The following is a 72,089-nucleotide window of genomic DNA, read 5'->3' as shown; positions in this document are numbered from 1 at the left end:
AGTCAAGACTAACAAAATATCTCCAGTACACAATGAAGTTGTTAGAGTAGATTACCAGTGTGACATTGTACAAAATTCCTCGAGGAGACAATGCCCATGCAGTCACCTTAGACATGCTCACTAAGGAGTTGGTGTTCCCATCAGAGGACTCCATCAACATCATGGTACAGGGACGTCAGGTTTTATCATGGATAGATATCAAGAGTCTACACAAGCTTAGAAAGGAAGAGATTTTATTTACGGTGACTGATGATACCGAAGACTGGCGCAAGCCATTAATAGAATATTTGTAAATGGAAAAACTATGAGATGATAATTCATAAGCGCAATAGGTAACAAAAAGAGCTTTGTCATATGACTTGATAGATAATGCCCACTATAGAAGGTCTTTCAATCAGATTCGGCCAAGATGTCTGAGTAGAGCAGAAGAGAAGAGTATTGTCAAAGAGGTGCGTGCTGAAATGTTTGGTGATCACCAGTTGAGACCAAAGATGAAGATGAAGATCAAGAGACTTGGAAACTACTGGCCAGTAGAGATGATAAGTTATATGGAAATGGCTAATGAATGTCACCAGTGCCAGGTACATGTAGTGGTCTTGCACCAACCTCTGAATGTGCTACATTTGACAATCACCTCATGGACATTCGAGTTTTGGGGTACAAATATAGTATGACCTATAGACCCTCTGTCTTTGAAACAACACAGATTTATTCTGGCAGCTACATATTACTTCTCTAAATGGGCAGAAGTAGAGCAGTTGCGAGAAGTTACAGCACAACATGTTCTTCAGTTTTTCAAAAATCAGATCATCTACCATTTTGGTGTACCGCACAGAATTATTTTAAATAATGAGGGAGCCTTCAAGAGTTCTAAGATCAATAACTTTTTCAGATGAAATAAGATAGATTAGAGGTATTCTATGATCTACCACCCCAAGGCAAATGTCCCAGCCAAATTTTTCAAGAAGACGATCATGCAAATTTTAAAGAAAACATTAGACGATTGCAAAAGAGGACGACACAAAAAGTTGTTAGAGGCTTTGTGGGCCCCCTGATGAGCATAGTAAATCACAGAGAGACACAAAGATTACACTTCTTATAGAGAATCAAGCCTAAATAATACTCATCGCTAAAGAGGAAGAAGTCAGAAAAAGTTCCAGATACACAAGACCCGATGGAAATGGTCAGCCACCTACAATCCATGATTACAATGCCGACAGAAGACTTGAATAGCGCTACTTCAGAGAAGTTCCCAAACGCACCATCAAAATGCATGCAACAAAAAATATAAACCGCTACAAACACTGAGCTTTAGAAAGACTGGAGAGGAGGTATGCTAGAGAGATAGCTATGGATCTCACTCCAAATTTTGAGGAGGAGACCCTCAACTAGATTTTGGGAGAGACTTTCATCAGTGCGCCAATTATAGAAATTGAGTCAGATATCTTGGATGAGCTTTGCACAGGAGTCCTAACATGCAACACAGAGATACCAAGGTGGAAATTATCAGCAAAAGAATTCACAAAGTGTCCAGAGTGTAACGTTCTCTATCTTGAGTGCTACAGAACTTTTGAAGAATACACAACAACATCCATGATGTTCAGAAGCGCGGAGCATCCAGATGTATAGCCATACATACCATGATTTGTAGAGCCACGATAACCATGGATTGCTTCAAGAAATGAGCCAGAGGAGTAGCCCCACAAGTTACAGATGATTCCTAGCTCTGAGCTGGAGAAGATACACAAGGTTTGGAAGTAAGAGTTCGAGCATTACATGGATATTTAAGAAAATTTTGTTAATATCCTCGAGGGACTCAAGTTGAACACCAAGGTATTTTTTGAAAGTGATTAAAGAAGATTCTTTACTAAATTTTTGACTTATGAGACTGAGGCCGAGCCTTGTTGACCTCACTTTTGGTTGAGGTCTAGTTTGTTCTTTAGAAGTTTAGAGTCTAGCCATAAGACTTTCTTTTTGACTAATCCTAGAGAACTAGTGATGGTACCCTCACCAATAGAATTTCTAAAATCTTCTTTGCTCATCTTGAAGTTTCACATATGGATTCTATCCTCTAGCACTTAGTAGGTGGGACCAATATGGGGGACCTGAAGAAAATTTCCCTTATGACTGTCTGGTTTTAGGGTTAACCCTGGGTGGTGTGGCCTTTGTCAGTTCTACACATGCACACTTGCACTTGTACTCACAACCTCAATCTTAACCCAAGAATTCATAGATTGATCCCCTAATCTATTGGAAACTCATTTGGATGGTCCCTAAAATATTACCCCTGGGTTATGGTTTGGCTAAAATCAGCACATGGAGGATCTAAAATGGGAGTTCCTTTGGTCCTACGGCTCAAATAGGGTGACCTCATGATTAACATCCTCAATTAATCCCAAGCTTATCAAATTCCAATTTTGATACTTCTTGGCCCCAAATTTCACTAAATTCCCAAAATGCCCCAAAAATACCCAAAATTACCAAAATGCCCTTCATACCTAAAAAAATTCCAAAATTCCTAAAATCTCCAAAATCACTCCAAATATCCCCAAAATCAATTTGAAACACTAAATTGGAACCAATTTGACCAAATTGACCCATTTTGACAAAAATCCCCAAATTACCCTTAAAGGCCCAAATTCCCCAATTCACTCCCAATTTCCTCCAAATTGACCTTAATCTCCCCCAATTTAAATTCCAAACTCAAATTCATCATCTCCAATACCAATCAAAACCAAATCCAACCCCATTTGAACCCAATTTCAAGCCTAATTTATGCTCAATTCAAAATTGTCAATTTAGCCATACCCTAAAATTCCCTAAATTGAACTCCAATATCAAATCAATTTCCCCAAATTTGAATTCCAAATTATTCATAACACTTCCCTAAATTAGTTTAAACAATCATTTGACCAAAATTTGAACTCAAAGCTTACCCAAATCCAACTTGAGCTAAAATCCACAAATTTGCACTTAAGCCCAAATCCCACCAAATTGAACCCCATAACTACAAAATTTCCAGCCAATTGATATCCAAAATTCTTCATGACAATCTTTTAGATCAAATTAAACCATCAATTGAATCATATCCAAAACCTAGCCCAATTCTTGCTCAAGTCTAACCTAAATGCCTAAAGTTGACTATGAACCAAATTCCCTAAAATTGACCTTCCATCAAAGTTAATTACTTTTCCAAACTCCTCATGACAATTACTTAAGCCAATTTTATCTATCTATTGAGCCAAGTTCAAAGTATAGCCAAACCCAAACACAAATCCAAGCTCATGACATGATTTTAAATCTCTCGAAGTCTTTTCCCTCCTTTAAGTTTTTCAAAAAAACTCTCAAATTTTTGGAATTCCAAATTGTAGGGTAAATCCATGGTAAAAATAAAAAATTTCTATGTTAAATTGAAGCTCTTACCAAGAGAAGATGAAACCCATAACTTTTAGGCTTTGAAAACTCCTCAAATCCACAAAATGTAAAGCCTTATGTTGACTTTTGGTCTTAGTTTAGAGGTAGGATACGACTCAAGCAGTAAAAATGGCATTTTACATGGGTATTTCACGGTTTTATGTGATTTTAGGCATTTTCGAAAAACATGCACCTCAGGCCCCAATCTGGTGCTTATGGCATCGCTTATCTATAAAACGCCGCCTCAGGTGCCAACGCAAACAATTTTTAGATTTCAATTTTCTTAAAAAAAATTGTTGTGTGCCGCACTACGCCAACCTTTAATCAACTTAATTAAATACTTATACTCATCATTAAATAGTTTTTTAACATATAATTTCACAAACAACACAAAACTCACATTTATATATAAAATTTGAACCATTACAAACTAACAGTTTTCAAGCCAACACACTTAATTCAGCGTGGAAATCAAGCCAATAAACTAACGCTGAACTCAAAATATCAAGCATATAACAAACAATGCATATAAGGTTCTGCAATAAAAGTAAATTAAATCTATTAGATAACACATAACAACAAATATAACTACAAATTCTGTACTAAATGAGTTCAAACATCTTCTTCATTATCATCTTCTTGAATGTTTCACAGGGATTGACAGTGCACTTATAAGTTGTAAGAAGGTTGGTGAGTAAATTTGTCCTTCAACTCTTCTTCAACCCAAGCATTTTTCTTGAACATGTGCACTAAACCTTCTTCAATACGTCCAGTGTGTTTGAATTGTTTCTTCATCCTCCAATCTAGGAGGTCAAACATTTCAGAAATATTTCTAATTAAATGCATAAGATTCTGTACATCTTTTTCCAACTTTGTAATCCTTTTCAAAAGTGCATTTTAGTAAAGTAAGTTTTGTGATGCTTGATCAATCTATATATTCATATCTTTCTCCTCCCCAATTCTTATGATGTTGCAATAAGCTTTTGGGTCCATAGGCTTCCAAGGGCACTTTTTTCCAGATTTCATAAGGTACTTGTGTCTAGCTACATAGTAGGAATATGGTAGATGGATGTCCCAGTGTAGAAGTCGATCCATGGATGATTAAACCCAAAACAAACTTTACTATTAAAGCACCAACATCAATATGTCTTCGGGTTTGAATACAATAATTCAAAATAGTACTTTCCTTCATCACTTTACTCATTTTCATAGTAGGAAGTAGTTTTGATGCAATAAAGAAATTCCACACCTTCGATGTAGGATTCAATAATGATGAAGAAAAACTTACATGTTTGTTATCTCTGGTCTCCCAATTTGAATCTTCATTAATAAGGTACTAATAAATTTCATCCATTTTATCTCTCGTAGGGACAAAATTTGCATTGTCACAAATAGGAAGCTTTCAATCTTAAACATGTCGTTTATTCTCAAAGGAGTAAATTATACCCATCTGCCTTGAACATAGAAGACTCCTTGGTTAATTCCATGAAAATTAGCATAAAAATCTTTCACCACAGGAACTATTGTAGCGACGGCGGTATAGTAAAATACTTCCCAGTGTCTCTGTGCAATAATCTCTTCCACTCAAGTATTCAGTGTGTTGAATCCTTGATTGACAAAGCCTCGCTCCTTGATTAGTCTCTTCTTCACCAGAATGCGATCGTATAACTTCTGCTCATCAAAACTAACAAACAAAAATATGGGTTGCCTCCCACAAAGCGCTTGATCTAATGTCGTCAGTCCAACATTCCCACTCGTTACTGTGGGTGACCCAACATTAGAGTTTCTTTAAAAATTTGTTTTTGACCATCAAAATATGGTTTCAGTCTATGCCCATTCACTTTAAATACCTTCCTAGTCTTGGGATCTTCAATATTAACAACTCCATAGGGATACAATTTTACAATTGTGAATGGCCCTGTCCACCTAGACTTAAGTTTTCTAGGAAATAATTTCAATCTGGATATATAAAGTCAAATTCTTTTTTTTATTATCTTTCGATCATGTCATTCTTTCATTATCTCCTTATATATCCAGTATTATCTTAAGATGCAATCTTAATCTCTTTAAGCTCATTCAATTGCAATAATCTTTTCTCACTAAAATTTTTTAAACTAAAATTAATCTCCTTAATTGCCTAATAAGCTTTATGTTCCATATCTACTGGTAAGTGACAAGTCGTCAAAAAAATTAATCTATATGGAGACATTCCTATAGGTTTTTTTACAAGTTGTCCTATAAGCCAATAATGTAGTATCAAATCTAGCAAACCAATCCATTGTATTGAGATTTTTAGTTTTTTTTTCCAAAATTCTTTTGATTTCATGATTAGATATTTTGCTAGACCACTATTTTTTGGATGATAAGTTGTTTCAATCCTATGTATAATATTATATTTTCCATTAATTTTTCAATTCATTTGTACTGAAAGTGAGATCCTCCATTGGTAATAATTATTCTCAGCAGTCCATATCCTGTAAAAATATTTTTAATTAAAAATTTTGAAACACTCCGAGCATCACATTGAGGCAAAGTGATTGCTTTAATCTACTTTGATGCATAGTCCACTACAATTAATATATATGTATTTCCAAATGAAGGTACAAATAGTCCCATAAAATCTAATCCTCAAACATCAAACATTTTAACTTTCATAGTAAAATTTAGAGGCTTTCATTTCTTTTTGAAATATTGCCTACTGGATGACATTGATCACATGTTTTAATATACATCATAAAATCTCTAAATAGAGTAAGCCAATAAAATCCAGATTGTAAGATTTTGTGAGAAGTTCTATCAATCCAAAAATGATCTCCAAATTCAAAATCATGACATTTTTGGATAATTTCTTCAATTTCTTCGTAAGACACACATCCCCTCATAACTAAATCTTTCCATTATTTGTACAAATATGTGTTGTTTCAAAAGTAAAATTTTGCATCATAAATAAACTTCTTCTCTTGTTGTTTTGTCAATCCATTTGGTAAAATACCACTAACAATGAGTTTACAATATTAGCATACCACGGTATTTCCCATCCTTTAGTAGCATAAAGTTGTTCATCAGGAAAATTTTTATTAATTCCATTTTGAAGAACAAATGTTTCTTCCTATTTTAGCATAGATAAATGATCAGAAATTTGATTATCAGTTCCTTTCCTATTGACTACCACAAATTCAAATTCTTGCATTAGAAGTACCCATCTAATTAATCTTGGTTTCGCATCTTTCTTTTGCATCAAATATTTTATAGTTGAGTGGTCAGTATGCATAACGCATTCAGCTCCAAATAGATATGACCTCAATTTATTAAAAGCATAAATAATGGCAAATAACTGTCTTTCAGTAGTGGTATAATTAATTTGAGCATCATTGAGATTTTTACTAGTGTAGTATATAACTTTAAAAATTTTGTCATATTTCTGTCCTAAAATAGCTCTAATTACATAATCACTAGCATCACACATTAGTTCGAATGGTTTCTCACCATTAGGTGAAAAAAATATAAGAGCAGTGATCAATTTTTACTTCAATGTTTCGAAGGCATTAAGGCACTCTTGATTGAAATCAAATTTTGTATTTTTTCCAAAAGATGGCAGAAAGACTTTGTAAATTTTGAAAAATCTTTAATATATCGCCTGTAAAAACTAGCATGCCTTAACAGTAGTAGGTAAAGATAGGTTAGATCTTACTTAAGTTTTTGTCAGATCTACTTCCATGACATTTTCTAAAATTTTATGCCCAAGCACAATTCCTTCTACAAACTTTAATACTAGATTCATCTTTTCACATCGCTATAGAACTTTCTCTAAATTATTTAGACATATTTCAAATAAAATTCTGAACACAGAAAAATCAACCATAAAGACTTCTATCCCTTTTTCAATTAAATCACTGAATACTGATATCATACATCATTAAAATGTTGTTGGTGTGTTACATAAACCAAAAGGCATTTGTCAAAAAGCAAAAGTACCATAATAACTAGTAAACATTATCTTCTCTTTATCCTCTAGAGCAATTGGTGTTTGATGATAGCTGATATATCCATCTAAAAAGCAAAAATATATGTGCCTAGCTAGTATATCCAACATCTAGTCAAAAAAGAGTGAAGAAAAGTGATTTGTTCTAGTGACCAGATTTAATTTTCTATAATCTATGCAGATTCACCATCTAATGACTTTTCTTATTGGTATTAATTCATTATTCTCATTTGTCACTACAATCACATCTCTTTTCTTTAGAACACAGTGAAATAGACTCACTCAAACACTGTCTTAAATAGGATATATTTTTTCCGCATCTAACCATTTTAAAATCTCTTTCTTAACAACTTCTTTCATCATCAAGTTTAATCTCCTTTGACGATTAGAATTTGGTTCATGATGATCTTCCAACAAATTTCTGTGCATACAAATTGAAGGACTGATTCCTTTAATATCAGTTAATGTCCATCCAAATGCTTTCTTATATCTTTTTAAAGTTTTCAACAACTTTTGTTCTTATGCTTCACTTAAATCTGAGGATAGAATAACAGGTAATGTAGATAAATCTCCTAAAAATCCATATTTTAAATGTGTAGGAAGTGTTTTCATTAATAGTTCAGGAGGTTTCTCAATCGATGAAATAAATTTTTTGTTATTATCCGTAGGATCTAATAATTCAATTTTTCTTGAATGTAATCCAATTCTTTAATACTTACTTCCTTAGATTCATCTTGAATTATTTCCTCATCCTCATACTCCAATTGTTTTTCTTCAATTTTCTTTCCAAATGTATTCGTGAAATATTCATTTCTTAAATAGACTTTAATTTTAAATCTCAAGCATTCATCCTCTCTTCCTTTTGCAAGATATCTCATTGACTGTGCAATATTAAATGTGACGTCTTGATCGCTAACTCTCATTGTTAATTATCCTTTCTGCAAATCTATTAAAGCTCTTCCAATGGCAAGAAATGGTCTTCGTAATATGATAGGAGTTTTTTAATCTTCCATTGGAACCAGTTTCTGGTGCTTATGGTGCCTTCTCTTGGGAAATGGGGCCTCTGGCGTCAGGATCACAAAAATCTCCATTTTGGCTCCAAATTTCCTCATTTTTGCTACTTTTTGCTCCAAATGCCTAAATTTGATATACTTGCAACGAAAAACTTGAAAATAGCCTTTTTTTAAAGTGTAATATCACCAAGATAAGCATAAAATATATATATAAAATAGTATATTATTTTGGTGTATCAAAGGGCTTTGGAATTTTCATGCAAAATTGATTTTTAGTTTAGTATATTTCAATTGGTGTGTAGGCCAAATTTTGGTAAATTTTTTAACTTGGTGGAATTTTGGTATGCATTTGGACATTTGGCTCAAAAATGGGGTTTTGGGTTTGGAATTAAAATTTAGATTTTAACTTAGTTTTTGAAATTTTGGTATGTATTTAGACATTTGGCTCAAAATTGGGGGTTTCGGGTTTGGAATTGAAATTTTGATTTTAATTTGGTTTTTGGTGAAATTGAATTTGAATTTGGTATTGGAACTTGGAGGGCTTGAATTTTAGTTTAATTGGCTATTTTAGAGAATTTGGTGGACATTTGGAAAATTTAGGGAAATTGGGTAATTTGGGAAGAATTTAATGAGGTGATCAAGCATGTCATGACTAGCCATCTTGGCACCATAAGAAACCAAATGAGAACTCATTTTTGAGTCTCCACATGTTGGTTCTAGCCATCTTAAACAAAGGCTAAGGACTTGGGACCACCCATGTGAGTTTCTCAATGAGTTAAGGTGGTAGTTCTAGTGTATGTAAATTTATGGTTTTGGGGTATGTGGGGGATTTGATAGGTTTGAGTGCGGGTAAGTGTGTGTGAGACCAAACCTGAGCCACCCAAGGTTGTCCAGATGACTAATTGAATCGATAGAAACTCTCTCTTGAGTATCCACATGTTGGTCTTAACCATCCCAAAATGACATTTGTGTGCTTGTGACCACTCTGGTGGGACTTCACAAGAATAGTCAAGAATTGTCTTGAATTTCTATGTGAGGTGTGGATTCCCTCACAAGTCCTCTAAAATAGTCCATAAGAAAGTCCTAAGGCTAGATCCTAAGTTCTTAAAGGGAAGAAATTAACCTCATCAAAAAAGAGGTCAACACCTCCACATCCACACATCAACAGATCCACACACAACACCAATACCACCACCTCTACACTTAAACACACACACACATGGACACTACACCACCAACACCACATCTACACACCAACACATCCACACACGTCACAACGACGTTCACATCTACATCCCACACCAGCACTTCCACATCCACAAAAAAAACCACTACCATTTCTTCTACCAAATTTAGGGCAACAACATCAACCAAACTTTGAGTAACAACGTCAAATTATTTGCATTTCCTATTAATGATTTATGTTTCTAATTAATTTGCATATGAAATCATCACCACAACCAATTTTTGGGCTACAACATCAACAAATCAGAGCAAATAGAAACCAAATACATCAACAAGATGTAGTATAAAGAATCCAAATAATCAATCGAGCATATCACAAAGAATCCAAAAAAATCTAAAAATCCAACATCATCTGAAAACCATCACAGGATAAGAGCACAGAGAACCTAGGAAAACCACTAGAGATAGGTATTTACAAAATCAAAAACCACCGCATAGATAAGGTGTTGAATACTGGAACAGAGGGGAGAGGAGGAGGAATCACACATAGAGGGCAGAGAGCCAATGATCCAAACCAAGCTGAGGAATAATTAGGAGAGGGAGATGAAGAATGGAAAGCTCCCTAAAAGAACCACCAGAAACAAACATAGGCAAATGAAAACAAGCCTTAGCTATCGGAGCCAAAAATCCATAAGGATCAAGAGAGGAAAGCTAGGACAAAAATCACGAGAGAGGCAGCTGCATAAGAACAGCACATAGAAATAGTTGGGTAGCCACGTCAAGTAATAGCAAATGAACGCAGGCCACATGATCGAACCCGTGGCATCAGCATCATCCAAATTATCTAAATGAGCAGATGTGTTGCATTTACCAAACACACAAACCCATGTTTTCAGGTCACACCGCAGATGTTATGTCCCTCCAAGCGGGACCTAAGAAGATTTGCATGACAAAAAAATTGGCAAAATGATTTGCTAGATAAAAGGCGCAAAGAGAACAAAATGGACTTATCCAAACACAATTTTTTTATTGGAGCATTTACATACATTATACATATCACCTAATTCTTATATATATGCATATCCAGCAGCTAAACTTGCTTTTTAATTTCGTAAGATTACTATTTAACTTCTAAAAGGTAAAATATATCTTTTTATGCATATCCAAAGTAGTATACTTGTAAGGATTGAAGTTTAGATTTTAGATATGTAAATACATAAGCATCGAGTTGTATGCATGTAAATCATTCATTTTTAATTTTTTCCCACCATGGCCTAACGGTAAAAAACCAAAATGTTTAAGCAATTGATTGGCTTTTAACGGTAATCACCAATATTTTAAAGACTTGTTATATATAATTTTATATAATTTTATTTTATTTGTGAAAATGTGAGGGCCACATCGAGCTTTAATACGATAAACTAAATAAAAAACTCGAAAAACTCGAGTTACAACTCCCACCACCCCATATCACAAACATAAACCCACTACTGCATTAGGAAAAACAACAAAAGCAACACTTGGAACAACAGAAAGAGAACTAGCAACAACACCGAAGCACCCTCAGCATGAAGATTCTATTAATAACAACAAGACTATAATCAACAACAAACCTGAGCAGTAGAACATAGATAGGCCTAAAAACATCCACTAGGATTAGCAACAATCAACACTGCACCACTGTAAGGCAGCCAAACCAAATAAATGCCCCTCAAGACTGTCCAGATCTCACCCAAATAGAAACCTCAAAGTGCACTACCAGAAAAATAACATCATATGTCCCCACCAAAAGCTACAACAAATAAATTACAACCCCAGATTTAGAGCAAAACGAGAACAACTATAGAAAGTCAATTATATGTAACATAACCAAGTAGCCGAAGACAGAACAGGAAAGACTATACCAGTATAGAAGTAGAAACTCAGAACAACTAAAACCAAGCAGCACATAGCAAAAGCCCCAAAAGGCATCTCAACTACTTTTCTATATTTTCATTTAACATTTTTTTATATGATATATGTATGATATTTAATTACTTAAATAATTTAAAATAATGAATCATTGACTTGCTGAATCTTAAATTATAAATTTTTATTTTTTTCGTCACACATGCAAAATTGATTTGAACTCTTTATGAAAAGCACGTTAGAATATGAACTTTTAAATGGGTTAAATATTACTATTTAATATTCATCAATCAATATTAACGATTCTCATCTCAATACACATTTCATTATTTCAGCATGATTACACACGACAGCTGACTATCGCTTCCAAGTATGCATCATGTCCTTGTCCATTTAGAGAATAAGAAAATGATCACGTTGCGTATTACAGGCTGAATACTATTATTGTTTTGATGGATTTACAGATTCAACACTTGAATTCTATGTATTTACATATCTAATGCATATATTTCAATAATTAAATTATGCCATCTTGATAAGACTGCTCAACTAGTATTGTTAATTTAATATAAAAGATTTGGATGGCTTAAATGTAAAAAAGTTAAATTTCATTTATTAGACATCAAATACATAGGGATTGAGTGGTAATAAGACAAAAACTACAATTTTATAACATCAAAACACGAACAAACACCAATTAGCAGAGCTAATATTAAAAAACTACGCTATGATAACATCAGAAAGAAACAAGAAGAACCGGCAGGAAATTAAAACCTCCAATATTTGCAATAAAAGCGACTGGGTTTGAGAAATGAGCAGCTTGTTCACTGTAAAAATAGTTGAAGGTAAGCAAGAATGATTGCTCATAAATTTTACGTTGTTTTATTTGTTCCAAAATTGGAATCTCAATGATTGCTATTAAACTGAATAATTTGTTCGTTAATACGAAATTGTTTGGATTTAAATAATCGAAAAAAGTAATAAAGAATATTTAATAATGAAGATATTCTTAAAGGTAAAGAGTATGACTGTAGTACTATAATAAATAATATAAATTAGTACTATAATATCAGACACATGCAATATAAGACTTTCTGTTTATACAGGATGGTTGGCGGCTGGGTTTGGTGGTGCTCTACTAGGGTTTTGGAAGGATGTTGAGTGGTGGCTGCTGGCGACTTTGGTTTTCTGTGGTGGTGTTTTGTGTTGGTTTCTTTTCTACTATCTCCTTTGGTGGTGGTGGAGGGTTTCCTGAGGTTATTTTTTGTTTTACTATTCCATTGAGTTTCTTCTCTGCTGCTCCCTTGTTGTGGCTCCTCACTAGGGCAAGGGGACTGGTTTTTGTTTGCTTGTGACTGCTGGGAAGTTCTTATTGTTCCTTTGTGTTTTTCTTGGTCCTCTGACTTCTGTTCTGTATTGTTGCTGTCTCTATGGAGTTTAGCCCCATTAATGTGGAAGTTAATGCTCAGTGGACCCAAGTCAGTTATGCTGGGGTGGTTGGTAAAGGGCAAGATTTTCCCAAAAACTCTGACCATCTGGTTTTTCCCCAAGCCCTGCATGATGCAGCAGTTGGCAAGTCATCCTGCCCTTACATTTCTCCTATTGGAGTCAAAGAGGGAGAACCTGCTGTTTTTTTTCACTCCTAGGGAGATGCAGTCTCTGAATGAGTCAATCAAGTTCACCTTGATTGGCAAGTTTCAATTTGGCCATCCAAAAATGGATTATGTTAGAAAATTTTTTGAGGAACTCCATTTCACTGGTGCTTGGCAGCTGGACTTAATGGATGGTAGACACCTACTAATCAAAATGTCTAATAAGGAAGAGTATGCTTAAGTGTTTGCTAAATAAACCCTACTAATTGCTGGAACCCCCATGAAATTACTAAAATGGACTCCAGAATTTGATCCAAGCAAAGAACCCCCAATTGTCCCAATTTGGTTTAAATTTCCTAACCTCCCTATCCAATATTACCATCAAAATGTTTTGTTTAATATTGGAAGGGTGCTTGGCTGCCCTTTAAAAGTTGATGCCCCAACTTACAATCTGGCTTGACCAGCAGGGGCTAGAGTGCTGGTGGAAAGAGATATCACTTTGCCTGAAATAAAGAGGGTTTGGATTGGAACAGCTGAGGAGGGGTTTTGGCAAAGCATTATTATGGAACAAAAGCCTTTATTCTGTCCTCACTGTAGGATGTTTGGACACAATGTGGATAAATGCTATAGGCTACATCCACCAAATCAAAAATATTCTTTTAAAAGCTTGCCTACTCCGGGAGTCTCTAATGTAATCTTGGGACAGGATATCAGCAAGACTAATGAGCAGGCAACATTCATTGGTGACACTGATATGGCTATCTGTCCTAAGCTACCAAGTGTTATTGAAGAGGTCAATGAACCAAATTTTCCCTCTAGGATTGCTCTAGAATTGGCAATGGAGGGAAAACAAGGTGACAATGCTAGAAGCAACATAGACATTACTTCCCATAAAATCCAAACTCTACAGTGGAAATAATTGTTGAGGTTCTTACTGAAGAATGGCAAACTCAAAGGAAGAACAGGAAAAAAAAGTGGTAGTTGGAATTGAAGCTGCTGCAGGATGCTACCCCTACGGAAGGAATTAAGAAGCTGCCAGATTCCACATAGAGAACAAGAAAGAAAGGGAGAACCCTTTCACAATGATGAAGTTTGTATGTTGGAACATTAGGGGCGTTGCACACCCCAAATCTCTCACAAGGCTAGCTCACCTTGTGAAAACTCATCAAATTTGGTGTTTTGCTCTTTTGGAACCCATGGTTTATAAGAATTACTCTAATATTCTCAGCAAATTCCCCAAATTTTCCTATTATGCTAATTATAATAACAAGATTTGGTTTTTTGCCAGATCTGAATTACTGTGGAAGATTATTATGAACAACCCCCAATATCTTCATGTTCAATTTGTGGTAGGTGCTCAAGTGGGTTATGCTACCTTTGTTTATACCAGCAGTCTCCCAAGGCATCAGGAGTTGCTGTGGAAGGATCTTGCCCATATCAGCCAGACCATTAACTCCTTTTGGATTGTAGGGGGGATTTTAATTGTATTAGTGTGTTTTTGTATAGCCTATCCAAAGGAAAAAAAAAAAGGGGGCAGGCCTCCTTCTCAAAACTCTATACTGAAGTTTAATGAATTCCTTATTGATGCTCAGTTATTTGATCTGGGTTTTCAGGGTCCTAAATTCACTTAGAGAAGAGGGGTTCTTTGGGAAAGGCTTGATAGAATGCTGGGGAACTCTTTATGGCTTCAAACCTTCCTTTATACTGTCATCACTCACCTAGCCATGTCTGGGTCTGACCATAGACCCATCCTGTGTGATATTCACAATGTTGTTAAACCTGGGGGTTCACCATTTAGATTCCAGAACATGTGGACTCTTCATCCTAATTTCATTAATGAAATTAATAATGCTTGGACCATTAATGATGACTGTGGTCCTTGGATAAACCTATGGAAATTACAAAAGAAGGTGGCGATCCACTTAAAGAATTGGAATTGGAATACTTTTGGTGTTGTTATTGAGAACTTAAAAATTGCTCAAAAGCAGGTGCTTTGCACTAAAGAAGAATTTCAAATGGTCTTAAAAACTAAGAGAGAGCTTCATAAAGCTAATGAGGAACTACTTGCTCATATCACTTATCATGAAGCCTTCTTGAAGCAAAAAGCTGCTATGACCAAGTTCACTGAGGGGGACAGAAACTCCAGCTTCTTTAATGCCTACATAAATTTCAGGAGAAAATGTAATATGATCCTGGAGATTGAGAACTCTGAGGGTATTAAGTTAAGTAAGGCTGATGACATTGCCCTTGATGCTGTCAACTTTTTTCAACAACTCTTTAACTCCCATCCCATTACTAGAACTTGAGTTGATGCCATATTATTTGCTGAGGGGACTGACTATGTCAGTAGGCTGACCCTTGATCAAATCCCCTCTGAAGATGAGATTAGAGCTGCTCTTAATTCTATAGATGATGACAAATCTGCTGGTCCTGATGGCTACACTGCAAAGTTCTACAAAAGTTGCCGGACTGTGGTTAAGAATGAAGTCATTTCTGACATTCAGGAATTTTTTAGAGGTATCAATCCACCCAGATACTTCACCTCTTCAACTATCACTCTGATTCCTAAAAACTAGGTCAGAAATAATTGGGAAGATTTCAGGCCCATTAGTTTAACTAATGTTATTTTCAAGGTCATAAGTAAAATTTTGATCTTCAGGATTCAACCTCATCTTCAACAACTTGTTTGTGCTAACCAAACTGCCTTTATCAAAGGGAGATCTATTTTTGATAACATTTTGCTGGCCCAAGAGATGTTGCTTGACTTGGACAGGAAATGTAGACGGGGTAATGTTATCTATAAATTAGACATTAAGAAGCTTATGACACTATCAACTGGGATTTCATCCTTGAAACCCTTGCTGCTAGTGCTACTGCTAGGGGCTTTGCTGAAGGCTTCATTATGCTGATCAAAAGATGGCTTCTCTATAACAATCATTTTGTGCTTATCAATGGTTCTTGTCATGGCTTCTTTTCTGCTTCTAGAGGAATCAAACAAGGAGACCCCCTATCCCCTACTATTTTTATTTTGGCTATGGATTATTTCTCAAGATTGTTGAATCAATTGTTCTCTAGCTCCCCCCATCTGGCTTATCAGCTCAGTCACCTAGCTTATGCTGATGATGTGATTATTTTCTCTAATGCCACTAAAAATGCTACCAAATTACTGTAGAAGACCCTCAATCATTTTCAGCTCACCTCAGGTATGGAGTTAAATCTTCCCAAATGCCAATTTTATCCTAGCTCTAACATATCTGAACAGATAAAACACTGGATTTACACAAGTTTCCACCTGTCTTATTTGCCTATCAAATACCTGGGTGTTTTCTTAACCAAGGGCAGATACAAACAAATCCAATTTAATGGGGTCATTGATAAGATTAAGAACCAACTGCAATGCTGGACCAACTCTTTCTTGTTCAATGGTGGGAGGATCATTCTACTTACAAGTATTCTCACTGCCCTCCCCTCTTATGTCCTGCAAATGTTTTCTATGAAGAAAGGCACTCAGATGCTGCTAGGGAGAATGTTCAAAAATTTTTATGGGCTGGTCAGAAGAAACAAGTTCATTGGCTTCCTTGGCAAAAGCTTTGCAAACCTTACTGTGCTGGAGGTTTAGGATTTAAAGATTTTCAGCATATGAGCTTCATTAACTTATGCAAACTTTGGATTAAATTTAGAGCCCAAGACAGCCTTTGGGCTGTGTTTATGAAAGGGAAATACTGCAGATCTGCTCACCCTAGCCTGGTTAACAAAAAGTTGGGTGACTCTAGACTTTGGGGTAAGCTGTTAAAGGTTAGAGAGCAAGCTGAGGAGACTTTCATCTGGGAGCTTGGGGAAGGTCATATTAATTTTTGGCTGGATAGGTGGACTTGAAATGGTGAAAAAATCAAAGGATCTATCTCTATCCCAAATATTCAAGATACGGTTAAAGATTGCTGGAATGGTAATCAGTGGAATTATACCCTTCTCTCTAACATTCTCAATAGTGAGCAACTGCACTTGGTCCAGCAAACACCTATTTATCTTGATCAAAGAGACAAGATTGTTATTAAAAAAGCCAACTCTCAAAAAGTCACTTCCTTTATCTACCAAACCCTCTTTCATTGGCCTTCTGTTCACTAGGGCACTGAAATTTGGGGGAAACACCTTACCACTTCTATGTCCTTCTTCAGCTGGAGATTATGCCTTTTTATGCTCCCAACAAATGATATCTTGAAAATGAAAGGACTGAGGGGACCATCTGTCTGTCTTTTGTGCCTTGTGGAGGAGGAGACCTTGGATCACTTCTTCTTTAATTGTAACTTCTCTCAAAAAGTTTGGACTGATTTATTGCTCAAGTTCAAAATTGATACACTGAATCTCAGCTGGATCAACTTCTTTAACTGCTGGGAAGAGTGGAAACAGATCAATTTACAGGTTATTCCTTGTATAGTGGCTTGGTTTGTATGGATGTGCAGAAATAGTGTTAAATATGAAGGCTCTACCCCTCTTGCTAAAGCTGTGGCTACACATTGCACATCTTACCTACAGAAAATCATCAAATATCAAAGGTTCCCTAATATCTTCCGGAATTGGGTTCCTCAAGCTGATAATCAGTATAATTTCAGTTTCTCTTTGATTGAATGGGCTCCTCCTCCTGATGGCTAGTTGAAAGCTAACACTGATGGAAGTTTTCTAAAAGGAGCTGCTGGTTGTGGTGGGGTTTTCAGAAACTCCCTTGGTCACCATGTTCTCCATTTCTCCTCACCAACTTGGGCTTTAGATGCTAAAGAAACTGAAATGATAGCTATTTACTAGGCTCTTAAAATTGTTGTCCAATGTAATATTGGACCTTTAATCATTGAAACTGACTCCAATGTTTGCACCAAATTTTTGCAGCATGAGGAAGACCCCCCTTGGCACATTGGAAGATGGATAAAGAAAAATCAAAGGAACTTTGGCAGTTACCCTGTTAAATTTCAGTATATCAACAGGAAAGGCAATGGTCCTGCTCACCTTTTGGCCACTGCTGGTAGATGTTCTGAACAAATTATTGTGGCAAATTCTCCTTCCCCAGATTTAGCTTATCTACTGCATGGAGATAATTTATGCATACCTCAAGTTCACACATTTTGATGAGGAATTTTTTGTGGTCACACTTTATAGTTGATTCTGATCTTGGTGACTGTTTTGTTTTGTTTGCACCTTGCCTCTTCCCTTTTTGGGTTTTCCCTTATGTTGTTTGGAACATTATGCTTCCTTTATTTTATATTATCCTTTTCCTTGAATGGATCAATGATTCCTGTATTGATTCATAAAGCCATCTTGTTACTTTTAACCTTGTAATCTTCCTTTTATTCAACATGTAGGGAGACACTAGTTTCTCCTTGTTGAATATATATATATATTCCAAAAAACTACATGGGTGTACCAACAGAATAGTACCCGGTAGCAATATCATTAATCAAAAAAGCTATTTTTTTTATTAATGATATTGCTAACGGGTACTAATCTGTGGGTACACCCATGTAGTTTTTTGGAATATATATATATATTCAACAAGGAGAAACTAGTGTCTCCCTACATGTTGAATAAAAGGAAGATTACAAGGTCTTTCTATTTTGTCTCCGCGCCCTCATCCGACATTGTTCTCAAGATATATATATATATATATATATCCTTTTTACATTGCATGGATATGAGGAATTGGCAAATTATCCCCATGTAACAAAAAGGATAAATGAGAAGGAGGAGAATTTCCTACAACAATCTGTTCAGTATTTTTCCCTAATGTAGCCAACTAGCGGGCAGGTCGATTACCTTCTCTGGGGTTGTGCATGAAGGTAGTCCAACAAATATTCAAATAAGGTAACATCTTACTCTTCCACCTGAGAATGTGCGATGGAGGTGCTTCAATATTCATCAGTATCTTGATACAAGTAAGGGAGTCAGATTCTACCAGCAGTTGCCCTTTTGACATAAGTGAGTAAAGGTGATAGCCCAAAAGATGACTATCATTTCAGCCTCTAAAGAATCTAAAGCCCAAGGGGGAGAAGAGAAAAATAATAGGCATTTCCTCAAGGAGTTCCTAAATACTCCCTCAAAGCCAACTGCAACAAGTAACTGCCATAAGTATTCACTTTCAACCAAGATATAGGAGGAGGGTCCAAAAAATTAATGAGGGAATGGAACTTTGCTGAATTTTAGTGTTAGGCATCTAGTTGATGCGACGGTTGGGGAATTTATGGTATTAGACAAGCTTTTGAATATATGAAGTAAATTGACAACAACAAAATTGACCAAGGGTTGTTTGTCTTCATACTTCGCTTGATTTCTACTCATCCAGAAGAACTAGACTACCAAACAAAGAATGATAAGGAGATCAGCTTCATTCCAATCCCACAAGCATATGAAAAATTTAAACTAGCTCACTTTGAAAGTATCTATCTTTAGCTTTTTAAGAAAGTTTGACCAGACCCTTTGAGAGAAGGTACAAGTAAAGAAGAATCTTCTAAAGACTGTTCATCAGCATTACACAGATAACAACATGAGGGATTCCTCTGGCCTTACAGTTTTAAAATATCTTTAGTGGGGAGCAATGAATTCTAAAGCCTCCAACAGAAAAAAGACATATAGGGCGTTAGCAGCTTCCCAGAAATGACTTTGCCCCAAACAACTGGATTCCAGTGGAAGAATTTATGATTAATAAATGTAGAAAGGTTTTGTGTGGAGGTTTTCTTTGTAATAATTCTATCCTTCTGATCAGTGGAGAAGGAAGTGCTCTTAACCAAATTAATTTGATCATTAGTGAGGATTGTATTCAGCATTCGACAGTTCCACTGGTCGTCAGACTAGTAGTCTTCGACCTGACTATTATAATTGGGATTGAGAATAATACAAGCAAGCTTCTCCCCATTCCACTCCCCTTGATCCAACCAGAAGTTAATTTTATACTCTTCCAGTTCCCAAATAAAGAGATCCTCAGATTGAGTTCTGATAGCCAAAAATTTGGACCATAGCTTAGAGTCCCCCAATTTCTTGGTAACAAGAGTGGGGTGCACATTTCTGCAGTACTTGCCCATCATGTACTTAGCCTAAAGAAAATCTTGAGCCCTGAATTTGATCCACAACTTGCATAGATTGATAAAGCTAAGGTGTTGGAAATTCTTGAAACCCAGCCCCCCAGCCTGAAGAGCTTTGCACAGTTTTTGCCAAGAGAGCTAGTGAAATTATTTCTTCTGTCCAGCCCACAGAAATTTGTTAAAGATTATCCCCAAGAGCACTTGGGTACTTTTCTTCAAAGTAAACATCTGGAAGGCATATGAAGGGATTGCAGTCAAAATACTTTTCAGTAAAGTAATCCTCCCCCCATTAGATAAGGAGTTAGTCTAGCAGTGGGCTGGGTTTTGATCTGGTCAGTCACGTCATTAAATTGTGTTTGTTTGGTTCTACCTTTGAGCAACTGCACACTGAGATACTTAATAGGAAGAGATGCAAGGTTCAACCCACTGTAATTAGAAATCCAATATTTAATCTGAGGTTTAGTGTTAGCACTAACAAAGATTTGACATTTTTGTTGGTTGAGTAACATACCTAATGTGTGTTGAAAGCGCTTGAGGCACTGATATAAAACCTTGATAATGGAAAAAATAGTGAGATCATCAGCGTAGGACTAATGAATGATTGTAATATTAGATTTGTGGTGATAATCCAAATGAGGATAATTAAAAAAAAATTGTTAAGTAGCCTTGAAAAATATTCAAGAGCTAAAATAAAGATTGTAGGAGACAAGGGGCCACCTTGTTTGATTCCCTTGGTGGCACTAAAGAAGCCATGAAATTTGTCATTAATTAGAACTGAATGAGCATTGCATTTTATCCATCTCTCAATTAATTTGAGAAAGTTTATAGGAAAGCCCCTAGTAGATAGAGTATCCAATATGAAATCCCAATTGATTGTGTCATAAGAAATCTTGATATTTATTTTAAATATGACATTTTTCCCTCTACATTTCCTGTCTAGATCTAGTAAAAGCTCCTAAGCCAGCATTATGTTATCTATGATATGTTGTCCTTTCACAAAAGCAGTTTGATTAGCACAAATGAGATTTTAGAGATGTGGTTGAAGCCTGAATACTATAATTTTGCTAATCAATTTAGAAATGACTTTGGTTAAGCTGATGGGTCCGAAATGTCCCCAATTTGTCCTAGTTTTGTTTTTGGGTATCAAAGAGATTGTAGAGGAAGTGAAATGCCTTGGAGGATCAATTCCTTTAAAGAAATATTGAACATCAAGTGTAAACACTTTACTGATTTTTTACCAATAAGCCTTATAGAAGGTGGAGGTTAACCTATGAGGACCAGCTGATTTCTACCCATCTATAGAATCCAATGCAATTTTAATTTCAGCTTCCAAAGGTATTTGGGTCATATCCATCCTTTGAATGTAATATTGAAAATCAGATAAAAGAGAAGCCTTAATGGGATATCTAGAGGGTTTTCTGCTAGTGAACAAGTTCTGAAAGTAACTAATAACATCCTGAGCATTTTCCTCAGCAGCGATGATGTTCTGTCCAACTGAATTTGTGATGGAAAGGATCATTTTACATTTTCTTGTGAAATTGTTGCAAGCATGGTAAAAATTTGAGTTTCTCTCTCCCTCAGTGAATTTGGTGATAATATCCTTTTGCTTTAGAAATGTTTCAATATAGTTGATCTGGGAGATAAAAGTCTCATTAGCTATATATATCTCAGCTTCAGAGTTTAGTCCCATTTGAAAACCTACTTCCAACCTTAGAACCTCCTCTAAGTCTAAGGTTTCTGATCCTCTATTTCTTTCAAGAAAAATTACAATTTGTAATATTAAAGTCACTTAGCAAATTCATATGAAAAAGAACTTCACAAAACTTTATTAATACTTAAGTTAACATTCAAATAAAAGGTTTAGAAAACGTGTTCAAGTCTTTTTCCTTAAGTTGATTCAAGTGAAGCTAATTTTTAATTAGACATATTCTCAAGCTTCTCCCGATATATATATATATATATATATATATATATATATATATATATATCCTTTTTGCATTGCATGGATATGAGGAATTGGCAAATTATCCCCATGTAAGAAAAAGGATAAATGAGAAGGAGGAGAATTTCCTACAACAATCTGTTCAGTATTTTTCCTTAAAGTAGCCAACCAGTGGGCAGGTCCATTACCTTCTCGGTGGTTGTTCATGAAGGTAGTCCGACAAATATTCAAATAAGGAAACATCTTACTCTTCCACCTGAGAATGTGCCTTGGAGGTGGTTCAGTATTCATCAGTATCTTGATACAAGTAAGGGAGTCAGTTTCTACCAGCAGTTGACCCTTTTGACATCTATGAACAAAGGTGATAGCCCAAATAATGACCATCATTTCAGCCTCCAAAGCATCTAAAGCCCAAGTTGGAGAAGAGAAAAATAATAGGCATTTCCCCTGGGAGTTCCTAAATACTCCCTCAAAAGCAGCTGCACCCTTGGAATAATTGACATCAATATTCACTTTCAACTACGGTATAGGAGGAGGGGTCCAAAAAATTAATGAGGGATTGTAACTTTGCTTAATTTTAATGTTGGGCATCCAGTTGTTGCAAAGGTTGGGGAATTTATGGTATTGGACAAGCTTTTGAATATATGAAGTACAATTGACAACAACAGAATTGACCAAGGGGTGTTTGTCATCATACTTAGCTTGATTTCTACTCATTCAGATGAACCAGGCTACCAAACAGAGAATAACAAGGAGATCAGCATCATTCTAATCCCACCAGCATATGGAAAATTTAAACCAGATCACTTTGAAAGTATCTATCTTTAGCTTTTTAAGAAAGCCTGACCAAACCCTTTGAGAGAAGGTACATGTAAAGAAGAGGTGTTCTAAAGTCTCTTCATCAGCATTATATAGATAACAACATGAGGGACCCCTTAAGCCTTTCAATTTTAAAATATTTTTAGTGGGGAGCAGTGAATGTCAAAGCCTCTAACAAAAAAAGACATAGAGGGTGTTAGCAGCTTCCCCAAAATGGCTTTGCCCCAAACAACTGGGTTACAATGGAAGAATTTATGATTAATAAATGTAGAAAGTTTACTTGTGGAGTTTTTCTTTCTAATAGATCTGTCCTTCTAATCAGTGGAGAAGGAAGTGCTCTTAACTAAATTAATTTGATCATTAGTGAGGATTGTGTTCAACATTCGACAGTTCCACTGCTCATCAGACTATCTTTGACCAGACTGTTATAATCGGAATTGGGAATAGTACAAGCAAGCTTCTCCCCATTCCACACCCATTGATCTAACCAAAAGTTAATTTTATCCTCTTCCAGTTCCTAGATGAAGAGATCCTTAACTTGAGTTCTGATAGCCAACAATCTAAACCATAGCATAGAGTCCCCCAATTTCTTAGTAACAAGATTGGGGTGCACATTTCTTCAATACTTGCCCATCATGTACTTAGCGTACAAGCAAACTTGGGCCCTGAATCTGATCCACAGCTTGCATGCATTGATAAAGCTAAGGTGTTGGAAATCCTTGAAACCCTGTCCCCCAACCTGAAGAGGTTTGCACAGTTTTTTTCCAAGAGAGCCAGTGAAATTGTTTCATTTGTCCAACCCATAGAAATTTGTTAAAGATCCTCCCCAAGAGCACTTGGGTACTTTTATTCATAGTAAACATCTGGAGGGCATAGGAAGGGTTTGCAGTCAAAATACTTTTTCAGTAAAGTAATCCTCCCCCCATTAGATAAGGAGTTAGTCTAGCAGTTGAATTGGGCTTTGATATGGTCAATCACATCATTAAATTGTGTTTGTTTGGTTCTACCTTTGAGCAAATGCACACCAAGATACTTAATAGGAAGAGATGTAAGGCTGAACCTAGTGTAATTAGAAATCCAATGTTTAATATGAGGTTTAGCATTAGCCCTAACAAAGATTTAACATTTTTGTTGGTTGAGTTCCATACCTGATGTGTGTTGAAAGTGCTTGAGGCACTCATATAAAACCTTGACAGCAGTTTTAGAAGCATTGGAAAAAAATGAGATCATCAGCGTAGGACAAATGACTAATGGTAATATTAGATTTGTGGTGATAATCCAAATTAGGAGAATTAACAAAAAATTTTTTTAGTAGCCTTGAAATATAATCAAGCGCTAAAATAAAGATTGTAGGAGACAAGGGTTCACCTTGTTTGATTCCCCTAGTGGCACTAAAGAAGCCATGACTTTTGCCATTAATTAAAACTGAATGAGCATTGCATTTTAGACATCTCTCAATTAATTTAAGAAAGTTTATAGGAAAGCCCATAGCAGATAGAGTATCCAATATGAAATCTCAATTGATTCTGTCATAAGCTATCTTGATATCTAGTTTAAATATGACATTTTTCCCTCTACAATTTTTGTCTAGATCTAACAAAAGCTCCTGAGCCAGCTTTATGTTATCTGTGATATTCCTTCCTTCCACAAAAGTAGCTTGAATAGCACAAATGAGATTTTGGAGATGTGGTTGAAGCCTGAATACTATAATTTTGCTAATCAATTTAGAAATGACATTCGTTAAGCTGATGGGTGGGAAATGTCCCAAATTTTTCCTAGTTTTGTTTTTGGGTATCAAAGTGATTGTAGAGGAAGTGAAATAGCTGTGAGGATCAATTTCTTTAAAGAAATTTTGAATAACAAGTGTAACTTTTTTATTGATTTTTGACCAAGAAGCCTTATAGAAGGTGGAGGTAAACCCATCAGGACCAGCAGATTTCCGTCCATCTATAGAATCCAGTACAATTTTAATTTCAGCTTCCAAAGGTATTTGAGTCATATCCAACCTTTGAATATAATCTTGACAATCAGAGAATAGAGAAGCCTCAATGGGAGATCTAGAGGGTTGTTCGTTAGTGAACAAGTTCTGAAAGTAACTAACAACATCCTGAGCAATTTCCCCAGCAGCGATGATGTTCTGTCCAACTGAATTTGTGATGGAGAGGATCATTTTATTTTTTATTTTAAAATTGATGCAATCATGGTAAAAACTAGAGTATCTTTCTTCGTCAGTGAATTTGGTGATAACAGCCTTTTGCATTAGAAATGTTTCATTTTAGTTGATCTGAGAGATAAGCGTCTCATTAGCTTTGTATATCTCAGCTTCAGAGTTCAGTCCCATTTGAAAACCTGCTTCCAACCTAAAAACCTCCTCTTTAGCAGCTTTCAGGTTATCATAAACATTTCCAAACTTTTTTCAATTCCACCTTCTAAGATGTAAAGCAACCTTTTTTTGAAGGTTCTAAAGATTGACCCAAGGGTTAACTTCAAATTCAAAAATCCAAACTTTATTAATTTATATGAGGAAGTATGGATGGAGAGTTCACATGTTCTAAAATATAAAGGAAGTGCCTCTAGCACTTGTAGAGTTGTTGATAGTACAAAGTAGTGGTCTAAGCTCAGACCCTGTATAGCAAGGTGAGAAACAGTTGTATAAGGAAAAGTTTGGAGCCACTTGGAATTACCCAGCATTCTATCTTGCCTCTCCCACAGGGTAGCCCTCCTCCAAGTAAATTGAGGGCCTTGAAAACCCAAATCAAAGAAGGCAGCATCAGTAATAAATTCATTGAACCTAGCCATAGATGAAACCAAAGGTGATCTGCCACCACTTTTTTCATTAGGTGAAGTTATACGGATGAAATCACTTCCCAAAATCCAAAAGGAGTTAATGTAATGACCTAGTTGCAGTAAATCATGCCAAAGGATCTGTTGTTGGATGACATTACAACTGTCATAGATAAATGTATCATATCCTAGCTAAGCTCCAAAAGAAAATTGGATATGGATAAATTGGGAATGGTTATGAAGAACAGACCACTAAAATTCATATCTAGCAAAGATCCAAATTTTGTTATTCAAATTGAAAAAATGAGTAAACTTAGGAATTTTGTTTTAGAATGTTTTGAGAATATTTAGTAATCATGGGCTCTAAGAGAGCAAAACACTATACTTTTTGAGTTTTAATAAGATATATTAATCCTTTGAGTGAGGAGGGATGAGCCATCCCCCTTATATTCCAACATAGAAAATTAATCACTGAGAAAAAGTTTTCCCCTTCCCTGTGTTTCTGGGGTAGGGTTCAGCTTGAGAGTTTGTGGGAGGACCATCCAGTGAGTGAACCTCCAATAACTATTTTAATTCCAGTCTACTTTTCTTTTTATTGTTCCTTTTCTGAACAAGCCACTCATTAGTGAGCACATCAGTCAGATTGTTTAGGGTGGGATCATCTAATTTATGAGGATTGATATCCAATAAACTCTCATATTGAGTAGCAGCTTCCAAATCTCCCTTCTCAGTAGGAAAAGAGCTAACTGCTAATGTGGGGATTTAAATGACCCCAAGATCTGCAGAAGGTGTAGCCATTGAGGGGTTGATAATGTCAATTTCAATTGCCAAGTCACAATCAAATGAAGTTTGTGGGGTTGTAATAGCAGCAGATGGGACCACAGATTTCAAACCTGAGATCTCCCCCACCTCAAGTACAGGAGGTGCCACAACCTCAATAGAAGGAATAACAACTACATTCTCTTTGTGAGGGCCAATAAGCTTCTTTTTGGAGGGTGGGTGGATTCTATATCATCTATCCAAAGTATGCCCAAACATTTGATAGTGAGGACAATAAAGAGGTCTCTGTTCCACACAATGTTTTGTCAAAAGCCTTCCTCTTCTGATCCAATCCACACCCTTTTCAAATCTAGGAGGGTTATATCCCTTTCAAGTAAAATTCTAGCACCAGTAGGTCTAGCCATATAGTAGGTAGGAGCATCCACCTTTAATGGATGTCCAAGGGAATGGCTTATATTAAAGAGGACATTTTGATGGTAATATTGAATAAGAAGGTCTGGTAATTTGAACCACATTGGAACAACAAGAGGCTCCTTATTAGGAATATATATATCTCAAACCAATAACCCCATTGAATTTGGTTTGCTTGGTTCTCCCTTTGATTAATTGGACATCAAGATATGTATATATATATATATATATATATATATAATGGTGGCTAACAACTCTCTCCTAAGGTTTAGGATGCATGGCAGCACAACTTCTTCCTTCATCTACATTAGTCTGTAATGCTCTAAGTGTCTTTGTTTGGGTTTCTCTTAGGGATTTGGGCACTTTATTTCCTTAGTGGGGTGTTGGTTTGGTGCTTTTGTGTTTCCTGGGTATTTTTTTTTTAGTTGGTTTTGTTATCGTTCCATTGGATTAGCTTTTCATGGTTTGCCTTTCCATTCTTCCTGTTGGAGCTCTCTGTTCTCCATTCTTCCTGGCTGATTATGGATGCCTCTTTCCAACAAGCTGGCCCCAATTATGTCGGGAAAACCTCATGTTCTGCTGTTATTTCTTTCACTAGATTGCTAGATGATAAACCTGTTTTCCTTCAATCATACCATGATGCTTTGGTTTGGGAAGAGAAAAGCTATCTGTTCAAGAAAGGCTCAAAAAGGGAGCTAAATACTCCATCATCTTTTCTTAAACTGAAGTCTCTATCCTCTCCACCAAATGAAAATTTACCCTGACTAGTAAATTTCAATTTGGTCACCCTAAAATGGACCTAATCAAGAAAACCTTTAAGGATTTCAAGTTTACTGGTCATTGGAAGGTGGGTTTATTCGACGACAGACATATAATGATCCAGCTGACCAATGAAGAAGATTATGCACAAATTCTATCCAAAAAGCTCATCAATATTGAAGGTTTTTAGATGAATTTGCTAAAATGGACACCTAAGTTTGACCCTGGTAAATAGCTCCTCATTATTCCAATCGGCTTTAAGCTTCCTGGGTTGAAGTTTCACTATTTCAACCATAAAGTTCTATTTTTCATTGGTGCACTATTGGGTAGGCCTATGAAACTTGCTATTTCCACTTTCAATTTGTCCAGACCATCTGTAGCTTGATATCTTATGGAGAGGGACATTACTCTTCCCCCAATTGAAGAAGTCTAGTTAAGCATTAACCATAATGTTTATTGGAAACCTATATTTATGGTGCAAAAGCCATATTATTTATCCCACTACAAAACATTTGACCACAATGATGAAAGGTGTTTTAGGCTCCATCCATCACAAAAATCTATTAAGAATGCCAAGTTGGCCCCTAATACAACTCTTACTCTACCTGTTCCCTTACAGGTTGATGAACCTGCACCTGTTGTGGGTGCTGAGGGCCTCAACTTTGAGACTACTGATCCCAGAGAGCAATGTTTGTTGCAGCAAGTAGACATTATTCCTACTACTTCTGAAACACATATCATCTCTCCTGTTGATGCTACAGTGGCAGATTTACAAGATCTCCCTATTGAGGTTGATCAAACAAAGAATCCACAACAAAATGCTCTAACTGAATCCACCAATGCTCCCATTGCTGAGATGCAGCAGAATTGGAGACTGACTCACAGATTAAGTAAGCCAGGAGAAAAAAGAAAAGTCAGTGGAGGGGAAAACCTCCTCGGATGATGCTCTTATCATTGAAAGCTCTTATTTCACTGGAAGGGAGTCCCTGACCAAATTCACTAGAGGTAAATCTAAACCCGATCATCATGATTAATTTCTTATGTTGAAACTTTAGGGGGATTGCCCACCCCCATTCATTAAAAATACTTCAACATCTCAATAGGAAGTATAAATTTTGGTGTTTAGCCATCCTGAAACCTTTGGTTCATAGAAACTCTAATAAAATCTAAAAAAAAGTTTCCCTGGATTTGGCCTATGGGTTAATTGCAATAATAAAATTTGGTTCTTTTGTAGACAAAAAATTTGATGCTCTTTATTAGTCAATCATCCACAATTTCTTCACGTCTCTTTTGACATGTCAGATAACACAGGGTCTATTACAACTATCTATGCAGGATGCACTAAATCTGTAGGGAAGAGCTCTGGACTAATCAGCATATCATAGGTTCATCTATGTCCTCCAAATGGTTGGTTGGGGGCAATTTTAACTTCTTATCATCTCCCACTAAAAAAAAGGTGGCAGGTCTACTAATCTAACACACATGACTAAGTTCAGTGACAATATCAAGATGGCAGGTCTGTTTGACCTTGGTTACCTTGGGTCTCAGTTCACCGGGAGAAGGGGGAAAACTTGGGAAAGGTTGGACAGTTTTTTTTGCAAATGATCACTGGTTCCAAAGCTTTCTGCACAGTTCTGTTATCCATCTCAATTTTGCAGGATCTAATCATAGAACTTTGCCCATTTCAATTAATGCATCCTCTTACACAAGCCCAAAATCTTTTAGATATCTGAATATGTGGTAATCCCATCCAAATTTCCACAATACCATTTTAGTTAATTGGAAAGATGTTTCTCATCATAATCCTCTTGTCAAACATTGGTTCCTGCAGAAAAGGGTCAGTAAAGTGCTCAGGCATTAGAACTTGTCTACCTTTGGGGATGTTTACAGGTTGGTGGACATAGTTGAGCATGACATGTTTCAATTTGAAAATGCCAATACTGTTGATGAAGCCTCTATTTTTGCAGCTAATCAAAAGTTCATCACTACCATTTCTTGGTTAGAGAGTTTTCTCTAATAAAAGGTTGTCATCAACAAATTCATAGATGGTGATACAAATACTAACTACTACCATGCTTGCATCAAATACATGAGGAAGTGTAATGTCATTCACAGTATTCTGAATTCTTATGGCAACAGGATTCATGATGATTCTGCCATTGCACATGATGTTGTGGAGTGTTCACAAGGAATTCAGAACTCACCTCTTTATCTGAGAACCCAGATGGATTTTTGTTATTTCCAGGAGAAGGCAGCCTATGTCAATACACTAAATCTAGTTGATATTCATACAAAGGAAAAAATTTGGGGTGCTCTTAATAGCATACATGCTGGCAAAACGGCTGGACCAGATTGATTTTTTTCAATTTTCTATAAGAAAACATGACACATTATTAAGGTTGATGTGATACAAGCAATACATTCTTTCATCAGTGAGAATTCCCTTCCTAATTATTTTGGTGCATCTAATATAGTATCGATTCCCAAATTTTTAAAGAACTCTCGGGAGTGGCATTTCAAACCCATTTCCCTCACCACTATTTTTAGTAAAATTATTAGCAAGATAATTGTTAACAGGTTGAAGCCTCATGTTTTCTAACTCATCACGACAAATCAGGCTACTTTTATCATTATGAGAGGCATCAGTGATAGTGTCCTACTGGCTCAAGAACTGGTGACTGAGATTGACAAGCCTCGTAGAGAGGTTAACTTAGTTTACAAACTTGATTTGATGAAAGCATATGACCCCATCAACTGGGATTTCATCTTAGATACTCTAAGGGCTAAGGGTTTTCCCCATATTTTCTAGGATCTTATATCAAGGTGGCTATAAGGTAATGTTAATTCTATCCTCATTAATGGCAGGGCTCATAGTTTTGTTATTGCTAATTGAGGAATTAAGCAAGGAGATCCACTATCCCCCGCTCTTTTCATTCTGGCAATGGATTATTTTTCCAAGCTTCTTGATAGTTAAATTTCCTTCAATTCCTCTAATTTGTATCAACATAGGTCCAATATGCTAGTTAATCACATCCTGTATGCAGATGATATCATCTTATTTTCCATGGCTACCAAATCAGCTGCTAAGAAAATTATGCAATGTCTTGAGGACTTCCAACAGTGCTCTGGTACGGAATTCAGTCCCACCAAATGTACCTTATTATTTAGCTGCAGAACTAAGGATCATTTCAAATAGTAGATACAACATTTCACAAGGTTTTCCATTACTGTGATTCCATTCAATTATCTTGGGGTCCCACTTATCAAAGGTAGGATAAAGCAGATGCAGATTGATGATCAGCTTCACTGCTAGATCAGTTCCTTCCTTCCAATGGGGGTAGAATTACCCTCCTGAAAAGCATACTAACCACCTTTCCACAGTATATCTTACAGATGTCTGGGATGAAGAAAAGCACTCAGCTCCATTTGGAGAGATGTTTTAATAGGTTCTTATGGTCAGGGCAAATAAAGCAACTCTTATGAGCTAGCTGGCACAAAGTTATCAAGCCTTTTGTTGCTGGTGTTCTAGGCTTTAAAGGGCTACTTCAGTTATAACAAATCAACCTCTGCAAGCTTTGGATTAAGTTTAGGTAGTGAGACTCACTCTGGGTTAATTTTTTTGTGGGTAAATATTGCAAGGGCACTCATCCTAATTTGGTTGTTAGAAAAATTGGGGACTCTAAACTTTTAGTCAATCTCCTAAGGAGCTGAAAATCTTTTCTTATGAGATTTGGGTCAGTGCAAAATTAACTTCTGGTTGGACAAGTGGTGTCCAGATGATATGCTGCAACATGCTGACTGAAATCTCAATTTAGACTTAAGGGTAGCAGAATGTTAAGAGGAGGATAAATGATCCAGTGATCTACTGCATACCATGCTGACACATTCTTTTATTGAAGTTATATCAAGACTACCCATTAATGTCACAAGAAAGGATTCTATTGCTACCTCTGCTAGTAAAACTCAAAGCCTGAACCAAGCTATTTATTCTAAATTGTATCAATGAGATTATGTCTCATGGGGTGATTGTATTTGTAGCAAATTCCTCACTCCTTTTATGTCCTTCCTAGGTTAGAGATTTTTCCACCATTTTTTTCCTATTGATGAAAACCTCAAGCTCAAGGGGTCCCTCTAGTTCCTGGCTATTTATGCAGGCGGAAGAGCCTTCTGCTTATTACTTTTTTCAGCGCCCTTACTCCAAAATTGTTTAGAATAAATTTACGAAATGCTTAACTGTTGATACACTGTTGTTGGACTGGAATCAGTTAACTCTCTACTGAAACAACTAGTTTAAGGTAAAGTAGGGTTCAATTTCCTTTATCGTTGCATGGTTCATTTGGATGGCTAGGAATCAGACAAAATTTGAAAACTGCCCCACTTTTGCTTTGAAGGTTGTTGCCAACCGTAAGATATTCCTCCTCAAACTGATCTCCTTTAAGAATTTCCAGAATATTTGCACTTTTTCCTAACATGCTCCAAAATTAAAGCCACAAAGGTGCTTTGGTTGAGACCAACAACCCCCCACGATTCATTAAATCCAACACTGATAGAAGTTATTGATGCGCCCCTAGTGTGTGTGATTTTTCTGCATGTTTTATAGTAATTTAAATCCCCGGTAAAAATGTCAAAAACTTGACCCATCCTAAATTTTACGCAGTCATTTAGATGACAAAAAACTTGACCCAATTTATATTACATAATTAATATGAAAAATCAAAATTTTTATAACATATAAAAAATAGTACACACACTAGAGGTTCTATGCAAGTGCGCGTATTATTTCAAGTAATATATGAATTTCCTTAAAAACCCCACTATTGATCCCATAGAGAAGTGTAGTAAGAAATCACTTAGTCTAATTCTAGTCTACTACTATGAAATCTAAATTTAGAAGATGGAAACTCTTATGATAATAACATAAATCACATATTCAAACTATAAAAAATAAAGTAAGAAAGACAAGTTAAAAAGGGTTTATTGAATGCTAACAGAAATGTAACTAAAAGAACTAAGTTTACAAAACAAATTTCTAAACCTAAAAGTTAAATTTATTAAGGAAACTAAACAAAGTTTTTATTTTGACGGAGAGTTCAAATTTAAGAAAACATCATTCCCATTTACAATGAGTATATGGATTGGTGGGAAATTAAAATCATTTAAAAATATATAAAAATTATTTTGTGCCAAAAAAGATCAATCATATTCTTTACACTCTTCCGAGTGCTATAAAGAACATTGACTAATCCAGAGTTTGGTCCCTAATTCTCTAGTTAACCTGGGAGGATACCGGCTGCCACTCAAGAGATCCCACTATTCCCTTACCTGAGGGCTAACAATCTCGCAACATTTTCCAATCAATTGGACCAAATTGAGGATTTTAATCTGGCACCTTAAAATCACTAATTCTACATCCAACAAAGTATATTTCCCTATTTATTTGCACTCAACCCCATGGATGAAATACTCTCCCATGTAGATGAAATACTCTCCCATGAAATCAAATGTGATTCTCACTATATTGTAAAAATCATAACCCTTTCGGATCATATGTTTCTCAACATTTAAATTGGCCAAATCGAAAGTAATAGAAGATCAAAGTTTGAAACATCACAAATTTATGATATTTAAAACCATATAAAACAAAATCAATTCTTCTCAAAACCAAATCTCATTATAGGGAGAAGGATAAAAAATACTAATCAGAATTCATGAGCAGGGTACAACAAAATACAAATTTTATATATATAAAAAAGTTTACAAAACAAAACAAATAAAAGACAACTTATCTCACAATCCTTCCCCAATCCTTCCCAAGCCAATCCTTCCCAAGCAAATCCCTAGAAGTTCTTTTCAAGCCTTTCTCTCTTTACAAGCACTCTCAATTCTCTCTTAAAAATGTAATGAAGAAGAAATCTGTAAACTTCCCTCTCCTCTTACAATCCTTGAAGAAAATCTTGAAGCTCTTGACTTTCTCTCTCTCTCTCTCTCTCTCTCTCCTTTTCCTTCTTCTCACTCTCACCCACACACACACACACACACACACTACACACACTCACACCCCAAAACTCCTCTCACAATCCCTGAACTTCCCTCTCCTTTTTAACGATTACCTCCCTCCAAAAAGAGTTCAAAATTCTCTCTAAAAGTCTATCCAAAAGTTAACTCGTTTGAATTCAAAAGACATATACATTGATCCAAGAGACATATCTCTTCATAAAAAAATCTTCCACAGTGTCAAGATGCATTGAATCACTCAAAGGGGTGTTTAGAATAAGTGTCCCTTTAAAAATTTGTGCAAAATTTGTCTCGAACCACCTTAATCAACAAAATGTTGGCTCTGGCGCATCTTGCACAAGCTCTCTATCAAATGGCACATCATGCACTGGTTAGGTGCATCTTGCACCACTCTGCAATAGCTCCATTATTTTGCTCCGTTTGGCTCCGTTTCGGCTCCATTTCGCCCTGTTTCAATGGTGCTTCACTCCTAACAGATATACCTACAAAATAAGCATGAAAACAACTTTTACTTAAATTTTAATTTCCTTCAAGAACATTTGAGAAATGTAAAATAGATTAAACATAGAAAGACATATCAAAATGTGTCAAGTCAGGATTTTCTTTCTTGCTCATTTTTACTCCAAATTGCACCATTTTTGCTTCACTTTCTCTAAAAGTTCATTTCTTGTACCTGAAACCAAAAAAATGCAAAATACCTTCCTTTAGTGTGTAATATCATAAGAAATCATTAAAATCGAGCATAAAATATATATGAAAAAGTAGGTAATTTTTAGGCGTATCAAAATCCCTTAAACTAAAATGTTACTTATCCTCATGTAGCCCTTTTACAACATAAAAATATTACTTTGGATAGAAATTAACTTATAAATTTCTATACTTTAGTTTAATAAATAAAATAGTATAATTTAGGGAAAACTTTTAATAATTTAGATTAAATCTATAAATTTAAGAGTACTTAGTAATCAAATGTAAGATTTCTGAATCTCCATTTATATTAAGAAGAATTGTAAATTATTATATCAAGAATACTTAGAATATCCATATGAAAAATAATTTCATGAAAACTTTACCATTAAGGGTGTTATTACTCAAATACAAGTTTAGAAAATGTAATAAAGCATTTTCCTCAAGTTAATTCAAGTGAAGCCAATTTTTGATTTGGCATCTCCACAAGTCTCTCATCACATTCTTTTTTTTTTCTTTTCTTTTTTTTATTCATGATCTTTTCAATCCTTTCTTTTCATTTCTTTTTCAAGTGAGGATTACTATATCTGGATAGCCTTTAATAATTTTGAACTTCACTATCCTCTTCTTAAACTTAAAACATTTTACCTTTCTCCACTTTATAAATTCTTATTATTTTTGATAATTTTCATAAAGTCTCAATCCTTTCTTCTTACATGAAACTATAAGATTCTTAATACTTCAAAAATACAGTTTCCTTCACTTTAAATATAAAAACATAGTCTTATCATTTCATATCAAATATCTTTAACTTTAGAATTGACTTTTGTTAATAAAAACTTTTACCTAAATTTATCATAAATATTTACAAATATAAATATAGTCATTTAAAGTTAAACTCTAATATCCAAGGTCATGTTAAATTAATTTTAAAAATATAGTTAACTGAGGACAAATAAAATTTAGTTTAATTCTTTTTAAATAAATTTTTTCTTTCCCACAAACATGAGTTTTTAAATATTTTCCACTTAATTTCATAAAATGTAGTAGAAAGAAAAAGTAAAAATTGAATCTCCTAACTACTACAACATCCTATCAAATTCATATACGCGCATAATTAGGAAAGAACAACTACAGGAGAATGTAAATCTAGCATAAAACATGTTTGAAATAATATTAAAAAAAAATGGAAGTATATTAACTTTAAAATTTATTTTTCTTCCTACCCCCAAACTTGATTTTAAACATGAATAACATTAAATATAGAAAATATAAGTAAGAAGAAAAACAATTCATAAATTCAATCTATCACAAACATCTAAAGTATTCATCAGGACAGAACAATATGCAATAGAAAGTAAGTCTAAACTAAAACATGCTCGATAAAATGGAAAGAAAGGTCTAACAAGCAAAATAGGTATCGACAAAGGACTATATATATTTATATGTTCTCCAAATATTTATATTATTGTAACACAAATACAAACTCACATGATAAATGTGATTAATGCTTCCTTTAACTCATTGCATCTCACTAACTTACATATAATTTCTAATGAAATCACTACACAGATATATTGGGTACTTATGAATGGTTTTATGGATTCTAATACCAAAGATAGGATTATACTTGATATATTGGTTCTCACCAACCCCAGGCATCACCATATCCTAATAATTAAGCACCTCTAACATTTATAGGGATTGTGTAAATTTATCCACATGTTACTCATCAAATAGGTTAGCTACTCTTATCAAATGAAAACAAAGTCAGAGAAAATAAGTAACAAAATTGAGATGGATATTGTAGCTGTTAAAGTTCATGATGTTTCTTGTAAAACTCAAGTCTGTGTGAGACCCGAGTTGTAGCAGACTCTTCAATCCAACTACTATAAGTACTTAAAGATAATATATAGGTCTAGCCATAATAAGAAGTTAAGGAATCACCTCCCTCAAAATACACAAAGATCTAATCAAACCATTAATAATCCAAACATCTACCAATCATCAATCAAACTGATCAATACACACTAAAATAAACACAATATAACACTAACAATCATAACTCTCAATCACACTAAATCAAACCACACTGATAACTATGGGTTGTCTTTCATAAAGTGTTTTGTTTAACGTCGTCAACCCGACAAATGATTCCAATTGGATCAAAATTCCATTTAAGTAATCCTTGATCAATCACCCAATCTTTTCCTGTTCCAGATATTCCTACAATATCCTTGAATTGAAATTTTCCTTTAAACTCTTCCTTTTCAAATTGATTCATATCCTTATTCCTCATATTTCTTTCTAGATCTAGTATTCTTCTAGTTAATTTCTCAATTTTCATATTAATATCATCTTTAAATTTTATAAGAAATGGATTTTTATATGTTACTTCATGATCTCCCAAATTTTGGATCATATTCTCTCTAGATAATTCACAATCTTGATCAAATTCTTCTAGGTTACTCTTTTGTTCGGGGTTCTCTTTCAATTCTTCCTCTTGGTACTGAGTAAATGGTGGAGGTGGTCTTTTTATATTTATCTTAGTTGAAGAAATAGGATTTTCTAATTCCTTAAGAATTTTTTCCATTGGTTTTTTTATCTCATTATCCTCATCTCTCAACTCAAAGTTCTTTTGAAACATATCCTGAAATTCTCTACTAAATATTAGTTTGATAATTTTCGATTGCTCATCATTCATCTCTTTAGGGTTTATCTCATGGTCACTAGGTAAAATCTCTTGGGGTAACTGTTAAGTGCATTAAAAATCTGCCTCGGTTGGTTGTCTTTATTACTTATTGTGACCTTTTGATCTTCCAGCTCACTCTTCATTTGAATCACAAACTCTTCTAACATTGATTCATTCTCCTCATCCGCTGCGTTTGAATTAAAATGAGGATGATTATTAATTGAGGTAATAATCTGCCCTAGTTGGTTTTGAATATTACTTATTACGATCCCTTGACACTCCAACTCACTCTCCATTTAAATAACAACCTCTTCTAATAAATTCTTCTCCTCATTCTATGGGTTGAAGTTAAAAATATGAGGAAAAGCAAGTTCATTATCAAAATAGCCATGACTATTCCAACTACATTTCTGATTAAATTGATCATCTTCCCAAAATTAGTCTTCTTCTCCAAAATTATTATTCATGTTAAAATTCAAATGATTTTCCCAACCTGTATTGTAATAATCGGAATAAGGATTGTAATAAGTGTATATCTCATGACTAGTTTCAAAATAATTAGACTCAATCAATTGTCTAAATAAATTTTCCTTAATAACTAGGGCTCCTTGAGGATATCTTTCTATGTATTGATCCAACTTCCTCTCAATATCTGCAACCCGAAATTAAAATTGTGAGCATATCTTCTTGAAAATTTTGTCACTCTCTTGGGGTTTACTCTTAAGGTTGTCACAGTAATACATTCTGATGTGCCTTTGAAGTAGTCCTGAGGAAAGAAGCATAGGTCTGATGTACCAGAGGTTGTTGCTGCCATTACAGTAGAGCATGTTGAAGAGTCCGTTGATGTTCAAGAAAGTCCCCCAAGTCTTAAGGTGATTCAAGAGAAAATGATCGAGGATAAAGGGGAGAAGCTTAGGATTGAGATTTTTGAGTTGGCCAGAGTGCAAGGAGTAGGTGTTGAAAATGAATATTTCAATTTCACAGATTATCTCGATGAAGATTTCATAGAGACAAACGTCGTTGGGACAAAGGTCGCTATATCTGTGTGTGATGATCCACTTTTTGTTGAGGAGAATGTTGCAGATGACCTGCAAAGGGCCATTCAACTAAGACATGAACAGATCGTACAAATGGAGGAAAAGGATGGAGGAGATGTTTGTCACCAAGGCCTCCATGGCTATGATGTAGGGCCAGTCTCAGTCATCGCAGATGGCTTTGCCGGAGTTCAACCAGCCAGAAATTGTACAGATTTTGGATGACAGAAGAGATGTAGCTTCCGTCAGTAGAGATGAACAACCAAATAAAGATCCAGGTCAGAGTATGATCTCACAAAAGGACATTAAGAAAATTGTCAAGCAACAAGTCAAGGAGGACTTAGCCCAGTCCAAGGGTGTTGCATCAATATCAAAGGGTAGACCTTACCCAGAGGAGTTTGATGCCATACCCTACCCTAAGGGATTTGTGTCACCTAATTTCAGGACGTCCAATGGGACCAGGAATCCCCGCAAACACATTTCACACTTCTGAGCAAGTTGTTGCAATAATAAGGGTAATGAAGCCTCTCTTCCGAAAGTTTGTTAGGAGCTTGTCTGGGATAACATTTGTTTAATATGCAGAATTGCCAACCAGTTCTATTAAGACATTTGCCAAGTTGCAAGCAGTTCTTTGTGAAAATATGTTTTGAGTACAACACCACGTTATTATAGGAGATCTCATGTTGAGAGGCAGAAGCCCAATGAGACATTGGTGGATTACATCTTGAGGTGGAGAAACTTAAGCATGAAGTGTGAGCCTCAACTACAGCAACAACATGCAATTGAGATTCTGCTCAAGAGCATACATGGGCCACTGGTTTTCATGGTTAAGGGACTTAAGATCAAGTCATTTGAAAAGCTACTCAGCAAGGCCAACAGCTTGCAGGAGGAAGTCAAAGACATGGAGTCTCATGAGAAGGCTGATAAGTCTAAACCAGCAAAAGTATTTGAAAAGGAGTCCAGGGTAGTGACAACATTTGATAAAAGAAAATAGCCTATGAAGATTCAAGTTTAGTAGTCCCATCAAGGTCATATGCAGTAGTCACAGCATAGCCAGCCTCAACATCACCATAGTAAGCATTACGGTCAGTTCGACCAGCAGTAGTTTTAGCGGAGGACATACAGTACAGATGGCAGACCAAGTCCAACAATTGCAAAGTGGATGAAAAGGAAATATACTTTCAAAGATGAAACAATGCCGAAGATGTTCAGGAGTCATATGAAGAAGTCCGAGTTTGGACTGCCGAGCCAAAGAAGAAAAATGAAGTTGATAAGAAGGATCACCCTAACTATTGCCCTTACCACAGGCTACTTGGGCATACCATAGAGGGTTGTTTCAGTTTTAAGGATTAGCTCGAGAGGAATCTCAAAGAATGAAATACAACAATTCTGAAAGAATATTTAAAAGAACCTGAAAGAGGTTCTGTAAATATGATTTCGGCTGAGCCAATCACTCCGATAGATCTTTATTTAGGTGAAGGTGGATGAAGCAAAGTTTGGAGCAAGTCATCCAAGAAGATACTCAATCAAATCCAAACCACTTCAATATAAGCCGCCGCTCAAAGTCTATAGCCTGTCAGGACCAAATTGGAGATTTCACTATAGAAACCGTTGCAGTCATAGAAGAAGAAGAACGTGATCGTGAAGTTTGATAGTGCGAGGAGTAGGATAGGGGCTGCCTCTATTAGATTGGTTGTCTCAAATTTAGGGGAGAAATTCCTCAAACTGCTGACTATGTATGATTATTTCTTTGCCCCTTTGGGGTCTTTTGAATATAATGATTACAATTTTGGATACATTTTAGCTGTCTCTAGTTATGACGTAACCGACCATGACCAATATAACACCAATCTTAATTCTCGCAATGATCCTTAAATTGTACTTAAGCCCAACGAACCCGTCAATGAAAATGAAAAAGATATCGATGATGTGAATTATGAGAGTTCTTTGAGTGAGGAGCCAGTCCTCGAGTGCTAAGGAGCACCACTTGCCATCAACTTGGATTACTCCTATGTAGAAAAGACACTGGAACTTTTTCCCACACTGTCACAGGAAGAAGAAGAGATTACGGGAAAAAATCTGAGGATAATGGCTTCAATAGATAAAGGAAAGAAAATAGTTACTAGCTAAGAGATGCCTCCAGCAATAGAAGGAATACCTATTCCATGTAAAATTGGATGCACGTACAAAGTGGTTTATAACGTACTGGCTCATCTTAGGAGGCTTCCAGCAAAACTAAGCATCTACAATGCTCTGATCACGTCAAAGGAGATGATGGAATCTTTGGTTAAGGCTCTACTTGATCCTGAAATTTGCTTAGTTTAGTTGGCTAGCACATCCTTGGATGAAGTTCGTTCATTAAAGGAACAGCCTGGCGTGACTTTCACTGATGAGGAGTTGCTGCTTGGTACTACCAATCATAATTGACCACTCTACATTTCAGTCAACATTGACAGATTCGTGCTTTCCAAAGTTTTGGTAGATCTAAGAGTGTCACTTAATTTAATGAGTCTACTGACACTAGCCTACTTGGATATTTACACTCAAAAGCTCACTGTCGATAGGATGCTACTAAGAGGATTCAATTAGAAAGGAGAAAGAGATCTTGGATCGATCACACTGCTAATGAAGATTAGAGTGCTAGTAACAACTACCAAGTTCCATATTATCAATGCAGAGACCTCTTTTAATGCCTTACCTGGTCGACCGTGGCTACACAAGCATAATATTGTTCTGTCATCACTACACTAGTGTATCAAGTATTCTAAGGAAGGACAAGAGCATTTCATTAAAGGGGATTTATAACTGTCATCAATTCATGAAGTAGGCATCCCCGAAGACGTCACCTACCATGCCCTTTCAATGAAGATGGTCTTTTCCAATGAAGCTGTGATGAACAAAATTGAAGATGTAGAAGAATCACAAAAAATGACCATTCAAATCCACTTCAACAATTTACTACCACTTCTTCACAATGAATTAGCAGAGGTTCTTTTAGCCCACACATCCAAGATTAAGGCCAGGGACGTGGACGAGGAAGAACCAACATGATTGTTGAATGAAAAAGGCTGACCATCAGCATCGACATGGAAGAAAGCTTTGATCAAGAGGAGTCTTATGAAGAGACAATGATTAAAATAGAAGAAACCACAGTTTGATATTTCCTTAGAAGGTGTGGAGAAAATTGAATACGAGTTAATGTATGATCGAATTAACCGCTACATGCACAACATGACCCTTACTCCGATTCACCCTCAAAGGGTCAAGAGTCCAGAGGTTAAGGAAGTTTGGGGTGTTGGTTTGAAATTGATCAAGCTCTACCATTCCTCTCCCACTACTAATTCTGAAATTCATGTAAAATTGGAAGAGGATTATTCTAATGAATTAATGGAATTACCATTTGATTACTTTTCTCCTTGTGTGAAAAAAATTAATTCAACAGGGATAGGTACCAAAGAAGATGCCAAAGGATATACTACAACTTTTTTAAAAGTTATGGAATGCTAAAAGTCAAACTCCCAATTCGAAAGAAGGTCTCGTGTTTGCTACTATAAGATCAGTCGATGATTTGGAATTTTGTATGGTCATTACCAGAGAATTAGAAGAGGATTGTCTCGATGTGGAGGATGATTTTGAATACTCTTCGATAGACGATGCTTCTCCAGATTTTGAAGAGGAGATTAAATCAACCGTCGACGACTCGAGACTGAGTAGCAGCCCCGACCTACCTTTATAAGTTCTGTACTCAGCGAAGAAGAATCTACAGATTTAATCAAGTTATTATCAGAATTTAGAGATTTCTTCGCGTGGAGCTATGATGAAATGTCAGGATTATCTTTAGAAGTTGCAATCACAAGCTTAGGGTGAACAAGAACATGACTACAGGGAAACAAGCGCTAAGAAGGATGTGCCTCAAAATAGAGCAACAAGTCATTGTTGCGGTGAAGAAATTAATGGACGCTAACTTTATGAGAGAAGAGCAATACCCAACATAGCTAGACAACTTCATTATGGTTAAAAAGAAAAATGGATAAATCCGCATGTGCGTCGACTTAAAAGATTTAAGCAAAATGTGTCCAAAAGATGAGTTCCCACTACTAATGTCAATATTAATGGTGGGCATCATATCAACGCTAGACTTTACCCTTTATAGATAGATCAACAAGATATAATCCAAACAAGATGGCTTCAGAAGACACAACACTTACAGCCTTTAGAACGCTGATCTGAATCTTCTGCTACACAGTGATGTTTTTTAAATTGAAGAACACCAGAGCAACATTCCAACTAGCTATGACAAAGATCTTTGATGACCTCATCCATAACCAAGTGGAGTGTTATGTGGATGACCAAACTGCGATTAGACCACTTGTACGATTTTAGGATCCTGTTCGAGCAATTTTGATAACATGATCTTAAGATGAATTCCTTAATGTGTGCCTTCTGTGTCACCTCTGAAAAGTTTCTAAGATTCATTGTCTATTATTGGGAAATCGTGATCATCCCAAAAAGAATTAAAGCTATCTTGGAAATGCCGCCTCTTAAAACCTTGAAACAACTACGATCCATTCAAGGTAAATTGGCATATCAAATAAGCTTTATATTAAATTTTTCATGTAGGTGTAAACCCTTCTCGACATTAATTAAAAAGGACACCAAATTCATTTGGAAAGAGAAATGTTAGTGGGCCTTTGAGGACATTAAGAAATACTTAACGGATATCAAATAGTACTAATGACACCTCCAATTTTGGCAGCCCCTATCCCGAGAAAACCTTTGATACATTATACCGCAGCCTTAGATGACTCTCTTGGAGACCGGTTAGCTCAAGTCAATGATGAGGGAAAGGAAAATTTACTCTACTATTTGAGTCGACATCTAATACCAGTGGTGGTAAGGTATCCCCATATTGAGAAGCATTGTTTGTCCTTGATTTTCGCCGTCTAGAAGCTCAGGCATTACATGCTCTCTCATAAGGTTACCCTTATTTTAAAAGTTAATCCATTGTAATATTTGATGACCCGACCAAAACTTTCCTAACATCTAGCAAGGTGGTCGACGATTTTATTGTAATTTGATATAACTTTTATGCAACTTAGAGCTATTAAAGGATAGATTTTAGCAGATTTTCTAGCAGTGCACCCACTTCCAATTCAGTCCCCTCTCAATGATGACTTACTAGATTAGCATATACTACGAGTGGAGTTGTCCAATGCCAGACATTGGGAACTGTATTTTGATGGAGCTTCATCAACCTAAAAAGATAAAGGATCAGAAAATGTTGTACCAAGCAAAGCAAGGATTGGTCTGATCTTTGTAACACCAGATTAAGGAATACTGAGATTCTCTTACCACCTAACAGAGCCGTGCACGAACAATGAAGCCAAATACGAAGCCTTGATCACCGGACTGGAATTAAAAATGTCAATGGATGTAATAAACATTGCCATCTACGATGACTCAAAAATCATCATTAAACAAGTCACCAGACAGTACAATATTTTGAAGCCAATATTAGAAGAGTACCACCAATATAAAATGAAGTTAGTGGAAAATATTCCCAACATGATGTTGTATAGGATTCCTCAGAGAGATAATCTCCATGTCCATGATTTAGACAAACTTGCTGAAGAATTGGCATGTCCGTTGGAAGATTCCATTGACATCACAGTATAGGGACTCCAGGTCCTATCACGGGCCAACCTCGACAAATTACATAAGCTCGGGAAATAGGAAGAAGAGATAATATCTACAGTTGCTGATGTACCGAAGATTGGCGCATGCCATTAATAAAATATTTGCAAACAGGATGACTACTAGATGACAAGTCAGAAGCATATCATAGCATGAGAAGAGCTATGTCGTATGCTTTGGTACGTAATGTCCTCTACGAAAGGTCATTAAATTGGATGTGGTTGCGAAGTCTAAGCAAAGTAGAGGCACAGGATACCGTCAAAGAAGTACACACCGGGTTATGTGGTGCTCACCAGTCATGGCTGAAGATGAAAAATTAAAAGACTCAAATTTTATTGGTCAGCAATGTTAATAGATTGCTTGGATACCACCAGAAAGTGTCACCCGTATCAAGTTCATGGAGTGGTTTTGCACCAACATCCAAATGTTCTACACCCAACCTTCTCCTCGTGGCCATTCGAGTGTTGGGGCACATATAAAGTGGGTCTAATAGATCCTCCATCTTCAAAGGTACACAGATTTATTCTATCAGCCACATATTATTTCTACAAGTGGGTAGAGGCAGTACCCTTGCAAGAGGTTACAACACACCACATTTTTCAGTTTTTAAAGAGTCAGATCGTCAACCGTTTGGGTGTCTCATGCAGAGTTATTTCCAATAACAGATCAGCATTAAAGGGCACCAAAATAAAAAATTACATCAAGCGACATGTGATAGATTGGAGATACTATACGATTTATTATCCCAGAGTGACTGGCCTAGACGAGGCCTTTAATAAGAAACTCATGCAGATTTTGAAGAAAACATTGGATGGGACAAGATGGGATGCAATGAGAAGTTGTTAGAGGCTGTGTGGGCCTTCCAGAAAATGTCCAGAAGAAATACATAGTGTACTCATTATGCACTCATATATAGTTCTGAGGATGTACTTCCATTGAAAGTTTAATTACCATCTCTCAGAGTTGTCATCACTAACTAGATTACAGTTAAAGATAATTCCAAACTCAGACCTGCGGAATTGGAGAGTCTCGAAGGAAAATGGTTAGAAGAAAAGTAGAGTCTAGAGCTCTATCAAGCAAAGATGATCCGAGCCCATGAAAAACTGTTTCGCCCAATGATGTTCAAATTTGGTGAAATTGTACTAGTCTTTAGGAGACCTATCCTTGTAGATTGTAGGATATGTGGAAAATTTGAGCCAACTTGGGAGGGACCATTTATCGTAGAAAAGGTCTATTCAGAAGGATCTTACCAGATAGTGGATTTTCAGAGCGAAAGGCCCAAGCTACTGATCAATGGGAAATATTTAAATAAATATTATACAACTTGATGTTCTGCGAAATGAATTTTTGAAAGTGATATTTGTTCTGAGGATGGCTATTTGGTCAGTGTCTATGACTGGGTGCAGAATTTTGTAACAAAATTAATCTTAATAAAATTATAAAAAATGAATTTTGCACATCTAAATCTTCTTATTTAAATTTTTAAATTTTGATTAATTAGGTTAAGTAAAATGCTTGCACATGTAAAATTTAAAATCCTCTTAATAATGGTTTGTCTTTGTTCTTGTTTGTTTCGGAATTTCAGCGCGTTGACGTTTTCCTATCTTTTGCAGGGAAACTTCGGATCAGAGTGGCATTATGAGTTTTGACTTGGACTTCGGTCAAGTCAACGTAGACAATGAAGTCCCCTTAATGGGCATTGTCAGCCACCGTGAAGTTGAAAGACTACCTTCAATAGTCAGAATCAGTGCTAGGAAAGACTCCTCACTAAAGAGGAAGAATGCTGAGGGAATATAGTACCCGATGGAGGGAACTAGTTAATTGTAGTCAATGATCTCCATGTCAACGGGTGACTTGGTCGGTGTTAATGAAGAAAGGGTTTCAGATGTGACTTTAAAGAGGGCACAGCGTAGAACTGCCAACCGACATAAACATAGATCTTTGGTCCGCTTGGAGAAGTGACGTGCTAAGGAAGTCGCTGCAAGGTTAAGTTTTATTCATGAAGAGGAATTTTATGGCATGAGTCTGAGGGAGACTTCTATTAGCCCCCCAGTTACAGAGGAAGAGGAGTCAGGTTTTTTCACATGGTACACATCGTTGAAGGTTTCCGAGGAGCTTTGTGTGGGATGCCGAAGTGTAATGCTGAAATACCTTGCCCATCATGGTCGACAAGACCATTCAATGGGTGCCCAAATAAAACATCCTCCATCTACAATTGTGACATTCAGTAGTGCTGAGCACCCAGATGTTGAGCCAACATTCCAAAATTTATAGAGTAGGGACCATCTTGGATTCCTTCAGAGGAGCAGCCCTAGTAGTTGCAGATGATACCCAGATCCAAGCTTGAGAAGATACGCTAGGTCCGAAAGCAAGAGTTCAAAAACTATGAAGAAATCTAGGGGAAATGCGTCAATATCTTGGAAGGACTAGAGTTACACATAGGTGTATTCTCAAAGAATTATGAAAGAAAGATTTTGGACAACATTTTCCATCTCAGAGACAGATGCCTAGTCGGGTTAATGAAGAAGAAGACATATGCTGAGTCGCAAAAGTGGATGTGTGGGAAAGGCAAAATTACTATCTAGTGTGGATGCTGCTATGATTTTGTTAAGGATTGGCAAGGGTGTTGATACATTTAAAATATGTATTCTTTATGTACATACTTTTATACCTATTTTTGAGATATTGCGCTTTAATGAAAGTTATCTGTGTGTTTTTATTTAAGGTATAATCGATTGGATAAAAAATGGTAAAAGGAGTGGAAAAGGACAAAATTTGGAGAAAAAATGAAGAAGGTTTAGAAATGAACTGAGACGCCTAAGGGCTCAGGACTGGTGCTCACGCGCCAGTTAAATAGAGAGAGCCACGTCTAAGTACTAGGTACCCCATGCTTAAGTGCTAGAGGTAGTTATTTGATGATTCATTGAATTTGGATGACAATTTGAAGAGCTTCTTGAAGAAACCCTTGGTAAATACATGGGAAATAGTTAATCGACACAAAAACTCATTCAATTGGCTTTTGAAAGCATGCAACTTCTATAAGATTCATTGAGTGGGGACACATTTTGAAGAGACACTAAGGTACCTTTTGGATTTTTATAAAAGAAGACTTGGATCATGCATGAAAGATGTCAATTATCATCCTCCATCCACACCAAATAGTGTTAACCACCACATACGCTGTCGCCGCCACCCATTTTCGCCATCGCCACCCACCGCCACCCACTTTTTCTTTTTATTTTGAGTGTATTTTATTTTGTTAGTGAAGGAAGAGATTCAAAGGAACTTTAAGACATTTGGTGGAGAGGAATTTGATATAAGTTTTTATATTTATGACTACATTTGGTTTTAATTTAGACTTCTTATTTGTGTGCTTGATTTCTACTTTCAAACTCAAGTGTGGTTGTATTTTTTTAATGAATTCTGAGTAGTTTTCTTCATTTTTTTCCTTAAAATGATAAGTGATTAAGTATTGGAGGGAATTTATGTGAAGTATTGAAGAAGTTGTGATGATTTTAAACCTTTTACCTCATTTACTTATTGATTTGGCCAATTAAGATGTTAGAACCTACTGTGAGAATATGTAAGATCTGAGATGATATTGAAGATCTGAATATGTAAGATCTGAGATGATATTGTCTCAGTCAACAAATGTTAAGAATCACATTTGATTTCATGGATGAGAATTTAGTTCATGGGGTTAAGTGCAAAAAATTAGGGAAATAAACCTTGAAGAGTGTAGAATTTGAGGACTTTAGAGTGATAGGATGAAGCCCCTATTTTGATTTATAGTTTTAGGTTTTAATATGAGATGTTAGTCTCTAATTGGAGGGAGAACAGGGAACTCTAGAGTGAGAGCTAGTATCTTCCTAACCCAACCCGTCTTCAAGACTTTTAAATTATAGATTAGCCAATGTTCTTTATAGCATCTCTAGTAAGGGTAAAGAATACTATTGCACATATTTGGCACAACACAAGTAGAATACTTCCACAATAGAATTTCTATACTTGTTACTGATTCATGATAAGGAAAAAGATATTTTATTTCTATTGCCTTCATCATGAAAATGTCTAGTTAACTTAGTTAGTTGCTTACTTTACTTTCAACTACCAAAAATTACAAAAAGAATTGAACTTTCATTCCAATTATAGTATCTAGAGTTTAAGTAAGAAAATTTTTCTAAGAAGAATTTTGATTTTCTAATTTCTCCTATTTTATAAAGTGCATATTATATTTTCCCTAAGAGTTCGATATTCAGGGCTTAATAAAAAAGTACTATATTACTTGATAACAATACATATGCTTGTGTAGTATCTCATATTTAATATTATAATTGTATTCTTACTTTCTTTAAAATTAAGAATTTACCAAGCTTTTGCTTGGGATCAAGTTTTTGGCTTTGTTGCAAGTTAAGAATTATATACAAGGAAATAAACATATAATTGCATACATCACATTGACATCTATAAATAGAATCGAGATCAAGTTTTTGGCGCTGTTGTCAGGGGAAGATTAACTAGAATTGCAAAATTTTTAAAGAGATTTTTAGAAAGCAAAATTTCTATTTTTTTTAAATCTTATTTAAATTTTTAGATTTATTATAGGAATGTTGTAGTGTTGTTTTTATATAAATTTCTTGTTTGTGTGTTTTTATTATATTTTATGTATTTTTAGAGTAATGTATGCATAGTTCAGGTTCTACAGGACTAGTGCATTACAATTCTGAATTAGATAGAACTATTAGAAAAAATAAAAAATAAAAAATTACTGAGAAAAATAAAAAATTTCAAGAAATGGCAAATAAAAATAATCGAAATGCTAAAGTGTTAGACCTTTAAGAGATTATGCAAACCTTACGGTGGATGAACTTCATTATGGTATTCAAAAACTCGTTGTAGTGGCTAATTCATTTGAACTTAAACCCGCTATTATCCAAATGGTATCAAATAATCAGTTTGGAGGAGCACCAACTGAAGATCCAAATTTACATCTTGCTAATTTTCTAGAATTGTGTGCTAAATTTAAATATGATGGTGTATGAGATGTTACTATAAGACTCAGACTTTTTCCTTTCTTAAAGAGTGATAAGGCTAAGATATGGTTACATTCGTTAGCATGTGGATCTATTAGAACTTGGAGTGATTTAGCATAGAAATTCCATGCTTTATATTTTTCACCATAAAAAAATGCAAAGTTTAGAAATGTTGTTACATTTCTTTGTCAGTTTGAAGGGTGTTGAGATCACTTTTGGTTGAGGTCTAGCTTTCTCCTCTCTAGTAGCCTAAGGTCTAGCCATAAGATTTTTCTGTTGACTATTCCTAGAGGTCTAGAAAAGAACCCTCACCATTAGAAATTCTAACTTCTTTCTACTCAACTTGGAGTTCCACATGTTGGTCCTAACCTCTGGCACTTAGTAGGTGGGGTCAATATGGGGAAGCTTAAGGGGAGTACCCATAGGACTACTTGGCCTTAGGGTTGACCCTGGGTGTTGGCCTGGAGCTATTTCACTCAATTACACTTACTTTCACTCACATTCACTCACAACCCTAAATCCAAACTTGTTGACTTTGATCCTTTGATCTTTTGAGAGACTCATGTAGATGGTCCCCTAGACCCGCTAGCCCTAGACCAGGGTTTGACCAAGACCAGTACATAGAGGACCTGTTGACCTCAGTTTTATTTGAGGTCTAGTGTTACTCTTTAGTAGCCTAAGGTCTAGCCATAGGACTTCATGTTGATTATTCCTTGAAAACTAGGAAAGGAACCCTCACCATTAGAAATTCAAAACTCCTCTTTACTCAACTTAAAGTTCTACAAATTGGTCCTAACATCTAGCACCTAATAAGTGAGGTCACTATGGTGGAGCTCAAGAAGAGTTCCTATAGAACTGTTGGACCATAGGGTTGGCTCTAGGTGTTGGTTTAGAGCTAAGGCAGTCCCCAGCAATCACCTCACTCACAATCACTCACAAGCACAAACCAAAATTTCTTGACTATGATCCTTTGATACTTTTGGGATACTCATGTAGATAGTCCCCTAAACATCCTGACCCTAAGCTAGGGTTTAGCTAAGACCAATACATAGAGGACCAAAAATGGGGTTTCATTGGTACATGGCTTTTTTATGGTGGTTGGCACCCCAACTCTACCAAAATGCCCAACTTAGCATTTTCCCATAAACTCCCCCAAATTACCTAGATATCCTTGGGACCCTAAATTTGGCCAAAATTCTCAAATTTACCCAAAATACCAAATTTGTTCAAAAAATATTTCAAATCTTTTGAAAACACCCAAATTACCCAAAATCACCAAAAATTGTCAAATTACCAAAATGCCCCTCCTTAGCTCAAAATCCCAAAAATTCTCAAAAAAAATCTAAATATTCTCAATTTCACTTTTCTCAACTACCACATGACCCAATTTGGCCATTTTGACCATCTTGACAAAAACCCTAAAATCACCTTTAAAGGCCCAATATGTCCAAATCCACCTCAAATGTCCATCCAATTGGTTCAATTTTTCCCCAATTTCAATACTAAACTCAAATTCTCCTTCCATATGAACAATTTGAACCAAATACAAGCCCAATTGGCCCATTCTTTGAGCCCAATTTTGATTTAAATGAAAACCCCCAATTTTGGCCCTATGACTTGGTTCCACCAAATTGATCCCCATGGCCCACTCCATTGGTCCCAATTTGGACCCTAAACTCTTCATAACATTCCTAAAAATCAAAATTGACCTTAAATTAGTCTTCTTCAATCCTCCATTTCCTTTAATTTCAACCTAAGTCTAAAAATCCACAATTTTGCCCCAAATTGGTTGTCTCCAAGGTCCACCAAATGGTCCACCAAATTCTCCAAGGTCCACCAAATTGAATGCCTTAGCCCTAAAATTGGCACCCAATTTATGTTGAAAACTCTTCATGGCATTCCTATTGACCATTATCAACAATCAATTTGGACTTAGCCCAATCCTAGCCCAACATGCCTAAATTGACCAAATTTTAAACATCCTTCAAATTGACCCTCCAATTGAACTCAAAATCATATCAATCCTTCACAAAAAACTTCATTAAAATCATATACGCAATGTTGATCAATATATTAGGCTCAAGCTCATGGCTAGCCTAGCCCAAACCCAAGTTTTGGTCATTTTAACCAACATTGAACCCATGCACTAAAGTTAGCATAATCACCCCAAAACCACCAATTTAATAACTCCACAACCATTAGTTGGAGCTTAGTGACCAGTCTAAACTCCATAAAACCACATAAGCTAATCCATGGACCAAATTTCCCCTAAATTAAGGGTTTTCATTCCATATTTTCTTAAGCTTAAGATATTTTTGGCAAAACAAAGCCCAAACCCATTTAATTGTCGTGATAGATTCCTCTGAGGTCCCTGAGCCCTCTAGGCACCTTTTCCTCCTCCCGAGCTTAATTCGATTCCCCATTTGATTAGGCTTAATTTAATTGCATGATTACCATATGGATGTGTTCGTCTCACTTAGACGAGTCCATAGGATCAAACCCCATGAGATTTGGTTGAGTCTAGAGGGAGATCTTAAGGTTTTAGTGTGGACGATTCTCGGGTTAGCCTATTTTGGGACGATGGTGGGGAGATGTTCGATCACGCGTTTATCTCATCAATGAACGAGATGAAGCCGGACAGCACTTCGTTTCATAAAGCGCAGGCCGAGTCAGCGGCTCCGTGGATGGCGGCGTCCAACTAGAGCACGCCACGCGTGTTTTCAGAGCCGCCTAGGATCTAGTCAGTGCCGCACATTTGAATAGATCAATAGGGATTTAAATAATTAAGAAAATGCTCCCTAACTTCAAAAATTCATATCTTGGTGTAAAAAATCACAAAAATAAAATAAAAATACTCCCTTGTTAAGTGAAGAGAGGAAAACAATGTGTAAATAATTTGAAGTCCATTTGATGCATGTTTTATTTTTAATTAATTAAATATTTTTTTGAGTCTTTTGATTCTCCATGCATGTAGACATTTCACCATGACTTGAAATTTTAGCATGTTGTTGCCTTTGTCTTAGGGAACATTCATTGATTTTTCCACAGTCAGAGATCTCTGGATAGAGATCCATATTTTTTAAGTTTATGTCTATTATTTACATAAATTAATCATAATAATTAACATGTTCATAATAATTAAAATTAATCATAATAATTAACATGTTACTTAGAAAATTCCAATAAAATTTTGGAAGATTTACTATGACCAGAGAACCCTTCGGAAAATATTTTATAGGTTAAGTCATGAAGAATGCACCTAATTTCCACGAACCCTAAACACAAAGAAAATTAATTTTGGGTAACACAAACATCTAATTGACTTGATTTTTAATCTCCACTAAGATTCAAAGTTCAAAAAACTCCCCATAAAAATTTCAAAACATTTGGAGCTCATTTATTTGGAGCTAATTTAATAACTGAAATTGATTTTTCAAGTTAAATGACATTTTTGGTACTAAAATGATTTTTAATAAGTAAAATATAACTTTAAAAATTATAAAAATTAGTTTTTAGAGTTCTCTATGATCAGAGGAATTTTTTAAAAATAAATTTAAAATTAAAATAAAATTTTCATTTTCAAGCCTAGTTTTAATATTTAAATAATTAAAAAATGGTAAAAATCACAAAAATAATAAAATTCATGAAATGTTCTAAATTATTTTCTAACAACTTAGGAACAATTAGAATATTTTTCCTAATTTTCTAAGTGAAGATATTGAATTTTGAAGCTTAAAATAATTTTTAAAGGTTAAAAATGGATTTTCACTAAAAAGGTTCTAAAATTCAAAAAAAAAATTAGAAAAATGTGAAATTTGTTTTTCTGTGTCCCTTGATATCAGAGAGATTTAACAAAAATATAAAACTTAATTTTCCACATTTGATATATTTTATAACTAATAAATACTTCAAAATTAAAATAATTTTTATAATTCAAAGATAATTCAGTAAATCATTAACTTTGGTCGCAATGCTTCCCTAGTCTAAGTCTACCTCCAGTAAAAATTTTAAGGGATTTGGCTTTTTCTTGGTCAAGTGATGGAATTTTCTTTAAAAATTCCTATTTTTGCATTAAAATAAATATGTAAATTAAATTAAATTTTGAAAAATCACATTTTCTCCTCTAATGTCTTAATTGACCCATGATTGAATGAAAATTCCAAAGTCATTTAGATTAAATTTGATAAATTATGAAGTAATAGAGCCTTAGGGGCAAAATGTAATTTTGGAAATTTATCCTTGATTAACATTTAGATTTATTTCCAGAAATGGAAATTGGTAACCTTTGATCCTAATTAACATATTCGGATGATTGAAACACAAGGGGATTAATTGGTAGAAACCAATGTCACTTTTGTTAATTAAAGGATATATTTGTAATTTCTTTAAATTACTAAAATTTGGAAGTCTAGTCAAATAAATGATCCTAAACTTAGGGATATAGTTTTGGGTGTTAATAACTCACTAATCAAATACCCCTATTTGATGTTCAAATGACTTTCAAAAATGAATCATCATCACTTAAAATTCAATCACTTCCAAAATATATACTAAGACATCCACCAAAACCTTAAGGGCTTAGTAGTGACCTAGGCTAAATCAAATATGAGTAAATTAGGATTAGAAAAGTGAACATAATTAAAATTGAACATCTTTAAAACACTACAAGCCAAAATTAAAAAGTTGGCTGAGTGCTTTCATAACATTAACTTGCCCCTTTTAAGGGTCTTCACCCACATAAATTACAAATTAAATCACAAATGTTAATTACCCTACTCTTAAGAATAATTGAAACATCATTGTTCGTTGAGCATTAAAGGTATTTATAGGATGGGTTATTAAGCAACATAATAAGTTTAAATAAGCTCGAGTCTTTTCATCAGGCGGTGAGAGGGAAGCATGGACTTGCTTCTTTCTCTAGACCTGTTGGATACCTTGGAGGTCTACTAAACTTAATATGTTTTGCTTAACAAAAGTCATCCTTAATCAAACTAATAGGGACCCACTAAGATATGACCTAGGGTTTGGTAGGTTGTCAAAACCTTACTTTCCTGCTTCATATAAAATGTCCTTACATGCATTTTGAGTTTCAGGTGGTGGAAAGAGAATACTCGTCAGATACGCTTTTACAGTTTACAGCGTCGTCTGTCTTCTACTTTCATACTGTACTTTTGATGTTAACACAAACTTGCATGTTAAACAACGATGTCACCCTGCATGAAAACTAAAACTGTCAGGATATCCACAAAACCAAAACCCAAAACCAAAATTAAAATCAACCAATATAAAAAAATCACCTCCACAACATTCCAATTATAAAACAACTCAAAATTTAATCACAAAAATCAGAAAAACTACAACTACAACTAAATTAAGACGTCTCTATCGAGTGATCGGGAATCCCTCGGAGGAGGTAACCTACGGTTGCTAACGAGGCTTCCCATGGTCTAAATGAAATTATGGAACTCATTAAGTTTAGTTTAGTAAATTCATTCGGACTAAGTGAATCAAATAGAAAATAGTAGTGTCGGAATGAGGGAACCGTAGGATCCTAATTTGTGTCGCCCTAATCAATTTTAATATCCCCCATAACATTTAAAGAACTTCAACCATAGGGCCGTCTGATTTGTCATCATAACTTGATACCCTAAAAAAATTAAACCCGTCATGGTAAGGAGCTTGGAGCTAGCACGGTGGGCAGTATGACCACCATCAACACCAAAACATGTCTACACTTGCTAAACCATTCCTTCATTAGAATTAAATAATAAGCCATAAGATTTTAAGGTTGTCTGCCTAGTGCAACATAAATGCTCAACTCATCTTTAGGCCTTTGTACAACAATATTGTATATTATAAGCCCTAACTCGTTTTAGGACTCCGAGGTTGTCATCCGTCACGACCTAAATAATCACATCTTCTAGGCTGTTTGTGTGATCGTTCCATAAAAATTTAAGCCCTAATTAAATAAAATTGGTAGGATGAAACACCTAAATATTTCTCCTCAAACTGAACCCAAATAATAGGATAGACCGGGTAGTCACCGAGGTTCTCCTCTGAATCCATGACATCCTCTAGTTCTTCCTCCATTTGATTCCAAAAAATAAAAAGCTCCAAATTTGAGCCAATCCCATGTCACACCTCTCTGTCTGATCTTGTTGAAAGGTCCTAGCCTTTTGAAACCCTTGAAGATAATATTTCTTAATCTTTATCGAGAGTTTTCTTAGGTGACTTCAGTCATTTAAGATGTAATTAAATATAGGGGTATGCCCTTATAGGAAGCTTTTCTGAACCCAGCTTAATATAAACCATGTATAATTTTTCATATTAAATAGGAGAAATTATTGGTAAATAAAATGGTTTTGCAGAACAACGAACATCATACATTTCTTAATTTATTTGATCGAGCCTCACCCTCAAGTCTTGTGTTTATCCTTCGAGATAGATACAGGGTTTTAGGTATAACGCTCTTTCATTTAAACTATAAAAAATATGTGGTTAGTTTGATTTAATATTTTTCTAAACTTAAATCTATACGTAAATTAAAATGTCCTACTGAAGCAGGCAATGAGATTTCAAGGCATTAATATCCCATTTCCGGTGACCGACAGCTTCTTACGGGCAACTCATCGACCAAAATAGTGCTTACAACTTCTGGCGACTCCGCTGGGGACAAGTTTCTCTTTCCATTTAAATCAGGAAAGTACTATCTTCATATATCGGCAATGTGTCCATTACGGGTAATGTGTCCATGTCCCTCTTAGACCAAATTACCTTTCTTCCGCTGACATAATTTACCCATTTTTGTCTTGGGAAAGTACGGTCAAATCTTTGGACTTCAGGACTGCCTAGTTCAACCATATTTGAACAGAGTGACTCAGAAGGCCATTAAGGAGCCATTAAGGACTAGCCATTAAGGACTATTTAAATCTTCATGTGGGGTCAGACCGTGTGTTGGTGGACTATGGACTAGTTCCACGTGGGCATTGTGTGTTGCTAAATGGGTCCCGCACTGGGTCCTAAACACTTCACATCTCACTTCCAAATATGATTTGCTATTTTGCAAATTAAATCAAATTGTGTTGTGCTGCGTGCGCTTTAAAATTTTATTATACTAATTAAATATTTTTCTACCTTCAAATTACCTTTTTACTAAAAAATTTAAAATCCTCATAAACTAAAATTTACCCAATCTATAAACCAACCTCGGTAAACCAACCTCGTTAAATTTTCAGCGCTTGCACTAAAGATTACAAGGTTTTGACCATATAGCTAACCTCAAGACATTCTGTTTCAAAGTTGTTGCAATGGCCTACCCAATGCTGACTTTTTCCTGCAATTTTCCAACAAGCCATAAAGCCCGCAACGTTGCTCCCACCATTAGTTTGGAGTCAGATTTGAAGGCCTCGAGGTTACCCTCAGAAGGCTTCGTTCATCGAGATGAAAGTCACCGCTCCAGAAGTTCAGGAGCCGTCTGCTGAGTTCAACTTGAACTGTCTTCAGGGCTTCCCTTCCTATAAGAAAGCCAAGACTACTACCGTCGTGGCACCTACTGAGCCTGTTATCCCCGCTACTGCTAAGGGGAAAGAAGTAATGATTGTTGAAGATCTGACTAAGGGACTAGATGTCCCGCCATCAGTATTCGAAATCGGATCGGATTCAAAGACTACACCACCAACTCAAACCCAAAGGAGAAACCGTAGCAGGAGAGTTGAGAGGGTCACTAAAGCTCGGGCTCCTAAGGAAGTACATTTTGATGAAGAGCCTCACCAAGAGGAGTTAGAATTACTGGAAGCATATCCACTTCTGTGGGGAAGTAGATTCCATCAATGGGTACGAAAGTATATAGAAGATTGCCGTTGCATTACCATCACTTCATGAACAGGGTGTGGAGAGAAAGAAGCCTACTCCTATCACCTGAGTCAGTTCAATTTTTTAGAGGCTAGCCACCAAAGAAGGTTCTTCAGTTAGTAAACTACTTAAACTAGTGGGACATGTAAAATCCCCTCGCGTGAAGAAAGAAATTTTAAAGGAAGTCAGATCTGTCAAACAGTCTGAGAAGTTAGCTAAGGCTTTGCCTACTCGTATTCTTGTCTGGTTTCACTTAGGGATTAGAGTTGATACCACCATAGTCACCACCGATTTTGCCGTCGCCAGGACTCCAGGTTGTCAACTAATTAAGTCAAGACTGAGTCCAAGAATTTTATCGAGCACGCACCACAATAACATCCCTAAAATTCCAAAGGAAAAGACAAAGAGATTACTCGATATTGTAGCTGGTCTGCACCATGGGGAGCATACTGTTCCTCGACATACTGATGTTTCTGCTAGGACACTCCATCCTAAGACATCATCATCAAAGAAAAAGGTATGGATACTCAATATTGTCGTACCAATACAGTCTAGTAAGCCCGCAGGGCAAGATCATGGAATGAAGCCAGGGTCCTAAGTATCTGACAACGTCGCAGTGATTGCCAGTGAAATGGAAGGACAAGAGGAGGAGGTCCAGTAGGGTCCTCTAGATCTTAAAACAATAAAAGAATCAATGATTGAAAAAAATTTGAAAAGCTCAGGGCCGAGATTTCTGAGTTGGCTCGGAAACACGGAGTTTCCATCGACAACATGGATGAAGATTTTGACTATAATGATTACTTCGAAGAGGATTTCATGGATGTCCATGTCATTGAAACCAAAGCCGCTAGATGTCAACTAACCGGAGATAATACACATTAAAGATGAAAGAAGAGAAGTTGCCTCAGCAAACAGAGATGAGCAACAAAAGAAGGATTCTCCATCGCCAGAGAAAGAATTTAAGCAAAGGGTCAAACAAGTTCGGGAGGCCTTAACCCAATCCAAGGGTGGTGCATTAATTCTAAAGGGTAGACCTTACCCGGAAGAATTCGATGTCATACCCTTCCGTAAGGGTTTCGTGGCCCCAAACTTTAAAATTTTTTAATGAGACTAGAAATCCCAGACAACATATAGCACACTTTTGAGCCATTTGTGGCAAAACCAGGAATAGTGAAGCTTTACTGTTCTAACTGTTTGTCAGCAGCATGTCAGGGGTCGCCTTCGATTGGTATGCTGATTTACCCAACGGATTAGTGAAAATCATTGCCGAATTGGAACAACTATTTGTGAAAATATTTGTCGGAGCGCAACACCATGTCCTTATAGGAAAGCTCATGATGGAAAAGCAAAATCCCAATGAGACTTTGTTGGATTACATTTTGAGGTCGAGAAACCTTAGCATGAAATGTGAACCTCAGCTACAGAAAAATCATGCGATTGAGATCTTACTCAAAAGCATTCACGAGCCAGTAGCTTTCATGCTCAAGGGACTCACCATCAAATCCTTCGAGAAGCTACTCAGTAAAGCCAACATTCTTCAAGAAGAAATCAAATATATGGATTCACAAAAGAAGTCCAAGGCAACCAGATTATTAGAAAAGAAGTCAGGAACAGTAGTGACTATCGACAAAGGAAAGCAACCAATGAGGATATATCCAGAAAATCCTCACCAATCTTCATTACAACATGCTCAGAAACAGAGTAACCAGTCTAACTAGCGACCGCCTCAAAAAGGATCACCTTGAACAGGGAATAAGAGAATGTCTCTGGCGGAATGACAGAAAATGGTGTATTCTTTCAAACATGAAGCTGTATCCAAAATGTTCAGATGTCTGATGAAGAAGCCTAAGTTCAAACTACCAGAGCCAAAGAAGCCTGATGAAGTTGACAAGAAAGATCAAGAAAGATCAACCAAATTATATCCTGTATCACCGATTGCTGGGAAGCACTATAGAAGAATGCTTCATCTTTAAGGATTGGCCTGAGAACAAACCTTAAAGAAGGGAATATAACAATCTTAAAAGAATATTTAAAATAACCTGAAAAAGGTTCCATAAATATGATTACGGCCAAGCCGATTTCTCTAATTGATCCATATATCGGAGAAGAGGGATGGAGTACAACTTGTGAAAAACTCAAGAGGGTCCTAAATCAAATCCAGAATTCATCAAAATAATCTTCCACATACACTAGAAAAGATGGATGGAGTTCGGTCTGAAGCAAATCATCCAAGAAAATATTGAATCAAATCTAGAACGCGTCAAAAAAAAACTTCCAAAGCACCCTTCCATTTAGAGTCTTCAGCCTGTCAAGCCCAAGATGAAGATTTCACCAATCACCAGAAGATCCGTCATCGTCAAGGATAAAGAACAAGAAAAAGAAGAATGTCATCGTGAAGATTGATAGCACGAAGGGTAGGATAGGGGTTGTCTCGAATTTGGGGAAAAAATCCTCGAACCCTTGACTTTGTATGATTATCTTTTTGCCCCTTCTGGGACTTATGAATATAACGATCATGATTTCGGCTACATTTTAACTGTTTCTAGTGATTATGTAATTGATTATGACCAATCTAACTTTGATCCTGATTCCCGAAATGATTCTCAAATCGTACTTGAGTCTGACGAACTCATTAATAATACCAAAGAAGACATCAATGATAACAACTATGACAGCACCGGAAGTGGCGAGCCAATCCTCGAGCACCACGGTACACCACTTGCCATCAACTTAGATCTTTCCGATCACAGAAGAAACACTGGAAAATTCAACAAAGGTACCTAAAGAAGAAGAAATTACAGAAATAAACTTGAGGAGCAGGAAAGTGTTACCCCCGAGAACAACTTCAGTGGATAAAGAAAAATAAATAGTAACTCTCCACCTCCACCAGTGGAAGAAACACAAAACCTAGAGAAAATTGGAGGACCATACAAAGTGGATTACAACGTGCTAGCTCTTCTTAGGAAGTTGCCGGCCCGATTAAGTATCTATGACGCTCTAATCCTATCAAATGAGATGAGAGAGTCTCTCATTACAGCTTTGCCCGACCCAGAGATTTGCGTAGCCTAGTTGGCCAGCACATCCTCAGATGAAATTTACTCATTGAAAGAATAGCCTGGGGTGACCTTCACCGATGAAGATTTGCTGCTCGGTACCGCCGACCACAGTCGACCACTCTACATCTCCGTTAACATCGGCAAATTTGTGTTGTCCAGAGTTTTAGTAGATCTTGGAGCATCACTCAACTTGATGAGTCTACGAGCATTGGCCTATTTGGACATTGAAGATCAAGAGCTTACAACCAATAAAATGATGCTAAGAGGATTCACCTAAAAGGGAGAAAGAGCCCTTGGATCTATTACATTGTTTATGAAGGTTGGAGAACTAGCAACAAGACGCTGAGACCTCTTTCAATGCTCTACTTGGTCGACCGTGGATTCATGAACACAACATGGTTCCATCGTTTCTACACTAGTGCATCAAGTACTATAAAGAAGGACAAGAACATTGCTTCAAAGGAGATCTACAACCGTTTTTAGTTCATGAAGTTGGCATTCATGAAGATGATGCCTACTACGCGCCTACTACGCGCCTCCAAAGAAAATTCCAAAGAAAATTATCTTCTCTCGCAAAATTGTAACAAACAAAAGTAAAGTTACAAAAGAAATACAATGGCATGGCCATTCATCTCCGCTTCAGTGAGCTTCCACTACTCTCTTACAACAAGTTTGTGGAGGTTCTTTTAGTTTGTGCACCCGATGTCGAGGCTGGGGATGTGGACGAGCAAGAAACAAACTAGGCCAACCATCAACATCGGTGATGAAGATAGTTCCGAAGATGAAATAATGATGACAAAATAGAGGAAACCTCAATATGAGATATCCTTAGAAGATGCGGAGAAAAAGTAATATGAGATGATGTATGATCAAATAAACCACTATGTGAATACTATGACCCTTGCTTCGGTCCTCCCTCAAAAGGTCAAGAGTTTAGAGGTCAAGGAAGTTCGTAGTGCTGGTTAAAAGCCGATCAAATTTTATCATGCTTCTACCTCTACTAATATTGAAAATCATGTAAATTTAGATGAGTATCCTAATGAATTAATGGAATTTCCTTTTGGTTACTTTTCGACTTACGTACAAAAGTTAATTCAACAAGGACACTTACCAAAAAAAATGACAAAAGATAAGTTACAACTTTTTAAAAAGTTATGGAGTGTTAAAAGTTAAACTCCCAACTTAAAAGAGGGTCTCGGATTTGGTACAGCTGGACCAATCGATGATTCAAAATTTTGTATGGTTGTAACTAGTGATTCAGGAGAGGATTGCCTTGATATAGAGGATGACTCTACTGATCAACTAATAGAAGATGCTCCACAAGAATTTGAGGGGGGAAATTAAATCAACGGTTGATGAGTTGAAAGAAATCAACCTCAGGAAATCAACCTCAAAGAAATCAACCTCAGGACTGAAGAACAACCCCGACCCACATTTATAAGTTCTCTACTTAACAATGAAGAATCCCTACGGTTGAGCAAATTGTTAACATAATTCAAAGATTGCTTCGCATAGAGTTATGATGAAATGTCAGGACTGTCTTCAGAAGTTGGAGTTCATAAACTCGGGGTAGATAAAGATATGACCCCAAAGAAAAAAGCTCCTAGAAGAATGCGCCTTGAAATAGAGTAACAAGCCATCATTGAGGTAAAGAAATTACTAATATAAGCTAAATTTGTGTGAGAAGAGCAATACCCCACGTAGTTAGCTAACATTGTGCCAGTTAAGAAGAAAAATGGATAGATCCATGTTTGTGTTGACTTCAGGGATTTGAACAAAGCCTGTCCAAAAGATGAGTTTTCATTGTCGATACTAGAAATGATGATGGACATCACTTCGACACAAGAGATTTACTTTTTCATGAATGGATTGTCAGGATTTAACCAAATCAAGATGGCTCCCGAGGATGTAGCACTTACAGCCTTCAGAACGCCTATTGGGATCTTCTGCTACACAGTGATGTCATTTGGGTTAAAGAACGTCGGAGCAACATACCAACGTGCAATGATGAAAATTTTTGATGGCCTCATTCACAATCAAGTAGAAGGCTACGTGGATGATTTGGTCATCAAAAGAAAATAAAAAATAGACCATTTGTGCGATTGGAGGATTGTGTTCAAACGGTTACGAAGATATGTCCTTAACTTAAAATGCGCTTTTGACGTTATCTCCGGGAAATTTCTAGGATTCGTTGTACGTCATCGGGGAATCGAGATCAACCCAGATAAGATTAAAGCTATCTTGGAAATTAAAGCTATCTTGGTGGAAATTCCTCCTCCTAAAACCTTAAAACAACTACGTTCCTTCCAGGAGAAGTTGGCATATCTGAGACACTTCATTTCTAATCTCTCAGGTAGGTGTTAGCCCTTCTCAGCATTAATTAAAAAGGACGCCAAATTCATTTAGGAAGAGAAATGCCAGCGGGCTTTTAAGCACGTTAAACAATATTTAATGATGCCTCCTATTTTGGTAGCCCCTATCCCAAGGAAACCTTTGATACTTTATACCGCAGCCCTAGATGACCCTATTGGAGCCCTCTTAGCCCAAGTCAATGACGATGGTAAAGAAAATACACTATACTACTTGAGTCGTCGTCTGATATCGATGGAAGTAATATATCCACTTATTGAGAAGCATTGTCTGACATTAATTTTCACCACATAAAAGCTTTAGACATTATATGCGCTCTCATAAGATTACCCTAATTTTAAAAGTTAACACATTGCAATATTTGATGACCCAACCAACACTCTTCGAATGTCTAGCAAGATGGTCGATGATCTTATTACAATTTGATATAACTTTTGTTCCCTCCGTGCTATCAAGGGACAAATTTTAGAAGACTTTCTCGCCGCACACCCACTGTCAACCGGGTCCCCTCTCGACGACGAACTACCAGATGAGCAATTGTTACAAATAGAATTCTCTAGTGCGCAACGCGCAACAATGTACTTTGACGGTGCTTCATCAGCCAGAAAAGACAAAGGATCAGGCACAGTCATACCAGGCAAAGCAGGAATACCAGGCAAAGCAGGACAGGAATTGATTTGATCTTTATCATGCCAGATAAGGGTATGTTGAGGTTCTCATACCACCTGACAGAGCCATGCACCAACAACGAAGTAGAATATGAAGCCTTGATCACCGGATTAGAGTTGGAAATCTCAATGGATATAACAAATATTGCCATCTACGGTGACTCTCAACTCGTCATCCAGCAAGTCACTGGACAATATAAAATTCTAAAATCAAGACTAACAGAATATCACCGATACACGTTCAAGTTAATGGAGAAAATCCCCTACGTTACTTTTTACCAAATTCATAGGGGACATAATGCCCATGCCAACGCTCTAGCAAAACTCGCTGCAAAACTCGCTAAAGAAAAACTCGCTAAAGAACTGGCGTGTCCCCCAGAGGATTCCATTGAAATCTCAGTACAAGGAAGACAAATTCTGTCTTAAATGGACCTCGATAATCTACACAAGCTCGAAAAGGAAGAAACAACGATTACAGTTGCGGATATCAATGAAAATTGGCGCAAGCCATTAATAGAATATTTGCATACTAGAAAGATTCCGGAAGACAAGTTTGAGGCACATCACATTACAAAAAGGGCTATGTCATACGCCTTGGTTGGTGATGTCCTCTAAAGAAGTTCGTTCAACCATATGTGGTCACGATGCCTAAATGCCTAAGCAAAGCCAAAGCCCACGCCTTGGTTGGTGATGTCCTCTAAAGAAGTTCGTTCAACCATATGTGGTCACGATGCCTAAGCAAAGCCAAAGCCCGAAATATCATCAAAGAAGTACATGCCAGATTGTGTGGCACTCACTAGTCAGGACCAAAAATGAAAATAAAGATCAAGAGACTAGGATATTATTGGCCCGCAATGATGTTCAACTGCATTGATACATCCAGAAGATGTCACTAGTGCTAAATACGTGGGGTGGTCTTGCACCAGCTTCCGAATGTGCTACACCCAACCATTGCATTGTGGCCATTCGAGTGTTAGGGCATGGATATAATAGGTATGATAGACCCTCCATCTTCAAAAGAACACAGGTTTATACTTGCCGCTACAGACTATTTCTCCAAATGGGTAGAGACAATGCCGCTAGGAGAGATTACGATACAGCACGTCCATCATTTCTTCAAAAGCCAAGTCATCTACCGTTTTGGAGTACCGCGAAGAATAATTTTCGACAATGAGACAGCTTTTAAAAGCACAATGATCAACAATTTCGTCAAAATACATGGGATAGATTGAAGATACTCTACAATTTACTATCCCAGAGCAAACAGATTGGCTGAGGCCTTCAACAAAATATTGGTATAGATTTTAAAGAAAACACTGGATGAAAATAGAAGAGATTGGCACAACATATTGCTAGAAGCTTTGTGGGCCTACCGAACGACATTCAGGACTCCCACTCAGTGTACACCCTACATGCTCGTAAACGGGTCTGAGGTCATGCTACCGTTAAAAATTAAGACACCAAACACCTTCTCTCAGAGTCGCTGTCGCCAACCAACTCACAATAAAAGAAAGTGCAAAGCTCAGGCTCGGGGAACTAGAGAGTCTGGAAGGAAAACGACTTGAAGCACAACAACATCTGAAACTTTACCAGGCAAAGATGGTACAAGCTCATGACAAATTGGTCCGCCCAAGGACATTTCTAATTGGTGACCTTGTCACCGTGCTCAAAAGGTCTATTCTTGCACGTCGCAAGATAGGTGAAAAATTCGAGCCAACTTGGGAGGGACCATTTATCATTGAAAAGGTCTACGTAGGAGGAGCCTACTAGTTAATAGACTTTCGGGGTGAAAGACCCATGCTACCAATCAACGGACGATACCTGAAGACATATTGTACAACTTGATACTGCTTGCCTTCGCTTGATTTGAAATTTTGAAAATTTGATTGTTTTGGGGTTATCTATGTCGCCAAACATCTGTGACCGGGTCCAAAATTTTTGTAACAAAATTAACCTCAACATAATAAAAAAAAGAGTTTTTTTTAAAATTGGACACCTCAATTTTCTCTTTTCAAACTTAATATGCTACTAATTTAAATAAAATTCACACATAAATAAACGATCTCTTCACCAAAATAAACAAAAATTTCCTTTAATAAATACTTTATTTTGTTCTTGTTTACACTAAGTTTCAGCCCACTGACACTTTTCCTATCGTCTGTAGAGAAATGTAAGGCCAGAGGCTGATCTTCACCTTTAAAGATGGCTACAATCTCGCACTAAATGAAGAAATTACACCGCAAGGCGGCATTATAGATTTCGACATGGAATTTAACCAAGTCGGCATGGATTACAAGGGCCTTTGATGAATTTTGTCAGTCGACAAAAAAAGGAAGGGCTGCCCTCATTACAAAGCGTGGCCACCAAAGACAATGCATCACTGAAAGGAAAGAACGTGATGGTACAACAGGATCCGATGGAGGGGCCAAGGCGTTTACCATCCATGATAGCTACGCTGACTGGGAGCCTAGTTGCTGCTGATAATGAAAGGATATCATTTGCTCCACTATGAAGAACAAAGTGAAGAAACGCCAGCCGACAGAAATAGAGAGCTTTCTTACGAGAAGAGAAGAGACATCTGAAAGAGGCAGACAACTTGCTCACTCTTATTCTTGAGGGACACATTTATGATCCGGGCATGAAAGAGACCCCCTCCAGCCAACCCGCTACGGATGAGGAGTCCGAGTTTGTTACAAAGTCAAAGATACTACCAGCCTTAGATGTTCTGTGTACGGGTTGCCCTACCTACAATGCCGAAATACCTTGCCGAAATACCGGCCCGAGCGTCAGCTACAGGGGCATTCGTGGAGTTCCCGGACTGCAATCTCCTATATCTACAACACAACAGCGCATTGAAGGAATATGCATCTACCGATGATGGATCTCAGACTACTGGTTACCTGATAGAGGCAGAGTCATATGTCCCAAAGAAGAGGCAGAGTCATATGTCCCAATGGATGCAGAGCCATATGTTCCGAGGGGTACAGAGCCATACGTCCTAATCTGTCAGACGTAGAATCATACATTCCGTTAGAGCCAGAGACAACACCAGCTTGGGTTCTCGCTGATATTCAAATGAGGTAATACCCGAGACAACTGCCGACTCCCAGTAAGGTGGAATATTATAAAATGAACAAAGTAAATAAAAGAGACTTCAAATTCTACAAAGAAGTACACGAAAAATTCATCAACATACTAGAGGGATTAGAACTGTATACTAGAGTCTTCTCAGAGACTGACGAACAAAGTATTCTTGACTGCATTTTTTATTTAAGGGACAAAGGTCAAGCAGGTTTACTTATGGAAAGGACATATTCTGAGCCAAGGAAATGGATGTGAGGAAAGGGGAAGATTACTATCCAGTGTGGCTGCAGCTATAACTTCATAAATGATAGACAAGGGAATCCGTCTGGGATCCTCAGACACGATCAAGAAGATCCACTACCACCAAAGATAAAGTGATGATCAAAATAATGGTCAGATGGAGTGTTCTACCCGCTACCTGCATTCCAAATAATTGTATTATCAACATCTATGATGAGAGTGATTGCATACATCCACACATCGACCACCATGACTTCATGAGGCATTTTTGTACGGTCTCATTCATGAGTAAAAGTAACATCTTATTTGGGAAATAAATTGACATCGTCGGCACTGGTGAGTTCAGAGGCTCTGTGGAGGTTCCGCTACCAGTTGGCTCAGTGCTTGTTTCTAAAGGCAACAGTGCCGACGCTATCAAGCATTGCATTCTAGAAAAGCAACACTGCAGGGTGTCCGTAACCTTCTGATGGATGGATGACAGCAAAATGTCACACGAATTTCAGCCAGATCCAGAACTGGAGGAACTACTGCCTTACAAACTATGAGAGGGTTGCATCTCTGAGCGCATGCAAAGGGAACTCTTATCCTGAAGCGTGGCTTAGAAGGTCAGCTCGATTAGGAGCTCGTCACAGTAGGAACAGAAAGTCAGAGGATTCCTTTCTATTTTACTTCATTACAACAATGTGATATGTACCAAAGATGCTCAACCTATAATGTGTACTTGGCATGAGATATTTTGGATGTACTCTGATGCATTTCGCATATTGTACTTTTTGAGCCATTGGCCTACACTTGATATGTAACATTTTTCTTGGAACAAATTAATGATGTTTCGCTCAAAAATGTGTCTTTTTGTCAATTGCCTTTTGTGCGATAGATGAAAGCCATGAACCACACATTGGTTCAGAATTACAACGAACAAAGAACAAAACGATAAAAAATTTCTTTTAACTATAATAAAATTTAAACAAAAATAACCAACAAACAAACAACAAAACAACTCTCTCTTAAAAAAAATCAACTAACTAAAATTAAATTTTGAAACCATATTTTGAAAAATTTAAATGTGGTAAAAACAAAAAGAAAAGAAAATAAATCTATTGAGTGGATTTTCTCACTATTGAGTTGATTCTCTTGATTTTGAAGTTTCTTACTCTTTGCTCGCGCAACACGACTATTCTTGTCTGCACTAATTTTCTTCACATCCCCGTGGAATTTCACATTTTGCACAAAGTTCCACAAAATTCTACATTTCTTCCTCAAAAATGTCAGTCTTTTCACGTGACACTTATCTTTGGGTTTAACACCATCAATTCTCATTTTCGAATCAACCCCTAATTTCTGATTCACTACCATTAAGGTCAGTCCTTACCTTCTGACGCTCTCTTTTGAGATTGATCCTTACCTTTCAATTCTCATTTTTGAATCAGCCCCTAATTTCTGATTCACTACTTTTGAGGCCTGCTCTTACCTTATGACGCTCTCTTTTGAGATTGATCCTTATCCTTCAATTCTCATTTTCAAATTAGTCCTTAACTTCTGATTCACTACTTTTGAGGTCACTACTTTTGAGGTCGTTGAGGTCGGTCCTTACCTTCTGACGCACTCTTTTGAGATTGATCCTTACCTTTCAATTCTCATTTTCGAATCAGCCCCTAATTTCTGATTCACCGCTTTTAAGTTTGGTCCTTACCTTCTGACGCTCTCTTTCGAGATTGATCACTACCTTTCAATTCTCATTTTTGAATTATTCCTTAACTTCTGATTCACTTTTTTGAGGTCGGTCCCTACCTTCTGATGATTTTGAGATTGATCATTAACTTTCAATTCTCATTTTTGGAATCAGTCTTTAACTTCTTATTCCTTTCCTTTCAAGACCAGTCCTTAATTTCCTGCTCTCTTTTGAGATTGATCCTTACATTTCAATTCACATTTCCGAATCACTCCCTAATTTCTGATTCACCCTTTTGAGGGCAGTCCCTACCTTCTGGCGCTCACTTTTGAGATTGATCATTCTCTTTCAATTCGCATTTTCAAATTAGTCCTTAAATTATGATTCACCTTTCTGAGGTCGGTCCCTACCGTCCGACGCTCTCTTTTAAGATTGATCACTACCTTTTAATTCTCATTTTCGAATCTCATTTTCGAATCATTTTTCGAATCATTCCTTAACTTCTGATTCACCTTTTTGAGGTTGGTCCTTACCTTCTGAAGCTCTCTTTTGAGATAGATCATTAACTTTCAATTCTCATTTCAGAATTAGTCCTTAACCTCTGATTCACCCTTTTGAGGTCGGTGCATACCTTTTGACGCCTCTCTTGTGATTGATCCTTAACTTTTTATCCTTATTCTGGGATCAGTCCCTTACTGTTGGTTCCTCTCTTTTCATGATTAGTCCTTAACTTTCAAACCTCTTCTAAAATTAATACCTAAATTTCAAGTCCCACCCCGGGGTCAGCACTTACACACTAATTCCCATCTTCTATAAATTCCTGAAATCTCCAAACTCAAAATCCACTTTCCAATCCCTAACGAGAGTCCCTACTTCTTGACTTTGATCAAATATTCACCTGCTATATTCCCAAGCGGAAGCAAATAGCACACACAATCCCACTCCCCTTCTATGTCTCTTGACTTAGGAGTTTGTATTGGTTTTGTTGATCTCGTCGGTCAACGCCAATACGCGCGGTGTGCTTGCCCAGCACACCACCCCTATTGGGGGTCCATTTTTTGAACTCATTTTTCGTTGAGGTCTAGTGTTCCTCTTTGGTAGCCTAAGGTCTAGCTATAGGACTTCTAGCACTTAGTAGATGGGGTCACTATGGTGGAGCTCAAGAAGAGTTCCTATAGGAATTTTGGACCTTAGGGCTGGCCTTGGGTGTTAGTTTAGAGCTAAGGCACTCACCAGAAATCACCTCACTCATAACCAGTCACAAGCACAAATCAAAATTTCTTGACTTTGATCCATCGATACTTTTGGGATACTCATGTAGATGGTCCCCTAAACCCACTGGCTCTAGGCTAGGGTTTAACTAAGACCAATATATAGAGGACCCAAAAATGGGTTTTTCATTGGTCTATGGCTTATTTATGGTGGTTGGCACCCCAACTCTACCAAAATGCCCAACTTAGCCTTTTGCCCATAAACTCCCCCAAATTACCTAGATACCCTTGGGACCTTAAATTTGGCCAAAAATCCCAAATTTACCCAAAATACCCAAATTTGTTCAAAAATCATTTCAAACCTTTTGAAAACACCAAAATTACCCTAAATCACCAAAAATTGCCAAATTACCAAAATGCCCCTCCTTAGCCCAAAATCCCAAAAATTCCAAAAAATTCCAAAAAATTTCAAATATTCCCAATTTCACTTTTCTCAACTACACATGACCAAATTTGGCCATTTTGACCATTTTGACCAAAACCCTAAAATTGCCTTTAAAGGCCCAATATCCCCAAATCCACCTCAAATGTCAATCAAATTTGTCCCATTTTCCCCAAATTGGAATCTTAAACTCAAATTCACCTTCTATATGAACAATTTAAACCAAATCCAAGCCCAATTGGCCCATTCTTTGAGCCCAATTTTGATCTAAATCAAAACCCCCAATTTTGGCCCTATGACTTGGTTCCACCAAATTGAACCCTATGGCCCACTCCATTGGTCCCAATTTAGACCTTAAACTCTTCATAAAATTCCTAAAAATCAAAATTGACTTTAAATTGGTTTTGGTGAAGCCTCAATTTCATTTAATTTCAACCTAAGTCATTTCAACCTAAGTCAGTCTAAAAATCCCCAATTTTGCCCCAAATTGGCTATGTCTCCAAGGTCCACCAAATTGAATGCCTTAGCCCTAAAATTGGCACCCAATTTATGTTGAAAAGTCTTCATGTCATTCCTATTGACCATTATTAACAATCAATTTGGACTCGATTGTTGGGAGTTAGATTCATTATGCAAGCAGTCTGGAGTTAAATTCGATTGCTGGGAGGAGATACTGCAGCTACTCAAGCCCATTACTAGTGTCAATGTGAAGTACTAGTTACATCATTCAATTTTTGGCCGGAGTGGTGGATTTTCTAGCAATTTAGATGCTTCTACATCTTGAGCTTCTACTTCACGTGTTTCTACATCATAAGGTCAGACTTGTGGATTTGATTCTCAATCACAATTATTGTAGAGGATATTGGACAATGTTAACTATACCAGTGATAAGGTATTAAATTTAAAAAAAATTTTAGAACATATAGATGAGAAGACATAGTGATTGTGAGAAAAAATTCCCCTCATATATGGAAAACCTCATGAGAGGTGACCAGAATATAATTTTGCCGCAACATCCAAAATATCTACATATGAGCTTATAGTTGTTTGGCATAGTGATGAGAGTGATGTTGAGGAGGAAGAGGTTGATTAGACTGGTTCTATAGTTTATTTTAGTTTTTTATATATTATTGTGAACTTTTTGTAGTATAGTTATACTGTACATATTGTTTTGTTTGTTTATTTGAGGCTGATAGTTTAGTTTGTGTTTTGTTTCGTTGGACACTGTTGTGATGTACTTATGTTTTTATGAGTATTTATGTTTTATCTTTGTGGTAGCAATTGTTTTAACTGTGTTGTTTAGTGTTTTTAGTTAGTTTGTGCTGAACTTAATTCTGAATCCTAGGAAGTTTTAGAATATTGCTAATTTTCACTTAAAAACTTCATGTTTAAAATTTTCAAATTTCTACCAGATATTTTCTTTATGTTGCAGTTGTGAATTTTTTTAGTATGTTTATTTGTTTTTATATTATCCTCGACTGCATAGAAGTTTAATGAATCTCTATATGTTAAGTAAACTAAAATTTGATCAATAGAAGTTTAATGAATCTCTATATGTTAAGTAAATTAAAATTTGATCAATTTAATTTTACTCCTGATTTTAATTTTTGTACTTGTATATTTAGGATGTAAAAATTCCTGCAAGCATGTTATTTTCAGTTTTAATTCCTGCTTATATATATGATGCTAAAATTTTTTATCTTATAAAAAATATAAGTTTGAGGGGGAATGAAAATTTTTTATAAAAACTTGAAATTTATTTGTTCTTTAATATATATCAAATAAATTTGATTTTAGTTTGATAAATTTGATTTTAATTTGAAGAAAAATGATCATGTATATGAAGTTATATTAGGGAATTAAAATTTTGAATATGGAAATGAGTAAAAGAATTTAGTTAAAACCTATACTAATGAAAAAAAAAACTTAAAGTTAAAAACATTTAGTGTGGAAATGATAAATATTTAAATATTGTGTAACTATCATTAAATCATTAATAGGAGAAATTATATTTTTGAAAAATGTAGAAGAATTAGACTTTTATTTTCAATACTTAACTTTTCTTTTTTGAATGTAGGTTTCAAAACTATTATTCTTTTTTAAGTAAAGGAAATATATCAACTCTTTGCTTTAGGAAAAGAAGAGTGAAATTCAAAATCATTAAAGGTCTATCTAGACATAGTAATACATGCTTAAATAAAGAAAAGAAAAAAGAAAAATTGAAAAAGGGAGGAGAAGCTTGAGGATTAGTGCCGAATAGAAATTTTGTTCCACATATGATCTTTTTAAAGTGTAAGACTTGAGAAACTCTTATGCTTAAAGATATAATGTAGTAAGTAAAATTATGCTTAATAAAAATTTTTAAATGAAGAAGATAGAATGCCTAAACTCTATATTTGGAGAATTTATAATATTTTTGAACTAGATAGAAACTCATAATTTCATACTTCTTTACATTAAAAATTTATAAACTCTATGTTGATCTCATTCACTAATTTATTTTCTAAATTGGACTACTATATTTCTACATCAAGATTTTAAAATATCCTAAAGAAACTCATATGTAGAATCTACTTATTTAGTTTTTAAAGGAATGGAGTGTCACTTGAGAACAAGTAACATTTTAAGTTTGAAGGATTTTGATACACCTAAAATATATAGTCTTTATGTACACATTTTTATACCTA

Source organism: Phalaenopsis equestris, unplaced genomic scaffold (genome assembly GCF_001263595.1).
Source record: "Phalaenopsis equestris unplaced genomic scaffold, ASM126359v1 Scaffold000573, whole genome shotgun sequence".
Taxonomy (NCBI): domain Eukaryota; kingdom Viridiplantae; phylum Streptophyta; class Magnoliopsida; order Asparagales; family Orchidaceae; genus Phalaenopsis; species Phalaenopsis equestris.
The sequence above is the reverse complement of the archived record's forward strand: the minus strand, read 5'-3'. Positions refer to the sequence as shown.